General features: G+C 41.1%; 4 protein-coding genes across 5 annotated transcripts in view; 3 read left to right on the forward strand and 1 right to left on the reverse strand.

Annotated features, from left to right (window-relative positions):
- The first annotated feature begins 2,433 nt into the window (after positions 1 to 2,433).
- On the forward strand, positions 2,434 to 11,280 carry LOC134564594 (homeobox protein ARX-like). The gene is made up of 5 exons (XM_063423502.1): positions 2,434 to 3,692; positions 3,800 to 4,013; positions 4,092 to 4,137; positions 8,576 to 8,862; positions 9,764 to 11,280. The coding sequence occupies exons 1-5, from the start codon at positions 3,593 to 3,595 to the stop codon at positions 9,987 to 9,989; spliced, it is 873 nt and encodes a 290-aa protein (XP_063279572.1). The 5' UTR covers positions 2,434 to 3,592; the 3' UTR covers positions 9,990 to 11,280.
- A 12,484-nt stretch (positions 11,281 to 23,764) lies between these two features.
- On the reverse strand, positions 23,765 to 42,963 carry FAM199X (family with sequence similarity 199, X-linked). The gene is made up of 6 exons (XM_063421972.1): positions 42,752 to 42,963; positions 39,947 to 40,166; positions 37,729 to 37,878; positions 37,248 to 37,409; positions 35,878 to 36,138; positions 23,765 to 35,038 (listed from the first exon to the last, which is right to left on the reverse strand). The coding sequence occupies exons 1-6, from the start codon at positions 42,937 to 42,939 to the stop codon at positions 34,868 to 34,870; spliced, it is 1,152 nt and encodes a 383-aa protein (XP_063278042.1). The 5' UTR covers positions 42,940 to 42,963; the 3' UTR covers positions 23,765 to 34,867.
- A 120-nt stretch (positions 42,964 to 43,083) lies between these two features.
- Positions 43,084 to 58,957, forward strand: COMMD5 (COMM domain containing 5). Its single transcript, XM_063421971.1, has 7 exons — positions 43,084 to 43,267; positions 45,294 to 45,454; positions 46,123 to 46,151; positions 49,862 to 49,912; positions 53,973 to 54,068; positions 55,736 to 55,811; positions 58,441 to 58,957. The coding sequence occupies exons 1-7, from the start codon at positions 43,126 to 43,128 to the stop codon at positions 58,540 to 58,542; spliced, it is 657 nt and encodes a 218-aa protein (XP_063278041.1). The 5' UTR covers positions 43,084 to 43,125; the 3' UTR covers positions 58,543 to 58,957.
- Positions 58,958 to 65,164: 6,207 nt separating this feature from the next.
- The window catches only part of LONRF3 (LON peptidase N-terminal domain and ring finger 3), a 19,935-nt gene continuing 13,947 nt past the window's right edge, over positions 65,165 to 71,152 (forward strand). The window contains exons 1-4 of one of the 2 annotated variants that reach the window (XM_063421719.1): positions 65,165 to 65,909; positions 67,156 to 67,274; positions 67,801 to 67,923; positions 70,083 to 70,238. In XM_063421719.1, the coding sequence (XP_063277789.1) occupies positions 65,288 to 65,909; positions 67,156 to 67,274; positions 67,801 to 67,923; positions 70,083 to 70,238 (1,020 nt within the window). In that variant the 5' untranslated portion in view covers positions 65,165 to 65,287. The remainder of the gene's footprint in view (positions 65,910 to 67,155; positions 67,275 to 67,800; positions 67,924 to 70,082; positions 70,239 to 71,152) is intronic. The other variant, XM_063421720.1, reaches the window with a different exon arrangement.

Below are 71,152 nucleotides of genomic sequence, written 5' to 3' on the forward strand. Positions count from 1 at the left end.
TGAAAGAGAGCTGCTGATCTTCAAGTTCATGTAGATCTTCAGGCTTTTGTGTAAAACAGAAATAGAATGAGAAACCAGTTGTGTTAATAAGAATATGAACAATCCAAAGAGATATATTGGCATTAAAGATATTCAGCATTTTTCATCTGCTTCCTAGAACATCAGCCACAGTCAATGCAGAGCTCTCATCAGAATCACTTCTGCTTTACCCAAGTTTTGCACTTAATTCTCAAGTTAGCAGCTATTTTCCTTCTTCAAGCCAATAAAGATCCATGCTGAGCTAAACCAACTCCTTGGACACTCTTCAAGAAATTTTTCTTGTTAACCTCATCATATATTTCATCTCAGAACTTTTTTCAATGTAGATATGTACAGTTTTGTTTTCTAAGCCTAAATATTAAACTTCATTAACATATTTTAATGTATTTAAGCCGGTGTAAAGAATACTGAAATACATTATCAACATGCCAAGAGACATTTCAATCACAGCAAACACCAGTGCCCCTCATGCAGCTGCAACTCTGCTGTCATCCACAAACAGATGCATATGCTGCTGCCTTTCATCTTTCAAACACCCCGTGGACAAGGTGAGCTTTATGATTCATCTGTCACATTTTACTTCATATGGGAGTCAAAGAAAACCAAGAAAGCAGTAGCAACAAGGTTAGTTAAACACAAAGTAACGAAAATGTATTTAAATCCCACTCTTTTAGGGCATTTTTCAATGACATTATGCAGCAACTACGACATGGATTGCTCAGCTCATGACAAGACACAATACAAATCCAAAATAACAACTCAAACGTCCATCAGCAGTGTAAATATGATCTGCCTGAGGACATCTGAAAAATAAGTATCAATTGGCTTGATATTGTGGGTTGACTTTGGCTAAACACAAGTTGCCTGGCAAGCTGCTGTCTCCCCTCTTTGACAGGGAGGGGAAGAAACAGGATGAAAATAATCATGGATTAAAATAAAGACAGTTTAATAATGCAAAAGCAGAGGCCAGGCACAGAAGCAAAGGAAGCCAAAACATTTATTCCCTGTTTCCCATTAGCAGACAATGTCCAGCTACTTTTGCAGAAGTAGGGCTTCAGCCCATGTAGCAACTGTTCTAGAAGACAAATTTCATAATAATAAATATCCTACACCCTTTTCCTTTAGCCTTTATTACTGAGCAGACATCATATGTTCCCTTTGGTCAGGTGGGGTCAGCTGTCCTGGCTCTTCTCCAGTAGGGCTTCCACCACAGGCTGCAGTCCTTCAGGAACAGACTGCTCCTAAATGGGTCCCACAAGTTCTGCCAGCAAACCTGCTCCTGCACTGGCACCCACGGGGTCATAAACTCCTTAGGGTACATCTACCTGCTCCAGCTTGGGGTCCTCCCTGCACTGCAGGTGGATCTCTGCTCCACATGGACCCCCATGGGCTCCAGGGGCACAGCTGCCTCACCATGGCCTTGCACCACACGCTGCAGGGGAATATCTGCTCTGGCACATGAAGAACCTCCCGCCCTTCTTCTTCCCTGACCTGGATGTCTGCAGAGCTGTTCTTCTCATATTCTCACTCCTCCCTCTGGCTGCAGTTGCCATTGTGCAAGTTTTTTTTCCTCTTCTTAATTCTGTTGTCCCAGAGGCACTGCCAGCTTTGCTGATGAACTCAGCTTTGGTCAGCAGTGTGTCCATCCTGGAGCCAGCTGGCATTGGCTTGTTGAATGTGGGAGAAGCTTCTCACAAAAGCCACCCCTGTAGTTCCTCACAGAAGATTTACCTGCTGTTATTCATAGATTTGGTTTGTATAGAACATAGAAAAAACAAAATTTGGTCACTTCTGGCTCTGGGGAGATCCCATTGGAATTCCTGGGCATGCTCTCCAAGATGCAGGGGCCTCTCTTTGACCATAGGCATATGTGCAACTGTAACACATTTGTAACTATAAAACAAGCATATCAGTGGCTATTTCACATCCATGAAGTTGTGACAGCTTCTTTAGTCAGAGGAAATTAGATCACTCAAATCTTGTTTCCTGGAATTGACAGCATTTGGTCCATAGGATGCACAGAATCACTTTTTCCCAACGCAAATGAGTCCCTAAGCCTTTGAACACAATTAAGGTCTCATGAAAGTAGCAGTCTGAGCTTTAGAACTTAGGATCAGGATATGAATAGGGCAATAAATTAGGAAATGTCAGGAAAATGCCATGTAAAAAAAAAAACCAAAACCACACCACTTCCTGTACATGTTATCCAGAGTCATCTTTCATACAGTCACCTTACTTTTTAAAGAGCTAGCATCACAATGTGCTGTCCCAAACCTTCTCATAGAGGATGCCACAGGAACAGGTCCACAAAGGTATTGCTTCAGGCCAAACCAAATTGTTGTAGTGAAAGGAATGAAGTCAAGGTCTGTGTCAAAGAAGAGCCCTGCAGCAGAACAGAGAGACAGCAAGGAGTTCTGTCAGCACAAAGACGGAAGCATTAAAGCAGTCACACAGTCCCAACGAGGTGAGAGGAGAGGAGGAAAAAACAAAAAAAAATTGCTGGGCTGCAATGCCAGGAGTAACCAAAAATTTTTGACAGGTCACAGAGTCAGGAAGCATTTCTGCACTGACAGCCTCTATGTCTTCAGCTAGAATATAAACTAATCTAGATATGAAGACAGAGAACACAGAACTCCACTACTTTTGTTTCCAAACTTAGCTATAAACACACAGATTTTTAAATCTTTGCCTCATTTCTAATCTAAATATGTCTGGCTTGGGGTTGGGGGTTCTTAGCCCTATTCTGGTGTACTTTTTGCTGTAAGATTCTCTAGAAAGTAATACTTCGTTCTCATCCCCCAAAATCAGGATCTCAGACTGAAGTAATTTTGTCATCTAATTTATGGCCGTCTCTGTCAGCACACCACAGTAAGATCACAGAACTGCTGGAAGTCTCCCTGTGCGGGAAATCATTTCCAAGCCTCCTGTTGAGGAACCATTGCTGTAACAGCACCAACAACAGAGTTATAGCAGAAGCGGAATTAAGAGATCTCCAGGAAAAAGGACTCAGTCTTCCACGGGTTTGTGCACTTTCCCTTCACCTGCCGGCACACAGTATTTTGCAAGGTCAACCTTAAAAAGCTGAATTAAACAAGTGTAAGATCATCAGAAGCAATGACGGTAAACACTAGTGATTCTTCTCCCTTTCTCCCGGGTTTCAGCCGGGGTCTCTCAGCCCTCACTTCGGACCCAACCAGAGCTCTCGAGGAGCCGGGTACGGCCCTTCCGCACCGCCGCGGGCCCGGAACAACTTCACCGCAGCCGCTCCGCGCCCCCGATCGAGGCTGGGAAAAGTTACCGCGGGCCTGCGGGAGCGGCGGGAGCGGGGGGTACGGCCCCAGGGCAGCGAAGGGCCGCCGGGCAGCCCCGCCGGGGCGGCTCTCTGCGCCCGCCCGGGGGAGGTGGCCCGACTCCTGCGCGGCGAGCGGGGCGCGGCGCGTCCCACCCCCGGCCTTGACGCCACGCGTTAATGAAATGCTAATGCCGGGGCGCGGAGCCGGGCGCTGCCCGCGCCCATAAAACGCGGCGCGGCGCAGGGGCCCTGCCCGCAGCCATGCAGAGCGCGGCCCCCGCCGCCCCGCCGGCCCTGCACCTCCTCACCTCCTACTTCATCGACAGCATCCTGGGCCGGGGCCCCGCCGCGGGCCGGCACGGTGAGGCGCGGCGGGGAGGGGGCACGGTGAGGGGTGGCCGGGGAGGGGCAGCGGGGTCGCTGCCCGCCCGCCCGCCCGCCCCAGTAACTCCGCGTTGTCTCCCGCAGGCGCGGAAGGCGCGGGGACGCCGCGGCCCGGCCGAGCGCGCAGCCCCGCGGAGGAGCCGCAGGCAGAGGAGCGCCAGCAGCGCCCGCCCGGCTCCGAGGCGCCGGGCCCGGTGAAGAGGAAGCAGCGGCGGTACCGCACCACGTTCAGCACGTTCCAGCTGGAGGAGCTGGAGCGCGCCTTCTGCAAGTCCCACTACCCCGACGTGTTCACCAGGTAGCGGCGGGAGGGGCGGGCGGGGCCGTGCCGGGGCGGCGGGCAGGCTCCGGCTCTAACAGTGCGCTCCTCCCGCAGAGAGGAGCTGGCCCTGCGCCTCGACCTGACGGAAGCCCGGGTGCAGGTGAGTGCCGGACGGGACGAGGGGCGAGAGAGGGTTGAACACGGCGCGTCTTCCCTCTTGTTCAGCCGGGCGAGAGTGGAACCGCGGCGGTGCCGGGCACGCGTCCTGTCCGCGGCGGGTGGTGCTGAAGGGACCGAGAAGGGGCGCGTCACCTCCGTGGCGAGGAAGCGGCGGCTCAGGGACATTCCCGGGTTGCGCTTCTCTCCGGCTTGTGCCGCCGCCTTCGCGGGTCGAAAGGCAGTACTGTCTCCTGAGTTTTAAAACGGGATTAAAAAAGAAAAAATTAGGTTGTTTGCAGAAAATGAGGGGTTCTGTGGGGCATCCAAAGTTATTTACTGAGGCTGCAGAGATAACATCGTTCTCTTGGTCTGGCTCAGTTCAGTAGAACAGTCACGCTTCTAAATGACCCGATAAAATAAATGAAAGATTGATTTGATGACTAATTTGAAGATTAATTTGAAGATTATTTGTAGTTTATATACGACAGTCAGGTCCTGTCCAGGAGAATTTTATGCCCAGCTAGGCTGTGATTGCATCAATGCCTGTAGAACTTCAGCATACTTAGACAGACACTAATCACTCGTAGCCTGCAGTTTGCTTAAACTACAAACGACCCTTAGTAACTTTTCCTGACTCTATGCACTCCTACTTAGCATTATCCCTTAAAAACTCTTTTCTTTAGATGCATCTCGTGAAAACCTAGAAAGCCTCTTTTTATACAGAAATCATAGCCTAAAAAAAAAAAAAAAAAAAAAAAAAAAGAAAGTTGTGAAGGCTTTCAAGTACTTATAAGCTGCAAAATTACAATTGTACTAAATTTGGCTTGTGCTGTAGATCAGATATTGGCTGTTCCAGCACAACTCTGGGTATATGCCTACTTGTGAAAGACTGAGAACGGGTGCAGCTGCTCAGCGTGACAGTCCCGCTTACTACTGCATAGCTTTGATACTGTTCATGCCAGATCCTTGTTTGTATACTTTGTCATTACTCCAGTCACTGGATCTGCAATGGTTCACACCAGTTACAGTCTGTAAAACTGTAAGGTTTTTAGCTTTTTATTTTAGTATGCACCGTCTTCAAAAAAGGTGTTAGAAGTATGAAAGGTACTTTATAATTGACTCAAAGAATACCTAGATGAGCTTTTCAGCTCTCTTCTGTGGACTTGTGAGAAATTATGTACCCTTCACTCTTCCTAACACCAATAATGACTAAAACCACTAGTCACTGACAGTTGTCAGTCTCTGACAATTGCACGTGGCATCTAACACTGAAAAAGACATGGGTGAAAAGCTGTTACTTTAACTGTTACTGTCAGATTTCCTTTGTGGGGTACATACTCTTAGACCCTGTGAAGGAATGATGCAGTGTTACATGGCAGATAGGAATTCATCTCCTAATGACTCATCTAAAAACAAAATGGAAACATTTGTGTTTGATGGAGCCAAAAAGGAACTAACAAGAAAAATAACAGAGCTGATGCCTCCCCAGTGGATGGAAAGAACAGCAAAGAGCTGTTCCTGGTACCTCTTTTCCTCCTTAATATGTTAGATCTTAACACAAGACTCCTGAGCATGGAGCACGTAGTCAACACAGTTGTTAAGTGTGAGCTTGCAGTGCACAGAGCCAAGCCCCAGTTCCTATCCTGTGGGAAACTGGACTCAGCCTGGAGGGAAGGGGATGTGTAGGAATAACAGTGATGTACTGTACTTAAACTACCGTAATTACCAAATACTTGCCACATATGCCCATGCTCATAGCTGCTCTATAAGGCATCCTGTGTGAAATGAAGTTTTCCAATCCTCTCCCATGGTATCTGGCTAAATCAGCTGACATAGAAAGTGGCATCTCTTTACTTAGTCAAGTGTAAACTCAAGAAGTTAATCTTACCCAATGCATTCAGATGATTTCTTCACCTCAGTGTGTTTTACAAATGGAGATTTGCTTCTCTGGGGAGAACCCTCCATCAACCAGCTGAAATGGGTAACAGCCACTGCACTGCTCCTCCTCTTGCTTTTTGAGTCTTACATGAAAATGAACAAATAAGAAAAAAAATGCATGAATATATGCTCATTCCAAAGAGATCCCCCTCACCCAACAACCCCCTTATATACTTTTACAGAATAAGGGAGATGGCACATTCCTTACCTTGGGAAAGAGGTAGTCAGAGAGTCTGCAAAACCTTCTCATAACCTGAAGCCACTTTGGGATTGCTCTTCAATAGCATTTACATCTGTTGTTGCCCTTCATGTTTCTCATTTATATTGTTAAGATGGGAAGAAAATAAGAAAAAGTTAAGGGAATCTTTTCTCTTGTTTGACATGAGGGGTAAAAGGTTTCATGGGTATTTCATTGCCATAAACTGCATTAGTTTTAAAACACTGGCTTACTTACATAACTGATCAAGACATCTTTGTCATATTTTCTCATTACGATCCTCTTATTCACTTACAGCAGAAACATGATACAGTTATGCACACCTATGTATCATGTTAGCATCATTAGGTATTACATCAATTAAATAGGATACTTTTAAAAGAAAATTACAGCAAGAAAGCAATCAGATTTTACATGCTTACCTTTTCCTTTATAAAAGACCTGAATGTCTTGTCAGATATGCATGGTGCTAGTGATTGCAAATATAATCTCGGTAATATTTAGCATGCAATTCAAAACTTGATGGTTTAAAACTCATTTTTGAGTATTAAGTAAAACTTTTTTTCTAGAATATTTTGCCATTGATATTACAGCCATAAAAATCTTAAGACTGGTACAGTAGTTTCTGTTATGGTTAGTTTGTCACTTCAGATGTGTCTGAAAATAGAATAAAGGCAAGTTAAGCCTTTTATCAGAAACAAGGGAAAACTGCTTAACAAAAGGTTCAAGATGACTAATCTGAATGTTAATGACTATAATGTGTGCAGTAAATTTTGAAAGCTGTTTGTCATGTCAGTTTAAGGTATGAGGCATTGGTCTATTCCTGTTATCACTTGAACTGATGAGTTTGTACCAATAAGGAATGGAAAGCCAGCTTTTTTCTAACAGGTAATTATTAGATATCTGTGCTGGTATTTCCTTCCAGTTTGAGAAATACAAAATCTGAGAGATTATTAAATTTTAGAGTTAAGCCCAAAAATACCTGTAACATTAAAAAAAAAATTGTAGTCAAAGTGCCTACAAAATGTCTGAGTGATAAAATGGATTTGCTTTAGGACAGAGAAAGCAGAAAAGCAGATATTTAATTTTGTGTTAGATTCTTTTACAAAGAACAGATTGAAGAATAGTGCTAAGGTTTAGTAAGGACATGAGCACCCTTGCAGCATTTATCCTTTTTAGGAAAGGCTGTGTCTAGATATCTCAGTGTGAGGGAGTTCTTGCCTTTTCAACTGGATTTTTTTTCATAGAAAACACTAACACCTTTAAGTTGATGGTCATCTCCCGTGCAATCTTAGCTAAGCTGTACTTACAAATATTTAGGATTACTGGTTAACAGTGATTTAAAATAATCTAATCCCAGTAATTTAGTTTTCCTTACCAGACTCCTGTCTTGGGCTAACACTGATGGAGTATCTAGTCCTCACTGCCACAAAGGCATAGCTGCCTGGCATTTCACAGGTTCAGATATTCCTTTGTAAGACATCTGACTATTGAAAGCTGATGGTTGCTGGAGGAAAGACCAAAGAATGAGTCTCAACACTCAAGAATTTCAAGTACCAACTTCAAAATTTTGTTCTGATTTTCTGCTGAGTGCACCTCCCTCTGCTGACTACCTGTGAGCAAGACAGTTACACACAGAACACTGGATCCTGAGAACCCCAGAGCAAGTGCTTTGAAAGAGTCAGTCATTACTGACAGAGAGAAACAACAGAACAGCAAGGCTGGGGAGTGCTGTAGCCCTGTTTTGGGGATCAGCACCCCAGTGTGTGGAGAGCTTTTCTCCCAAACACACTTCATGTCATTTAAGCACCTGAAGGTAAGTTATACTGCTGGAAACAGTCACAGGGCATAGCTGAGGTAAAACAAGCTGGGTCCCTCAAACCTGATTTTTAAATACTGTAGATGCTATTTAAAACTCTTGGAAAACAATTTTTGTACTGTATTATAACACCTCTTGAATGCCTTTGTTGAAATTTAACATTCAATAAGTAGGTTATGAAAGGAAGAATGATAATTTTTTAATAATTGCTCTTGTGTTTCAGGTGTTAGGTTAATATATTACAATAGCTTTAAAACGTGTGACTTCAGTCAGAGAGCAGTCAAATTTACAATATTTAAAAGTGATTACCCATTAAGGCAGTTATGAAATGATCTTTTATATTAAAGAAGTGTGGTTTCGCTTAACAGTAATTATTTTGCCGTCCATATCAATATGTGCTGTAATATCTGGTAAGACAAACTGCAGAGTAAGTTTAGCTAATGCCTTTATAATTTCTCCTTGAAGGTCTGGTTCCAAAACAGAAGGGCAAAGTGGAGGAAACGTGAAAAAAATGAAATTCTGGGGACTGTTCCAGGAATCTCCTTAACGCACCCACTTGGTCTACTTTTGGATGTTCCACTGAGTCATTCCCCCCTCCTAGATCACACGTGGAGGTCAATGCCTCTTTCAACACTGGCTGTGCCATCCATGTCCCCAGCTTTTAATCCTTCAGCCTTAGGGCCATTTGGCCTCAGCAGTCTTACCTGGACTTCTCTCTTCAGAAATCCTATATTAAATCCACATTTTGGAAGGTATAGAATAATTTTCTTTTTTTTCTAAATCTCAAAGCTACTAAAAATGCTGCATTTATATTCTTTTGCTACTCATATAAACTTTATAAAATGGGTTAGTTCCTGCGTAGGATCACTTGATTAGGAACAGCAAAGATTTGGGGTTAAGTCATGCTAATAAAATCTTAATGTGTAATTGCCTTTTGGAGACAAATTGTGTGTACTTACTGCAGTTTTGGTCTCACTGAACTCTAGTCTTCATACAGACTGCGGTGACCTGTGTGGCTGCAGCTCCATCCTTCTCTCTCACTCTCTCTCAAGTATAAATACATTATATATAATATACATAAACACATTATATATTATATATAAGTATATACAAATACATTAAAAATAGAAGATAGCACTCTTGCTGAAATTAGATCTTTTATCCTAATACTACATTAACAGACAAACAAATCCTTTTCACACAGAATTAATTGATCTGAACCAATTGTCTGCATAAACAACTATATAAATTGGCCTTTTTACGAGGTAGTTTATTGCTTTCACAGAACAGGCAGATCTACAGTATCCAAGGTTTGTTTAGAAAGGATTTAGCATGAGGGGTTAAGCAAATGGTTGCTAGTTTAGATATCTGCATGCCATGTCTGATCATCTCTTGTTCATTTTATTTAAAAGGGTTTTGGTTTTTTATTTAGGGTGGGGTTTTCTGTCCTTTTTTTTTGTTTGTTTTTTTGTTTTTGTTTTTTTAGAGGGCAAGATACTATACTGCAAAATAATAAAAAATGTACATTTGGAAGTAATTGGAAATTTTGGAACTTATTTTCCTAATACTTTGGGGTGGGGGGAAACTGCAACTCAGTATTTGTTCTCCAGAACAATTCTTAATTTGGGTAATATTGACTTCTTTCAAATACAGGTTTCTCAATGCTTTAAATCCTCTTGTGACAACAGCTTCAGTACTAATGAAAGCTCCTGGACCCCCGTCAGACCCTGTTCTCACTGCCTTTACTGATCCAGCAGCAGTTGAAAGGAAAACGTCAAGCATTGCAGCACTAAGACTCAAAGCGAAAGAACATTCAGCACAAATCCCTCAATTAAACCTCATCTCCAGTCTTACAAACACTAACAAAGAACTTTGTTAGGAGCTCTCCCACAGACTACAGCCATGGAGGGGAAAGTGAATGCCTTCTCCAATAAGTAGCTCTCATTAGTGAGACACATTTAAAAAAAGAAAACACACACACACACACACAGAGCTGTATTTCCTGCAGCTTTGGTAACAGACTGAAAGGAAATAAACCTGCTAAACATTGTTTTCCCTCATTACAAAACAAAATCAGGTAGTAAATTGGCTTGTATCATTTCTTGCACTGCAGAAACAGAAGCAGGAACTATCTTTGTAAATCAGGCTAACATGTATCTGAAGCTTTGAAATCACCAAACTCACCAGAAGCTAGTCCAAAGGCTCCATTATTCTTTGTAGTAATAACCACATTTCTACGCAAGTCTTAACTTCTCAGGAGGAACTCTTACATGCAGTACTTGAAAATCAGTACACAGTTATTAACTTGGAGACCATGCTTCATGTTGAAGTGCAAATGCCAGTGAAATATTGCATTTTAGACAGCTTTAGCAGGAATGAGATGGGGATTACTTTCAGTATAAGCTTTTGATTCAGAACTAGATTTGTGTAAAGAGTACTTTGTTTCAAATTAAAAAAAGAAAGGTTTACTTTATGTGCAGGGCGGCAATGTCTTAACTAAGAAAGTTTAACCTCTGTACATGAACTGTATCCTGTGAAAGTAGGTTAGCAGTGTGCAGTGAATTGTGTGTAGTTCTCTGTGTATGTATATATATGTCAATCTATAGCTTATAGCTGTAAAAATGAGGTTGCTCAGTACTTTTAGCAAGATTTCTGGCACATCTTAGTAAGTTAACAGATTACCTGTATATTTTGAGACATTTCATGCCTTGAGTAGTTTCAGAATTTAAATGAATACTCAGTGTGAAGTGTTAAATTCTTCCTTGGACCAATGTTGAAATGAGTGAAAAACAGAGGCCTTACTGAGCAGGAGTCTACAGTCCATCACAGTCCTGGACTCCATGACAGGTCATTTTAAAGCCTTTGCTGAATTTCCCCATCCAGGACAGGGGACTGAGAACAATTCTGCAGAAGTCTGATGCTTTATGTTAAGTGAGGATATGTAGTATCTTCCTGGTGCTTTAGTGAAAAGCGAGGATAGGTCATAGCATGCTCCTTTTGCAGCTCACTGCCTACCTCACAGGGCTGTTGTGAGGACTCATTAAACAAACAGACACTGTGCAAATGGCGGAGTTATACAAGTGCTAATTTTTGCTTCACAGCAAAAGGAGACGATCTCCATGTGCAGATCGTCTTTCCCACACCTGTAGCAGAGGTCCAAGCAAACTCTGTCCCTGTGGTTGATGGGACAGCATGGAACTCCTCCACTGATGCTGCCTGTATTCTCAAAACTGTCCTCAAACACATTTATACTGAAAAGATTTTGTGTATTTTAGAACTTCTTTTGCAAGGCAGCTCTGGGCCTACTCTTAAGACTACACAGTTGTGTTCTCAGGTAGAGTTTGAGGTGCAGAGCTCCAGCTATTATCACTGCTGCTTCTGGAGACTACATCGAGCTTGTACTTCAGGACAGAGAAGGAAGTTTGCTAAGTCAAAGACAAATACTGATCATCTTCCACAAGAGTGGAAGTATTTCTACCTGGGTTCATAAACCTCATTGGTAGCACAGGTAGGAGAAGGTGGTGGTATTTCAGCTCTTAGGAAAAGCCAGGTCCCTACTCGAGTTACATCAGGGCTGCACTGTGTGTCAAGCAGCAGGAGACTGGGGAAGTGAAGTAAGCAGGACCTCTCACACAAAGTTTGAGTACATTTCCTCCACAACAGCTATTTGCTTCCACCGGTCCACTCTCATGGCCCAGGCTGCCAACTGGCAGCACAACACGGTATCCACTCCAGTGTTGAGTTTGTTCCAAATAAACCTTTAAAGTAGGTTAATGGCTTGAAAACTGTCTTTACACAACTCCCGTTCTGTACAAGCTTCTGTGGTATCTTTCCTTGCCACCAGTGTCTCTCTCTTGCAATGCAGAGAGGTTCTACAGAAAAGGAGACTCGCTGTTTCATTTAAAGTAGCAGAAATTGTCCTGCATTTGCCATGAGCCATTAAGATAAGAACTCTGCATTGATAATAAAACCTGGGTATTTTTGCCAAATTGTATTCCTAGACAAGTTCACCAGAAGTAGCATGTGAAAAATAAGAGCTGAAGGCTCATATAATACATTGTATGAAATAGTAGGTCCTGTGTTATCACCAAAATCTTCATCACTGACCAGAAGGTCAGAGATATCTCACTCTGGTATGGGGGAATCAAATTCACAAGCCAAATTTCAGCAGTTACATCAGAGATAACATTTATCTATCAACGAAGTTTTTCCAATAGCTATGGTTAGAAATAATTTAAGGGACAGCAATTAAACACACAGAGGCAAGTAACTTCACTCACATGCATGACAGCTCCTGTCAGAGCTGGGAGCTGCTACCTCCACCCAGCACACACAGCCACTTCAGCACCACCGTGGGAACTGCAGGGCTGGACAGTAGGGCTGGCTCCTAAAGCCTTGCCAGTTGGGGTGTCGCTCTGTCCTAATTCTCTTTACAAGAGGGCACGCTTCTCCAAGACATGCTCCTCTCCTACTGAGACCACAGCCAAGCACCTTGCCAGCTGTGATATCCCAATATCACACTGAGGCCAAGACTGTTTCCTTGGTGTACACTTCTGCATGGCTCTGCAAGCTACTGTGCCCAATTTGACACATGGCAGAATAGAAAAATTAAGTACCTTGCTTATTTTGTTCCTGATTAAGGAACAAAAATCATCTCTGTGCCATCTGGGCAGAAGCCAGTGTCTGCAATCATCAGCAGTTCCCAGTGGGTACAGGTAGAGAACACAGCTTCCTGATGTTTCATCTGGGTTTACTTTGAAATGAAGAGGTTTTCTTTAAGGTGATTTCATTTTTTTCTGCTTCAATGAGTCCTTCCAAGAAATTTCCATTCTTCCATGTGAATTGAAATCCAGCTGTGAGTGCTAATGGTATTATGAAAATAAATATGCAGGGCAACACTCAAAAACAGCTTAGGAACCACAGAGCGCTCATAACCAAAACTCAGAAAGTTTTACATGTTAATTATTACTACCTAACAATGAAATATCACACCAAGGGAAGTTTTACTTATTCAGTCTGTTTAAATTTTAAATAAAGAGGCTTCTTTACCAGCTTTTATGGATCTAGTACTAAAATTACATTTTAAAAAAATGTTGGGGAGCAATTAACTGGAAAACCTCCAGCCTAGTTTCATAGCTGTACATGGGGCCAACACCTTTGCTATCAATCATGCGGGGACATTTGCTTTCCTATTTTTTCTCAGGGCAGCAGCCTCCCATATTCTAAACAAGACAGCCATTTTACAGAGCATGTCTCACACTGATCATTACAATTATATCCTGACATTTTATCTTGCCTTGTGCAATAAATTCTTTAGACCTAATTTAGGCAAAGCCTGCAATAACCTGGATTGAGACTGCAGGGTTTGTCCCTATGCCTCTCTTCTGAGTAAAGAAGGGTTGCAGGCTAAATCTTCTCCAGGTGACATCAAAATTGTTTCCTGGCACAGATTCCAACTTCAGGCCAGCACGCCTGAAGCCCTGGTTGTTTATTGGGTTTACCTGATTCTCTTGAAGACAAAATTATGTGGGAAGATTTCTAAAGCCAGAGAGAAATCTCAATACAATCCCACCCCATCCACTTTTTACAAATATTGAGGAAAAACTCTTATCTTCAAATTAAACCTCTTGACTTTGCCCTACACATCACAATTTTTGAGGTGTTCTGCTGGAAGAGCCTGCAAGCATATTAGTATCTCTTCAGGAAACATTGATAAATATTTCTGTTGGAGGACTCACATTCGGTTAAATTGTCAAATCATTTCAGTTTGTTCTCTGGTCCAAGTTCAGTTCTGGTACCATAGGACTTTGGATAAATTTCCGTATTTCCAGTGACATAATATCATCAGAACCTTGCCTACAAAGAGCGAGTGATTTTGTTGGGGGAAGAAAAAGGAGAATAATAGGCCAGGTGTTTGAAGAAAAGACAAAGAAACAAGCACAGTAGGGTGTTCTGACTCACAAATCTGTATTGAGAAAGAAGTATTCACGAAGAAAATTAATTTAAGAAGTATGTAGTTCAGGTTTTGAGCCTATAAGTTCCTTTCAAAAACAGATTAGTGATTAAAAACTTTTTTAGTCTAGCAATCTCTTAAACAATTAGCACAGTAATTGGAAAAGGACTACAAATTCAAATCTAGATGGACATAAAAGACTTTCCCCATAGAGCTTTGCCTTGGTTTTGTGGGTAACTGGCATGCACCTGCCTTTACCATCATTGGGACTGAAATACTGAAGAAGTGCTGTGAATAGGGATACAAATGCCCCAAACAGTAATGCCATACAAATTACTTAATTCATGTAAAGTAGAAGTAATTGTATTGATTATGAATGTGTGAGTGACTCCTTTATTTCAAGTTATATGAGATGTAAGCCACCAGCTTTCAATGGGGTCCTTGCTGCAAATTTGCCAACTGTAGTGTGAGATGTTCTATTTTTCTTTATTCTGAGCAATAAATCCAATGCACTGCCATTTGGAAACAGAGATCTGCTGACTTTAAGCTAAACCAGGTAAATCAGAATTTCTTTCCTCCAGCCAGGTAGTAATTTTGCTCTGTTTGTTCATCTTCCAAAAGATGGCAGAAATCAAAGAAAAAGGAACATAAGGGTGAAGGATCCCCAAACTTCAGGTGTTTTACCTCAAAGCAGAACTTGTTTTTTTTCTCTTTTTGCTATTATTGTCATAAAACACCATGGAGCACCAGATAAAGCCTACCACTGCCAAAAGAAATGAAAAAGAAGGGAGGGACAGAGAGATTGTGCACAGTGCATGTAGCAATATAATTACCCAACAGCAAATGTCTGACATGGCTCCCCAGGAAGCTGTATGAAGAACACATGTGGGAAGAAACCTGTGCTAATAGACATGCACCTGTACTTCACTTACTTCAGCTGCACTGCCACCCAAAAGGCATAAAAGGCAGTTAAGGACAGGGCACTCCTGCAGACCTTGCAATCAAGTAGTTCTACATATGGGCTCTTAAGAAATCGAGCTAGTGGATTGTGTCACAGTCGTCCTGATTTGGATATCACTCCTGCCCCGTTCAGGTCTGAGAACAGGGCTGTCCTTGCTGCAGATGGAGGAGCCACAGCACAGGGCAGTTCAGGCATGACTTCACGGCAGCAGCTCTGCCAGCTGCTTGTCTTCTCCTCAGCCCCTGGTCACACGCCCTTACCAATTAACATACTGAGTTTCCCAAAGAATGTGAGGAAAACCTGGAAAGAACATCATATTCTCTATTAACTTCATTTGTTGGCTGCAGCAATGCTTCCTATATTTCAGCTAGAGAATTGCTCTGTACTGATTCGTGAGAAGCCACTGGAAGATTGGGATGAGCTTGCAAAGTCACTCTGGTTGAGTTACAAAATTTTTACATTAAAAATATAACTGAATGGAGGATTTTTGGTTTGGTTTGGTTGGGTTGTTGGTTGAGTTTATTTATTTTATAAAAACTATCTTAACAGAATTGACCTGCAGAAAAACTAGGACAAAATACCTGATGTTACAGATAAAAACTCAAGCCTCTGATGTGGCAGCATAGTGACATTATTGTGAACTAAAGCAGAAGCAGACAAGACAGCTTGAATTACAGTTTCATCTGGTTCAAAAGGGTTGCTAGTGAAATGTATTTAGGGGATCTGCTAAAGAAAAGAATACATTGCATTTTCTAAGTACCCAGTCACAGCTAGAGATTTTGACAAAAGTTGACTTTCACACGCAATTAAACACAATAATTTCAGTTTTCTAGTTTCATAGAAGCTGATCCACAGACTGTCCTATCTCCAGGGTTATTTTGTACTGATAAAAAATCACTGGATTAATGTTTGTGAAAGAAGACAAGAAAGGACAGCATTATTATAGCCTTATTTTCTGTATATCCCAAAGTGAATACAGGAAGAGAAGTGAAGCAGGCTCAAATGTTAATGTATGAGAAGAGCCTGGAGACATGCTCATCAGTAAGTTATCAGAACATCTCAGTCTTACCTCTGTTTGTGCTCTCTCAAACTGAACTAGTAGAGAAGTTGCTGTCAGCAGCAATAAAGTTTTCAGGTGATGTTTGGCATTGTGTACATTCAGCTTCTTTGTACTGAGCTGAGCAAAGAGAAAGCAAAGTAGTGAGGGGGTTATGTTTGGAGAACACAGGAGCAAATGAGAGAGATTCTTACTTGCTTCCCAGCTCAACAGCAGGGTTTCTACTTAGGAACTGTGGTGAGCTCTGAGCTCAGTGCTGGCTGTAAAACAAATAATCTTCCCCAAGTAGAGTGGATGGCAAGTACTGAGGACTGCCATGACATAGCCTTGAAGACTAAAAAAAGCAGGACCAAGCATTACTAGAGCATTCACAAAATTCTCAGTTTAAAAACAACCCAATCTGCATTTCAATTTGTCATCTTGAGTTTAAGAGAAGGTAGGAGAGAACCTCATTTATTATTTCCAGCACAGACATGGCCATTACTATTGACTCTTACAGAATTCTACCTTATGAAGGTGCCATTTCAAATATTTTCCATAATAACTGTTCTTAAGATAAAAATGCATGGCGATGCTGCAGTCAAATATTTGAAATTATTCACAGACTTAACACTGAAGTGTTCAGCAATTTTGTGGAAGAGCACTTTGATTGGAGAAATAAAAAGCAGGGAAGGCCATTCAAAAACGCCAGTCTGTTTCTTAGACATGTGTATCTAAGGAAAACATACCTGACAAGGAAAGAAACTTGCATTAATGTAGCAAATCTAAAAGCACCCTCAAAATCCCCACTGTTACTACTTAAAAACTAGTTATTCACACCCTGCTTTTGACTAGGTGGTCTCTGTTCACAGTTATATCTTTGTGGCAACCACACCAGTGCTTCTTACAGAATGTTCCTGTACGTTAAGAATGACCTAAAAGAAAGATCTACTTCTGACTGAAAATGAAACAAACCAGAAGGAAAATAAAACACCTAGCTCCATGCATACAAGGCAACAAAGGCCTCAGCCACTTGTGGAATGAGAACCACAGATCATCTGAATTAGAGCTAAACCATCTCAATAAGATGATCTAACCATGCTGAACTGAGATTTTCTGGTCCCACAGATGTACACTGTGAACAGCACAGGGTTTAGAGATGTTAATAATTACTGTCATACTTTTAGTAGCCAGAAAGTTGGGGTTTTAATTGGCCCAAAATTTAGAAATTACTTTTTGCTGTAAATATCCTTTTCTCCTGGAACTGACCTTGTGCCAGGAAGCAAAGCCACGTTAGACACCCCAGACACCCCTCACTTCCAGAGCTTGCCAGTGTTATTTTAATGGTCTAGCTTTTTGAGGTTTGTTTAAGTCCATTATTAATCAGTTAATACACCTTGCAAAACATATTTTTAAAAGTTATTTTCATAAACACAACTCAACTGAAATCATGGCTGCATGATTATAATAAAACAAACCTACAAAATTACAGTCTTAGATAATTCCTGCTTTATCTACAGGTGAGAACGATGGGGGTTGTCATGTTAGAATATTGTGGTCTTCCTTTAAAATTTAGGTGTTACAGAGACTTTGCAGTTTGGCAGCTATGCATCAAAACAGACAAAATACTCTGTTCTCTGCTACTATTTCAATATGGAAAGGTCTCATACACAATGCAACAGATTCACAGCAGGTCTTAAGAAAATATTGTACCTTTAGTACCTTTGAGTAAACAGGCAACTTTAGAAAGAGAGAAATGAATACAACAAGCAATCCAAACAAATTTTAAAATAATTTCACGAATGGTTTCCCTTTCAGAAGGATAAAAAACTCTGTCTACTCTCTAAAACACTCAACTGATAGCTTACTTATTAGACAAAAGTTAGTGTCCATTCAACCATGAAAAAGACAAGCCATTATATGCTATAAGGGAGATCAAACTGACATCAGCTACTGTACATCTTGACACTTACTACATAATCAAAGTAAACTTTGCTATATGTGTCTGATCTAATGTACCTGTCAGTTATCACTGTCTCTGCTCAGATGAGTTCGTGTGTCACCTATATATGTGGGACAAAACAAATAAATAAATTGCAGTGTTATCTCTTCAAGCTGCTCACACAGTAAGGGGAAAGTACTTAGTATTCCGTAATGGAGTTAGGAGTAATTTACTGAGAGATAATTTCTTTTGGACCTAAAATCTCCTACCTCCTGTAGAGCAGACAAATAGAACTATCTTACAGGAAATGGGGCATGATAATACTCTTTAAATAGAACTAACAAAATGGAAATACAATAGGCATTACAAAATATATAGCTAACAGTTACCAAAACCTTTGATGTTTTTATAGCTATTTACTGCAAGAGATTGTATTAGCTGCTCCAGCCCATTTTAATATAAGGAAAGTTTACCATGTGTTTTTAAAACACTTTAAAAAAAAAAAGTTAAACCTGTGAAGCAGTACTCTCAGGTACTTGGGGAAACTGAGCATGAGGAGGGAAAGCCACTTGGTTGATGAAATAACAAATATTTGGCAATCAGCTCCTGTAGCAGATAACAAAAGTCTTATAGGATAAGGGCCTTATAGGCCTCTGATCACTTCTGTTCCTTTCTGTCACTTTTGCTCACCAAGAAGAACTCTGGGAAAGAAGAACTCTGTTCGATAACAGGATAGTAAAAAACAAGTTACATAACCTAGAAAACAAGTTGTTGTGTTGGTTTAAAACAGCCTGGTTTTTGGTGGGGCCAGGTGAAGCCACAGAGGTGGCTTCTGAGAGAAGCTGCTCAAAGCTTCTACTATGACCGTCAGAGCCACTCTCTGACGGCTCTGAAGATGGACATGCTGCTGGCCCAATTAGAGAAGCTGGTCACGCCTCTGTGATGACAAATTTAAGAAAGGGAAGAAAGTCATGCACAGCTCTTAAAAGGGGTAGGGAGGCACTGCAGCCAGGACCATCCTGTGGCATAGTGAGCAATTCCCTGATACAGAGCCCAAATGAAATCAACCTTCCAGTGCTGCAAAACCCTATAAGAGCTACTCAATTGATAGAGCTTGAGAACAGAAGAACCTATGGGCAACAATTTTCTTCCGAGTCAGAGAAAATGAAAAGGTGAGGACATGTGAGGAGAACAACATAGCGACACTAAAGTCAGTGAAAGGAAGGAGGGGGAGGAGGTGCTCAAAACATTGGAGCTGAGATTCTTCTGCAAGCCGTGGTGAGGACTATGATACAACAAAGCTACTCATGAAAATTAGAACCATGCTAGAGAAGTTCACAGAGAAATGTCTCCTATGGGAAGGATCTCACAGCGTAGCAGAAGAGACTCTTCTCCCTAAGTGAACTGAGGAAAGATCTTGAGTCAAAAACTGACCAAACGCCCTGTCTGCCTGTGCAGTCAGTGGGAAGGAAGGAGAGTCTGGAAGGGGGAGAAAAAGTGTTCTAAAGGTTTATTTTAGCTCTCATTATCCTCTTTTAATTCTGTTGTTAATTTTTTTTCTTTATACCTGTTGAGTTTAAACCTGTTTTGCCTTTAGTGTTCTCTCCTAATCGTTAACTCATGAGCCTTTCAGTTCTTCTTTCCCTCTCCTCTGCTCAGCTATAGCAGAGGAGAAAGAGTGAATGATTTTTTTCGTGGATGCCTGGCTTCTAGCGAGTGTCAAACCGCGACAGTTTGTATCACCAAGTATGGTCACCTTGTGTTTTGGGTTCAGATTGGTCAAGGGTACACGTGAACACTGCATGATCAGAAAACTGACTGGCCAGAAGTAGGTGTCAACAGCAACACTTGCAGTGGTAGGCAGCCAGTGCATATTGCTATCTTGTCACAAGAATGTAAATAGGTAAGAACTTAGCGTCTGAATACAGCATAAAATGGCCTAGATTTTTCCAATAAATGATTCTCTTTGGAACAAGAACAAAGAGGGTCTGTGTCTCATTGCTACAAGCTAGAACAGTGGTGAATATGGTCTATAGTTATTATAGAAGGTTTCACCATCCAGACCTAACCTTCTTGTATATGAACAGAGATGCAGCAGGGTGCAGAGGCTGGGACACTCACCTGGGATTTGAAAGACTAAAATTCTAATTCTGACTCTGCCCTTGCACCTCCACGTCTCTTAGGCAAGACACTTCTCCATTTGCCACACTCTCCCCTGTCTGCAAAGCACAATGTACTCAGGGAGAGGAGCACCACTCACCATGCTGCTTTGCACAGCACAAAGAAGTGTCAAACACAACCCTCCAGCACAGCCCCCAATGGAGCAACCAAGATTTTACTGGACAAATAAATTTGTCAAGTTTATTTTTCAGTGTTATTTTACCTTTTTTCCTGCTTTATGCGCATACATTCTTTCATTGTATTCCCCCTTAATTGCATATCTTTACCAAAATCATCTTGGTTCTGGGCCTCTCTTGTCTTTTCTCTTTTGTCTTGGGCCTGGTGATAATGCTCTAAAATGAAAAGATAAATTATCCAGGAATAAAATTGTTTCTATAACAGAAAGTGAAATGGTTTCAGCTACCCAAACCCAGCTTTGCTCTGTATCTTGAGGTCAAGTTGAATCTCCAGCCACCAAGAATGCTGCTTTATAACAAAATTTTCAGGGTATTCTGTCCTGAGCTTTTTTCCAGAGTATCTCTTTTGTTCATTTGGCTGGTGTCACTTCCCTCTCAGGGAACTTTTTCGGTACAACAAAATATTTATCAGTGCTGAATGCTCTGTGAAGTAGAAGTGGGAAGATTCTGTTCAGTGGAAGATATTTAAAATATTTCACTTTCCAAGTAGCTCTGTGAATACAGGGAAGAAATGCATAACTTAAGCACTAGGAGTTACTGACCCAGAAGTGATTAGCATTAGTGTAAAGCTTTCAGACCCTTTTTTCATCTTATTGATTCTAAGCAGAATAAATCCGTAAATGATAATAGGGCTCAATTTAAATTACCTACAGCAAGTGCTGCTTTTCAGCTCTCATCAGACAATCATGCTGTTCAATCAGCTCCATTCTGCATGTACAAAGCAAATTAATGTGTATAAAACAGTCGTAATTCAGGCCAGTTTTCAACAAAAGAACCTTTTATGTAGCACACAACTGCCTTTTATCGACATGCTTTTAATTGAACTTACAATGCTATACCCATATTCCACCTAATTATAGCAGAAAATTCATATATCTTTCAAAGTACTGACCATACCTTTTCCTTTGTAAAGTTCCCAGAAACTTTACCAAGGTAGGGAATTATACCCTCAGTTAAGCTCAGATCTGTTTAGAAACACTGAAAGGGCACACGAAGGCAATCCTGAGCCTGTGGCAGCCAAACAATGTCTCAAGGACAATTACACTGGTGCACTGAATTGCCAAGTCCAGATCCTCAGTCCTTGAATCCTGTCTGTAAATGTGCCTCCCAAAGCCAGGGAGAGAGCATTGCACATGAGGCACTGATAGAGAAACCTCCAGTCTGCAAGAATTCTTTCTTAAGCAATTTGTTTCTGTTTCAAAAGGCATCTTTTGTGTGTCTCACTTTCTTCATTTGTGGTGCTGAGTTTACCGGGGAACAGGCCGCAGGACTCTACTTCTTTAAAGGGAGAATTCCAGGGACAACAGAAGCAGCAATGGCAGGAAACAGAATTAAAGACGGACTCTGGAAAATACTTCTGGGTCCATCCAAGACATTTGGCCTGTGGAATTATCTTTGAGAGGGCAGCAGTGCCAGTGGTGGGAGAGATTACTTGCACTTGTCTCTGCCATTTCAAGCAGGATGGCTTAGAAAGAGCTAGTGGGGGATTCTACAGAGATGAAGGAGAACAGAGCACACGCTTTTTATTTCCATTTCAATATCACCAAGTCCAGACCTTGCTGTGGGTAGGAAAAATCCTGTTGTCAACTTCCACAGCCTTTGCAATAAAGCCTCAAGCTAAGACAACAGCATATATTCTTCTTTAAGAACTATGCATGCCATACCATGGTTACCAGCAGCAAAGAGCAAACAAACCCAAGGCTAAAATCAACTAAACTGTTGACATTGATTTTAACATGGGTAGAACTCCACCTCAAGGATGTACATTGCAATTACTCAATTTTATTGCCAAGCTCTTCTGACAGGTCTGGTCTGCGTTGACACTACACATGGGACTCCCATTTAACATTGTGCTTTAAACATTTTTCTGTTAACCAATCACCCCAAACACAGGTGGGGGACATGAGTACAGCCACTCTTAGGTGCACATAGATGCAACAAGTGGCTAGAACACCATGCAGAAAGGCAAACTCTTCAGAAGAACACAAATACTCCTCCTGATCAATGCATATAGAAGAAACCTCTGGTGTAAATTATTCAGCTACACTTCCCACCACACAAACACACTTGCCTGGCACTCAGATGAGCAGGTGGAGCATGGTAGCCAGTGCTCCCACTCAGGGCAACAGCTCTCTACAGGAGTGACCTTCTCTTCCTCTTTCTTCATGACTTCTTTCTTGAGGAGTTTGTCAGGCACTGCAATTAAAAGTCTGTGAGCACTAGTGGAGTTAAAGTAAATAAATGTTTAATCTCTCTGGGGAAACATTTAAGAAGTATACCCAGATGTATTTACTGAAGATTTCACTAATTCAAATAAATCAAGTTAAAATTACAGACTAGACTGGCTATTGTCCATTTTCTGAAAACCTTTCAATTCAAAAAAGCAAATGGAAATGGTAAGTTCATTCATCCTTAGCTTTTTGACTGGGAGCAGAGCTGACACTGATGTGGTGAAAGACATTAGTATTTAACTACTTGAAGAAATTCACATTACCACTGTGTCCTTTTAAATTGCTGTACTTATGTTCGCCACATAAGTTGCTATTAGCAACTCTAAAAAACAAAAAAAACCCCCACCTCTTATATTACAGTCTTGAACATAGCAAAGGTTTATTGTACTAAATTCTTTGGAGCTTTCTTCACTCAATATTTGAAACAGAATTAAAATGCTATCCCTGGAAAAGAACTATTTCTTCTAAAGTATATATCACTCACTGTAAAAACAGACTTTGTAAACTAATGTAGCTGACAAGTGATCTCCAAGTTTTATATCATAAAGTAAAATAAGTCCTTGAGAGAATATTGACTTGCCCCTAAAATTTGACTTTCCAGCTTTTAAGCTAAATAAAAGCATATTGGTAAAATCCTTATATTAAAGTGATTTTGATTTCTCTGAAGCATGTGATAATTCCTGTTTGCCCACCAAAACTTCTTTTATCTGCATATCACTTCTCCAAATTTATAGTCATAAAGCTCTACAGGAGTAGAGTTTAAATGGTATATATTCAAAGTTGAAGCAAACATTTTGTATAGGACATATCAAACCCTTTGAGAGAGTCTGCCTTAAATATTTAAGTAATGATTCTCTAGGAATAAGTGAGGCTACCTGATGTTAAAAACAAAGTAATTTTTCAAATGTCTGCTTTACTAAATAAAAAATGTGTCTAACATTCAGATTTGGTGGGCTGAGGTTTCTTTTCAGGTAAACAACATTCTTTTGAAACAGCAAACAAAATTGTTGTTCTTGAAAACACTCACATTCAGCATAAGGAGGACAGAGTGACAACATAAAACAAATTTTAAAAAAAACCAGCATGCTAGTAGATTCTCATTTACCATACTTTGACACAAGAGGATCAAATTAATAACTCAAATGAAGAAAACATGTCCCATCTGGTAGTGGTGTAGTATTAAAGGAGCAAATTTATTGTCAGGAAGAATATTGGAAGGTCCTGCTTCCCTTCCAACATGTGTCAAAATCCAGTCTAGCTCACAGCATTTTGTTTTCCTGTATAAGAACTGGACAGTCTTGGACCTACAGGAATGAACACAGGATCAGCTTGCTTTGGTACAGAAGCAGCTTTGCTGCACTATGCATATGTAGATACAATCATCTAACCTGTTTAAGTAACACAAGAGTAACAAAAGCTTCAGAGAATAGAATACTTTCACTGACATTATGAAATGTCTCTCGGTGGTAATTTATATCTAAAAATATAACTAGTCTCAAAATTTCCCCTTATGAAGTTTGCAGCCTAGTGCCTTGCAGCAGCACAGAGTCCCATGTTCCATTAGGCTCCATTATCAGTAATATTCTTTATGGTATTTTAGTCAGGGGGACACAGCTCATTAACTAACCAGGAGGAAGGAATGAGACAAGAGTGATAAGAACAGGAACCTCAATGACAGAAAACTGTTCTTATAACATGCATTCAGCAAGTGAGTTTATCAGTTTGGGGGGACGATACACTTTCCCCATCAGTGCCAAAACACTTCACTAAAAAAGTGTAATTAAATATGCCTTCAGGAATGGGCTGAAATACTGTTGAAGTGGGCTTTCAGGTCTCACTTTAAAGTGAGAATTCAAATTCTATTCTGTGGAGTTAAAGAGGGACCAAAACTCATTTTTCTCTTACACAAACACTCTTACCTAAACCACCTCCAAAATATTTTTTAAAAAATTATGGCAGGTCTCAGATTCTTCTCAATTCTCACTTTTTTTTCTGGCAGTACTGCTCAAGTTAATTTTTGCCATCTCAGCAGAACAGATCCTGCATTTCCATGCTTTTCTAGCTGTAAAAATTTCTGCTTTCTTCTGGAACAGAAGATCTGGATTTAGTTCAGTCACTACATTAATTTTTCTAATGCATTCCAGGTCTCTGGAGACAGGTGGTTTAGGATGGAGATATATAGATATATAAATATATAGATGATATATAGATATATAGATATATATAGCTGTTTCTCCATGGAGCATTCTGTTGCCTCAGGTTTCCAAATCCAAATTAAGTAGTTAATGATTTATGTATACACTGAGCATTAGCATCTTTGTGCTACGTTAGTCATCAGATCACAAGTGGCTCTAAAGAGGCTTTAGTCAAACAAATGAATATTAGGTTGAATGATTCAGCTCACTTCGTGTAAACAGATCCAGCATGTTCACATCGATCATCACTAAACAGCACAGAGGCAGCAGGCTCAGTTGTAAAGGTGAAGAAAAAAACAATGCTATCATGGGACCAGCAACAAGCCCCTGGTTCTTCTTTAAATTCCGGTTTTATCACACGGATATGCCCTTCTCCAGATATATTATCCAAGCTTGCAAGCATTCCCTGTAGGTAATGTTTTTTATTAAAGCTTCACTGATGCCATTATGAAATTGTAGGACCCTGTCACTTCCTTTAAAGACAACTTTCAGTTTTCACAGTCACAAGAAACCCTGAATCTGTAAATGCATAACCAGAGACCAGCTGTATTTATACATACATGTAAGTATTATTAATTTTTTTAAGCCTAATTCCTAGTGCAGAGATTTAACTTAGACTTTTTAGACACTGAATAAGCAGTACAGGGCAGATGTGATTCTTCCTCCTCACCAAAGCTTCTGGTTATACATTTTGCTCTTCAAACCAAAGTTTCCTCTGAGGGTGTTGGATTGGCTTTTCTCTTTCTCAGTTTTGATACTCAAAGTCAATCATTTTATCACCTTTGCATTGCCTTCACTGACAAGACCAACCCTCAGCAATCTCTAACTCAGGAAACCAGGGTGGAGGAATGTTGGGAGGAAGACTTTCTCTTGGTCAAGAAAGACTGGGTTAGAGAACACCTATGCAAACTTGACATCCACAAGTCAAGTTTGAGCCTGAGCATTCTAGTAATGAGCAGGGTTTACTCTGCAACAAGGAAAGCAAAAGTCTCTCAAAAACAGAGTTAACTTGCAGGGGTGGCCTTAAAAAGAAAAATTCAGAGACAACTTGAATAAACCAGTTTTCAAGGTTAAATTGGTTTTGTTTTACAGATTCAAGATCATGGTTTGGCCTGACCAAGTAGAATAATTAAATATCAAGGAAGGGAATAGTTATAAAATTTTTTATGTTTGTTTAAACTCTGGTTTAGATAAAGTGACATCAGAAGTCCTTTAACAAAAGTATTCCTCAGCTGTATTCCCAGTCCCACATTGACAACAAGGCAATTCTCTGAATGTAGAGAAGATAAATTGTGCTAATGCCACTAAGCAAACATGACATTTTTGTTGTACTGTGATCATAGATGAGTCACCAAGTAAAATGATTAATCACAAATCCATGTTACTAGGCTCATTTAGAGATGATTCTCCCTTCACAAAGCAAGTAGAAGCTCTAAATTTATAGGCTAATGCGTTTATTCTAGCTGTAGCAGTCTCATTATTGGTCTTAAGCATCAGAGTCTGCAGGAAATTTGTGTGCAATTAAGCTAAAGTGATGACCTCCTTATACACATTTTGGCACTTTTTTATCTGACAGTCTGTTGTGCAAATATATAAATGAATTGAAGCATTACATAGAAATTACAGCTAATGCAATACCAAGAAAAATAGACATATCCCCAAACTTTAATACATATGCCAATAAGGTATCTTGACCATAAATTACACTCATTTTATCAGTCTACAAATGGGTTGATCAGTACACAAATGAGTTTGTGCTAGGATTTTAGACTGCTTCATTTTTGCTTGGCTAACATTTGTAACTTCTACAAACAGTTTTATGGCTTGAATTGTTTCAGGAGGAAGTGCATGCATTTGTGGAGCAACATGTTTATAAGTCAAACACACATTGTGAATACTTTCTATTTGGTAAATAAACTCACCTTATTTAAAAATAAGGCAGAAAAAATATTCTTTCCAACTTCATAAAGGCTTGCTAGCACCACAGTGCTTTTTCCCTTACCTTGAATTTAATAAAATTAAATACTCACATAAATGCATGCATTTCTTAATCTGACTGTCAAATTAGTCAATATTAATTGTCACTGAAATGATCACTTCCATCTACCAAGAGTAAAAGGTTTTACCAATCCTAGGCATGGTAGGCCCTGGTCCCCTGTACTACCCAAGAGGGACTATTCCAAAGCAGAGCTGGCTGAATATCAAGCATAACTTAAAGAACATGAAACAAATACATGACAATTTGATGAGCTTTAATGTTTAATGAGCTTTAATTATACTTTCAGCAGGGAGTAATTAGTTGAATATAAGAAATATACTTCTGAGTGTGTGGTGACTTAGCACCACAATCACAAGTTTTTAGAGCCTCCTAATACACAATATTTTTGCTTTGTTCAGCAGTAACAAAGAGTTAGGATAGAGAGGTCCCAAAACTAGTCTATGTCCTAGAAGAGCAGAGAGGAGTTCCCAAGTAGAATCACCCAGGAGTTGTGAGATCCTAAGCAAAAAGAATTTATAGTAACTGCTAGGCAGCTGACACTGCTCTTGTCAGAAAGTACCAGCCAGGTAGTGAACACACCACTGTGCTCCAGCTTCGAAACAAGATCAAGAACAAAATCTCTGGACATGCACAAACCTGCCCTGCATGAGGAGCATTTAGTGCCCATCGCCACAGTTCTTGTGTACTTCCAGTGCTCCTCAAGATCGTAACTGGTGCACTGCATCTTTAAATACCTCTGGAACGCAGGAGACATGAAACCTACAGAACAATCTAAACTATGTTTAGATGCTGTCCACACCTAAAAATTGACCAGCTATTAAAATGAACTGATTTCAGTTCTTCCTTTGCTCCTACTAGGCACAACAGAAAGTAAACCGTGTGACTAATTATTTATTTCTACACTGAACAAAGAGAGCAAGGACTAAATCAACTTTTAAGTTGATTAACTAAGATTCTTCTTAGTTACTAAGAAAGGAAACAAATATGAAATGAGAATTACCTAAATAACAAGAATGATCTATAATGAGTTAAAACTATGTTTTCAGCAACCCCTGCAATAAACTCCCATGTTGTACTCACAGGTTGCTGTTCTCAGGAAATATAGACAGGAACTATGTGTCAAGAAAAACAAGCTATGAAGATATAAACAGCTTTCTGCCACATTTTAAATCTCTTTACTCTGTGATTGATTTAAAACTGTTCCCTCCTTCCAAGATTATTTGGGCACACACCTTCCCAGGGGAAATATCCTACAGTTGAAAACTTCAGAATCTGCTACTGTTTTTATGACAGCTACTGACATAACAGAGGACGGCTCTGCAACCACACAGAAGTGTTCAAAGCCTTCCTAGTTCTGCACAGAACCATTAAAAGCTTGACTTCCAAGAATGAACCCAAGATATTAGGGAGAACTCCTCACATGTTCTCTGCATTTATGTGTGTTAGCAAGCTTTTTGAAAGGTAGCAATAACTGTCAGACGAGCAAAGAGAGAAAAAGAAACACTACAGAACAGCTCCCTTTGAAGCAGTACTTTCCTTTGTTCCAAAGGAAGCCCAGTTCAGAGATTATTATTAAAAAAAGATAAAGTTGGTCAAGCTATATCTTGTCTGCACTGCCTCCCATGGACAGACAGCTATGTACATTATGAGACTCAGCACATTACAAGCTGGCTGCTTGTTTTCTATTCATCACCTAATATTTTGCAAAATTCCCAGTCCACAGTGAGGAAGTCTGAATTCAAAACAGAAATCGGGAAATTTAAACAGCAATGCAGCTCATACTTAACACTAAGCAGGAGTGTACTTCCACCTTTTAGTTGCAATAACCAGGACCAGGCAAGAATTACCAATCATCATAAACAGAAAAAGCTAACTTTCGCGTTAGTCACTGGAAATGTTTTTATTGTAAAATTGACCCTTAACGGAAAGATCCCTACTCCAAAAACAGCATAGAAGGAGAAGCAGATCCCCCTAACATCTTTTAACAGGATACAACAGAAAAAAGGAAAGCGTTTGCAGCAAAGCAACTTCGGCCGCTGTGGTTTAAAATCCACTAAATGACCACAGTGCTCCCCCTGGTGACAACAGACGGGCCAAGGTACTCGCCGTGATAATCGGCTGTCACACTTCAGCATCAACCACTGCAGTAAATTCTCCTTCGAGAAACTTTGCAGCAATACTGCAGTTGCTTCCACTGAAGAAAGATCAGAAAGACTCTAATGCCACGATGAATTATCATGCTTTAGCTTCAGGGATGTGTTCTACATTATTAGAAATAAATTCTTACACCAGTGATGCTTCCAGGTGTAAGTCACTGCACCATGGAGGAAAGAGCATTAAATGATATTTCAGAACAGAAATATGGATTTGGATTTAAATTTGATTTCAGCACTAGAGAAACAATTTACAATGGATGAATGTTCTAGGAGGAGGTGAAAAGATGTTTTCTACCTGGTAAAGCACAGGATCTTTAGGAACACATACAAAGGATCTCAGGAAACCAAACGGTAACTAGTTTTGTGCTGGAAAATGTTTGGATGAAGTGTTCAGTTCAGCACAGTATAGTAAGAGTGGCTGAGGACAGCAAACCCATAGCCAATGACACCTTTCCCTGTCAATTAAGCAAAGCAAGCTTATCAATTGGTTTTGCCTGTGTGGAAATCTTCATTCAGCTTGTGCCTCAACAGTGTTTGGCCATCAATGCAGTGGAACTGGCTACACTTGAGAGAAAAATGAAGAAATGCTTAAGGACAGCTATAATAAGAGATTCATAACATCACTGGTTGTGCCTATGTAACCCTGGAGACAGGCAGCTGTTGGCCAGATCAGACTCACCTGTGCAACTGGCACCTTGATAATGAACTGCTGCAACAGGACAGATGGGAAAGTTCCTGGGAAAGTAAGCGTCAGCTTCCTTGCAGCTTCTGGGTGCTATCTAAGGAAACATCAGCCCCTACAACAACTGAACACCCCAATGGGTCAATGTTCTTGGAAGCATTTCAATTTGGTTTTTGTGGCAGAACATTCCACACTGTCACTCACCTTTGGGTGAGAACAGAAAAAACACACAAGCAGGCTGCTCAGGTGAAGGCACAGCACCACAAGAGCAAGAGCTTCCACAGTTCTGTTAACAGTAATTAAAGATCTCTCACAGTTTGACAAGACTTGCTGTGATATGCAGCATTTTTCACCTTGTCCTTCTCCATCACTTCACATCTACAGAAACTGGGACAGCAACACTGGGTCAGTTTTAACTTCTGTCAGTGTTTGATGAGAATCAACCCCTAGAAGTGTTTGAAGAGCCATAGCCAAGACAAAGAAGGCAGTTTTAGATCCCTGAGATGCTGCAGGAAACCTTCTGCACGTTGAGGAATACATCCCTATGCCAGCTATCCTCTTCTCAGGTTTTCAGGAATTTTTTTTTTTGGTGTATTCCGAGGGGAAAAAGGAGTTTTCACAATATTACACTTAAAACTTCAGTATTGCAGAAGGCAAATTTTGTTCAGGGACACAACTTATACAAGTTGGCAAGTGTCCTCACTCTTGCCTATTCAAAGAGTGCTGTGTTCTTGCTGGTGCTGAGTACATATATTAAAAAATACTTCTGGCACAGGAATCAAAACAAAGGACAGACAGCTATAAATACGTGTCCTTGGGTTATACAATTCACAACAATTAATTGCTTCCCTATGAAACAATTCTTGGCAGATTTTGTGGTTAACAAACTCCTTTAGCTAAGGGGGGATCAGTTTGCTTTCTCAAGAACAGTTAAGATGTGCCACTTCATTTGTATTCTCTGCCTGAAGAGTGACTCCGCAGGTCCTGTATACAAATCCTCCTGCTCTGAAGAAGATACCACATAGTTTCATAAGAATCTTTGCTATATCATTAATTTTAATTCCAACCTGTACTTCAATATGCACATAACCATTTTCAAATACAATGAAAACTTGAATTCAACAGCATCAGAGCCTTCAGTAAATCCTTCACAACTTCAGAAAAATCTCTATAAACATTGGGTAAAGTAGATACAGAATGTACAGAGAATGATTTTTCTATACAAAAGTGCATTTTAGCAATATGATTAGCAGAGAACCTGGAGGAAAAAAAACTCAATTTAAGCAATACCATATAGTCTATACCCTCATCTCTCCCTCTGACAAAAAGAAAAAAAAATCAACCCTCCCACCTTCCCCTTGCTTTGGTTATTAACTATATTCAAGGCTTCAATGTTACAATTATTTTTTTTACACTGAACAATTTATTTGTCATTTGGAAATGTTTTCAAGTTAGCCAGAGAAGAGAGAATGCAAATATGATTCATCAGAGTTAACAGTCAAAATAGACAAACTTTGAATATTACTTAGATTTGCCTGTGATAGATTAATAAATTAATCTTTGCAATCCTTAAATGGACAAGTGTTGACTTTTCTGTGCCCACAAATTGCAAGATCAGTAAGCTTAAGAACATTAAACCAATAAATCTAACAACATTTGCCATGAAAATCTGGCTTATATGAATGAACTTCAAAAGCTCCCAAAACAGTCAGATTTATTAATATTTATAGACCAATGTATCAACTGATTTCAAAGTTGAAAGAGTGTTAGGAGAAAAGAAATGGCTTCAGGCCATTCAGCATACATGAACAGTAAATATTGCCATTTTTATCTTTCTGTATTGTATATGCACTCTGATGTAAATGCATGTAAATTCAAGCTGGTTGGTTGGGTTGTTTTCTCCCCAGAGAATGAGATTCACAGGTTTCAAACCACAATATGAGAACTAAAATTTGAGCCCAGGAAAGTCTTGCAAAGACTTTTCCTGCTCTTCTGAATAAGCACCCAATACTGAGCACATTGTAACCATCTTTTTATCAGCTTCCCAGATTAGAAAAAAAATTAGGTATTTTAACAAAAGATTACATTAGATACACAGAAATCAGCCAAGTTTGTCAGGCAGCTTTCTTCATCATATTTAAAATCATATTAGAAAGTAATGTTCTCTCTTGTTTACAGTCCTGTTGCAATCTGATTTTCAGTGCTCCTTCTAAGCCTTTTTAGAGAAAAAGTCACCATGGAAGCAAACTGTTATCATTACAGAGTGTAAATTGATTATATTCACATTTCAGTGGGTACAAAGTTCCTAGAGACACAGTTTTGGTACCATGATACCATGTAACTATGAGCTTTTTCCTGTGTCTCCGTGTTGCTTTTAAGCTTGATGTTTCTTCTCTATTAATAAAAAGCAGGGGTTTTATTTATTTTTTTAAGAAAAAAACACAATAAGGATGCATTATTTTAGCAGTCTGTTACTCTTCATCAGAACTCAGTAGTTACACCTGTAGCCACAATGGCCAAAACTTAAATCAGCAAGACCAGATTTCCTTGACATTCCAACTGTTTGACTAATACCACAGGTATTTCACAGAAATTAATAAATTTAGATTGGAAAAGTCCTTTTAAGATCATCAACTCCAGCCCTAAATCTAACACTGCCAAACCCACCACTTGACCATCTCTAAGTGCCACACTTACACGTCTTTTAAAGCTGCCATGTTTTTAAAACATGGGTCATCCTGAGTAAGCATTGGGCATACTGCACAGACAAAAATGAATCTGACAAAAAATCTCCCCCCACTAAAAAATGAGTGGGTCACTGGAACTACAGAGGATAAGAAAGCAAAAGGAAAAGAAACCCAAATGCGTAGAAGTATGTGAGAACTCTTGAATGCCACAGTCACTTCGGGCCTGATTCTCTGCAATCAGGAAAAGATAACTTGTATCTCTAAGTACTTGGTGAAGAACATTCAAGATGATGTTATTGTGCATTCCTACCAGAACATTCACAGTTTTCTATTCTTTGTATTCTTATGAGCATCCTGGATCTATGAGATTGCAGAGCTATTAATTATTAACATGGAATACCTGGAAATTCATTCTCCTCTGTCATTTTAACTGTCACACCACATGCCTGAAGTACCTGCTGAAGACAACACAGCACAAACAGCTATTCTGGCACCCAGGACCTTTCTGTCCAATGTAACAGAGGAGCAACTGGACCCATCTAATCACTTAGAATAATTTATACTTACATGCTCACACTATGATGGAAATACTATCCTCCCTCACTTCAAGATCTCTGGAAGCTAGTAGACAGATGACCACAATGAACTGTACCTCATCAAAATGATGGGGTCTTCTCTCAGTAAAACCCTGAGGCATTCTAAACTCCGAATAACTGCTGAAACAGAATAAAGTGACACACTTTCATGCTCCACCACACTGAGATATTGCACCTTTCTTACAATTCACTTCAGAGTTTCAATTCTCCACAGTACAAAGTGTGCATTTTTCTTCAGAAAAAAAAAATCAATCACATCTCAAAGTCACTGCAGAAAATAAAGGTTGTACTGAACTGTGACAGTGTACACATGGTGAAGTATTTCATGATGAATTCAGCCATTACCATGAAAGAGTTTAACAACCGCACCCTGAAATTTGCCAAATTGATAGCAATTAAATTTTATCTCCCGTACAAGATATTTAAAAGAAGCTCCAGTTTTAAGCCAATCTAAATTCTCAGTAAAGTGTATAGTGTTAAGAAGTTTTCAGTATTCATTATACAGGAGGGAGGCATCAACCAGCAACAGTGCAGTACAAGCAAATACTGACAGGTCACAGACACTTGTGGTTAGTGGACAAATAACTGGCCATATGGGATAGCTAACATGAGCTTAAAATTACATTACCTGGCTTTTAGTCAGTCAGTGGCCAAGCCTGGGGACTTGTTGTAGAGCAGCACTAAGTTCAAACATACTTGTTTGACTATGGACCTCATTTATTTCTTATCAAAACCCTTCCAGAGGCCATTGTTCAGATAATTTACTGGTCAGTTTATTTTGAGGCTAAAAGGAACACCACTTCAGAAAGAAAAATACTTGAGCTGTTAGGGCTAATAAGTCTGGGTATGACATGGAACATTAAATGTCAGTAGTCCTAAAGCTGATCATGCATTTTGCAGGATTGGGTCATATCCTGCAATCACAGACACCTATGGCCAGGCTAAGGTGTCAAAGTCCTTAATTCAAGCGCAAAATTAAAGTAATGAAGCATCAACATAATTAAAAATTATTTCCTAAACTCAGAACTCAAAAATACTTTTATAAACTTTTAAATTTCGTATTAAAATTTAGAACCATCATTTTTATCTCAGCCACACGGGGAAGAGTTCTATAAAGGTAGTTCCAAAGACTAAAATCAGCTTAAAGATTGTCAGAATTAAGAAAAAGGTTGAAATTACAACTACTTCCCTACCTGAAAGCCACAATTTTACTTAATTTTCTTATGATGAGGAATTTCAAAAGCTGATAGACAACAAAAGAATTCTGATACATGTCATGGTGTAACACAGAAGACAACCTCAGCTAAACATACAATTTAACAAGTACAGCTGCATTAATTAAGTTCTCCTGTCAACAATATAAATCTATTTAGATATGCTTCTGGGGAAGAAAACCACATCCCCAGAAGCATATTTGAATATGTTGTGTGCCATTTGTTTGCACTTCAGTTTCCAGCAGTGTTTTTAACTATTTTAAGTAGTGTCCTAGACAACTTAATTGCAAGGCTGAAGAAAGCCCCATAAAGCAAAAGACTTTTCCTCATGCTAAACAATCTTCCTAATAATGGGAAAGGAAGACAGAAAAAGTCAAGTGTAAAACTAACTCTAAGTTGGAAAAAAACTAGAAAAGCTGAAGCATAGTAATGCATACTTTGTGTCACCCAAAAGCGCCCCTAGACTTATGTGCAAGTAAGTTAGCAGGTTAGCCAAGTTCAAATTTACTTAAAATCATATCTATTCAGCAGCTTTTCAGAAGACAGATAAGTTTCTGAACTCTTTGTTGCAAAACTAGTCTCAAAAAGCTGAAGTTACTCAATACTTAGACCTTCTTAGCAAAATTACACTTGAGAAAAGATCTGGGTTGTATTGTGAATACTAAGAAAAATTTGGTCAAGAAATACATGTAAACAATAAGGATAATACACTTAAGGCTTAGAAAGAACACTGATAAATTCACCCCTGTCACATCAAAACATCCACATCTCCTTCATGGTCCTCCTCAGTCACTTTTAAAGACAGCACTTCTTCGTTAAGAAATAATCCACTCAGTCTTTCCTTACGAGCTTGTCTTTGCTCTTTCAGCTGTCTCTTGCGTATGGCCTTCTGCTGGAGTTTCCGTTGCTTGGAGCGTTTCTGTCAAAATACAGAAGAGACAAAACATAAGATTTTGTTCCATAAATTAGAAAAAACAGCTCTGAACCTGGCAAACATAAATTAACCTCTAAAATAACATCTGCTCTGAAAAATAACAAATACGAATTCTCAGAGGTGGTGTAAGCATTCATCCAAAATCACGCCTAGTATTAAATATCAAGACCATTTACCACAACTGAATTATGAGGCACAACATTACCCTGTGACATTGCATAGTCAAGCCTTTGATTGGAGGAATCTATATTGCTGGAGAAATGTTACAGTTTTACATTAACAAACCCAAGATACTGAAGAGCAATAAAGAGCTGCTCCTCTTCTTCACACTTAAATTAAAATTGTGGGGACAGACAGAATGCCACAGTACTACTTTAAATGAAAAATGCTTCAGAGGATCCTTTCCCACCAAGGAGTATCATGAAACATGCTCAAAAAATAAAGACTCAAAAGGCCTGATGCAACTTCTAGGTGAGAAAAAACCCAAAAACAATCAAGGGTGTCTGTACCATCCAGAAGTTATGCCTAAATTAGGGTGATCATTCTTAAACAATTGTTTTTCTTAACGTAGATGCATAAGCCCTTATTCAAGCCCGCTCAACTTCTCCTAAACAAAAGGAATTCAAATATCTACTACACACAAACATCAGGCTTTCAGTTACATGGGAAGAGCACAAGTTTAAATTCCTTATCATCGTTGTTTTAGCTGGATAACTCAGTTACTGTGTTCCTTCAGGACAAACATCACAGATAAGATCCCATGAGCAAGTTTCAGGAGTTAAGACAGCTTAATTAATACAGATATACAGAATTAGAAACTTTACTTTTGAATCCCGGATTCTTTCTGCAGCACTCGTGGACAAATTGCTGTCGCTGTGCGCTCGACTCATGTTGGCACTGGAGTTTGAAGCAGAGTTGGCAACGCTGGAGCCACTGCTGCTTGCTGAGCTGACCATGCTGGCACTGCTGCTGCTGGCACTGGCACCACTCACGCCACTGGTACTCGCACAGCTGTAGCTGCTCCTCTTCCAGCTCTCCCTTGCAGACCGCTGGCGAGGTCCGTGTTCCTTGATATAGTTTCTCACCTTTAGAACAGAGGCAGAAAAATTACTGCAGCTTGATAAACGCTGCACTGAGATGTTCTTTTTCATGGAAAAAACACAATCTGCCTATTAATGATGAAGTTATTTGGTCAGTTCAGCTAGGCTTTTAAAACATTTTCCTATGGCTGCTTAAATCTCAAGCCATCTGCAGTCACCCACAGAACTTAACTAAGTTAGCATTTGTGACATTTCACTCTGGAGGGAAGAAAAGTAAGTAGCAAGGGCTGGAGGGTTCTTGTTGCTTCTGTTAGGTTTGTGGTTATGTACCAATATGTTATTCTTTTAATACCAAATAGGACTATCAGACAAGTTTAACTGAACTTTGTTGTTTACGTAATGTATCAAACCGCTTTTTTTGCCTGGTATACTCAAATAAAAGTGTGTGTAAATAAAGAAGCACTCCTCTACTTTAAGACAACACTTACAAAATGCTTGAAATATGAAACGGACCAAGCCCATAAAAGCAGTGAATGTTTTCCATTTTCAACTTTATCTTCATCATTATCAGTGCAACTGAGGAGTCCAGCTTGTTTGGACACTGCATCTCTTCCCAACAACACATCTCAATAATCCAGTTACTGAGAAGACAGTAAGGTAGACAGAAGGGTGTCTACCTTATTAGCCAAACACCCTTCTTGGTTATAATTTGCATCTTGTAACATCTTTCAAATGCATTATTCTCTACCCCTTTTTATATGAAATTTATGGTCATCCCCAATGAATTCCAGTCTTTTGGACTTTTAAATGCTAGTTTACTTTAAGTGAGCAAATGAAGACTCTCAGCTAGCTGATGGTCATGAGGTAGGAGTACAGTGCCATAAGCAGCACCGGGTCCACAACATAACTCATTACACACTCACCAGCTCTGGCTTAACACACAGTGAGAATACATAACCAGTCTTTTATGTAAAGGTTTAATACATACAATATGCTTTTGAACTCTATTTTACACCACTGATATTATTGTGCTCTAGTGTCTCTCTCTCTACATCTAATGATTATGCATAAAATTTGATCACAAGTCCACAAGATTTTGCAACATATAATCAGATGCTGAAAGCCTAAAGTCAAATGTACAAACCTTAACTCACCTGTTTCAGTTTTTCATCTGTAAGACAGTTCAATTCAATAATGAATTCACTATCTGTAGGTGAGATCTGAGCAGTAGGATCAATAATTTTAATAATATCAAGTTGCTCTCGAAGGCCCATCTCTGTACTGACTTTGCGACTCAAATATTCAATATATTCAACCTAGGACCAAAGAGAGGCAGGTCATTTTGAAGCATTATTGATTCTAAATGAGAAACAGGAAAAAGAAAGAACCAACAGAATAAAATATGCACAAATATCACGGTTCTAGCCTTGAGTATCCTTAAAAACTTAGGCTGAAAAGTTGAGTAGGCATTGAACTGCGTCCTACAGATGCAAAGGACAAGGTTTAGCTTTAAGAATTAAATAGTACTGCACAGGTCTGCATTTACACCTACAGCAAACAGGATGGCCTTTAAGCTGTGTCTTTTAATTGGAAGTTCTTCTGTACATTGCAGTTCTCACATAGGAAAAAAGTCACCTGTTCATCATTTGTCATTGCACTCCATGGAAGTTCATCAAGATTCCTGTGCTTGTTTTTCTTTTTAGGAAGCAGACAGGGAGAACTTGGAATACTCGGTATAACATCAGAAAGCACATCACTCCCACTTGTAATGTCACTGCCAGGCAACTTGTGACATGCAAAAGGAAGAACAAAGCTTTAGAATAGAGTAGGCAGATTGTAAATCATTCTAACACTATTAACAATTCAAAACATACCGTCAAATTAGCAAAGCATTGATTATCTCTGTACTTTAACAAACTCTTTCTAATTACTCAAACCTGCAATACTCCCTTAAATCTTCCCACAAACAGCATGTGCAGTAAACTCAATCTATACTATTCTGTACTTATCAATCCTCTTTTTAAAAATTTGTGTTTAAGAAAACAGCAGATCGAAGTTGCATTTCAACTATTTCGCTTCTCCATTGGTGGAAATTGTCCATTACAATCCAAACCTAAATCACCTCCCATTTTGGAGCATAAGTCTGGTTTCAGGAAGATAATTTTAAAGTAGGTCTGTAATTCCTATCTCCATAATTACCCAAGACAATTCAATTAAAATCACTGTTATTTGACTGGAAGCAACGGAGAACTTCAGCTAGCTTCATTTACACAACTGATACGCGATTTCTGCACTTCCAGTTGAAGTGGGACAGCTGGATTACTTGTGCTCAGATTCTGCCAAATAATACCATGAAGAGCTACAAAAAAGTTTTTCCAAATTCCTACAAATCCAGTAAAGTAAGTCTCTTAAGAAATGCTTGTTTTAAAAAACAAAGAGAAATAAAAAAGCTAGTTACCAACCAAACATACTGTCAGCTAGCTAAGGCATAGGAAATGGCTTCTTTTCAAAAGAATTGCCAAGTTTATCAGGCAATTGAAATTTCATAACCCAGTGAAGCTCTGAATCTTTGAGATCCAAGAGCCTGAGCTGTTCCTACAGGCTGGATGATATACACACACTTACAACTTCAGTGATATAACACATTGAGATCAGCAGCTGGACTAAACCAGTCAGCAATACAAAGCTGATCTCAGTACACGCCATGATCCCAAGTACACTTGCATCTTCTGGATCTGAGCTTTCTTGAAATCAGTTTCCAGCTCTTGTAGTGTCCTTCCAAGACTCTCTACATACTCTGACTAAGCTTTATGACAAAATTTTAAAGTATTCCTCAATAAATTCTGAAGTTCTATGTTGTCTATTTCAAAGTTATGTGTACATTCATAGTTGATTTAAGTCTTTAATATAAAAAGTCAATTTAGGTCTATAATATATGAAAAATGTGTATCAGATTTGAAAAACTGCTGAACAGGGAAGACTATCACAAACTAGAAATACCCAACAAGGACTGCACAGACTAGGGAAAAGGATGTGATTTGCCTTCCCATTCTGGTGAGACAAAATGAGCTCTGTACTCTCACTGGCATTAAAAAAAATAGGATAGAAATAAGCTATGGCAAGTGTTTGTACACTCTACCTAGAAAGTTTCCGTAGGATCAGATATGTATAACCAGATTTCATTAGCAGGACAGATCCTCAGTACAGAGGGTCTAAGCTCATGGATACAAGAAATATATGCTGGTCTCTAAAACCAAACAACCATAATACGTAAGTGTCCTTCTTTGGAGGACTGACCTTCAGTCTCTCCTCCTGATTAAGGAGGTTGGAATAAAATGAAACATTTTTTCTATTGTTCAAGATTCAGGTATGTGCTCCTATGTTCAGTAGTTACAAAGAAACAAGTGCTGAGGTCACTTGGTTTGTTCAGAAGAGGAGACTGAGGGGAGACTTCATAGCTGTCTACAGCTTCCTCAAGAGGGGGAGGCACTGATCTCTTCTCTCTGGTGACCAGTTACAGAACACAAGGCAACAGTAGATTAACAGGGGAAGTTAAAGTTAGATATCAGGGAAAAGGTTCTTCCCCCACAGGCTGGTTGAAAACTGAACAGGCTCCCCAGGGCAGTGGTCACAGCACCAAGCCTGACAGAGTTCAAGGAGTGTTTGGACAACACTCCCCGGCACAGGGTGTCATTCCTGGGCTTGTTCTGTGCAGGGCCAGGAGCTGGACTTCAGTGATCCTTGTCGGTCCCTTCCAACTCAGGATATTCTGTTCTATTACTTTTCAACTACAGCCAAACCCAGCATGCAATAGTCTACACAAAATTTTACATATCCAGTGGAACCAGTTTACCTGCCACTCAAACTCGCTGTCTGACCAATCCCAGTATGTGCTGATAGAAGAGGAGACATCACTGCAGACACTGCCCTCGGGGAACAGATCAAAAGAGGTGAACTCCTGGTCATCCAGCAGAGAGTAACAATCATCCTGATCCCCCACTGACACCGAAGAAAACAGCTCCTCGCTGCACTCCGAGCTGGCCACGCTCGTCCCACAAGATGTCAAGTTCCACCTGCAAAACAGGACAGCACAATTAGAGAGCGGCAAACCTTGGCATCATGTGTCCTAAGAAATTCCTTTATGCCTTGTAAAACGATCTCCACTTTGCTAGACAGCGATATTATACATTGATTTTATTGAAATAAGTGATAATTATGTAAATTGAAGCATTCTTAAGGAATTTTTAAATATTTTTAGAAGTACATAAGCTACACCAAAGGGAATACAGTGTTACAAACATCAAGGCAAAAATCCGTATCCAGTTAGTATAATTACACCTTTATTTTGATATATTATCAGTTTCTACCCCAGAGCTATGACTCTGCAGTACAGAAATTGCCCTTTTTTTGCTGCTGTTTGGGTTATTAAAATACACCAATCTAAAAGTAAAATTTTCCATATATTGGGATATTTAAACTTCCATATAAACTGGAATAAACAGAACTAAGTAATTAATCAATTTGACTTCAGAACAAATAGAAGTCAAAAAGAAATTTTGGCTTGACAGTCCCTCACAAAATCAAGGCTTAATAAGGAAATACATTATGGATCTTATTCTCAACACTGAATGTCAAAAACATTGACATACTATTGCAATGAGACAGTTCAGGATGGGGAAGTGACCAGTGTGAAAATGATACCATGCCAAAACGAAACACTTTTTTCACCTCATTATTTCATTGCAAAGCCAGTTGAAATTGTTGCTAAAAGAAAGCTAATGAGAACTCAATTTTCACAGAACAGATTTTTTTTACTCTATTGAAAGTAAACCAGAATATAACAAGCTCATGAAATCAGTCTCCATATTTGGACTTATTTTACATATTGGAGAAAAGTAGGTCGAGACAAATATGAGTCAGCACAGCACTGCAATATGGCCAAAACAATTTGAAAAGAACTTCTAAAATGCACCACACAAACCCACACAATCAACTCCTGTTCCATCAGGCTGTCCACTTCAGCCTGGCTAACTAGAAAAACACTCTTCTATCCAACTGAGCAATCCTATCACCAGAAAGGCTGGTCCTCAATATCATTAAGTTGCATACCAGGCTGGCTAAATATGTTTGTGATGGATTCACTCCCACATCTACTTGACCAGATGTGAATTTATCCAAGGTTACAGTCATTTCCAAAACTTTCCTTGTAACAGATTCAGGAGTTCCTGCCCTGCGTCCCTTCCTGCATCCCTTATAGATGTGCAGTGCTTTGCTGGTACAGACTCTTGTGGGCAGGGCAATCCATTGGTAATGAGCAGAACAAGACTGTGGTGACACAGCATGTTACTTAAAACATGAACACAGCTTCAGAATCCACTAAATAATAATGAAAGGAAAGACAGAGTGGACAAAGTTCCCAGACATATCAAAAAAAAAAAAAAAAGGTGAGGTACAGTGGATCTAGCACCAACAAACTACACAGATACTCCAGATACAGGCAGTCAGCATTGCCTTCTCATAGTCGGGGGGCTGCTGTGCTCCCTGGGGTGAACTGGACTAACAACAAAGGGGAACTACATTAAAACCACTCCTAACTATAAAAAATAGAAAGCCTTATGTGAACATCATGGATTGAGCTGCACATCTGCAATGCCTTAATCAGAGCAAGACAGGGCATGTCCTTTTCCAGAGAAGTCAAACAACCCCTCAAGATGCCTGGGTTACAAACCTGGGTTTGTAAAATGAGCAAACCTGAGCCACACACTTGGGAAGGCAACACAAAGAGAAATGTACAAAATAATTTAATGCAAATTTGGTGACTATCACACATTTATTTACAGATATTCTAAGAATATATCTTACTGCTCATGCCTTATGACTTAAGAACTATATTATGAAAGTGTATCATGTTTGATCAAGGCTCTTCATGCTGAATCATTTAAGAGTGTACAACTAAGAGTTTGCCCTTGTGAATGACACTCTTAAAGTGCAAGTTCCATGACTTCATAAAAATTCACCGGAATTTCTTTGCAGAGTGATATTTTCACTTCTAGAATAGACCTTTTCTACAAATTACAGGCAGAATAATTTGCCCTTAATTAGTAGCACGGGGTGGAAATGTTTCTGCATGAGTCAGTGCAGTCAGCAAGTCGCCTAACTCATTCTGAATCTCTAAAGATCTGCCTGGTGTCCATGCAAGGCCTGCCTTTAAGTCTTATAAACACACCACTTTGTAGCTGCCTACAGCCCTCAAAAATTCAAAATCTCAAAAACAAGAAACTCGGAATGAGGCTAGGAGCAGCCTGATCCTAATGGAAAGTCTCCCTGCCCAGGGCAGGGGAGTTAGAACTTGATGACCTTTAGGGTCCCTTCCAATCGAAACCATTCTGTGATTCCATGAAAAACACATCTTAAAAAACCGACCCAGCTCACACTGTCAGCTGCAACGCGATGAGCCGAGCGCAGACTAAGCCAAAGGGAAGGGTAACCCAGCAGGGCGCGCGGCAGCGCCTCCAGCCCGGCCATGCCCGGCTCGTCCCGGGCAGGGGCAGGGCAAGGATGCGCGGCCCTGTCAGGGGCAGCCCCGACCTCCGCGCCGCCCGCCCCGGCCGCTCAGCATCACCCGGCCCGGCACTCAGCCCCGACCCGCCGAGCGGACCTGTTGGAGTGGAAGCGGTGCAGCGGGTCGGTGCGGTGGCAGGACGAGAGCTGGCAGCCGAAATCGCTGACGTCCAGGCAGCCCTCCTCGCTCAGGCTCAAGCTGCCGCCCCGCGGCGGGTGCTGGTGCGAGAGCAGCGGGCACGGCTCCTCGGGGGCCAGGAACTTCTCGTACGGCTCCTCGGTCATGGCGGCGGGCGCGGGGGCGGCGGGCGCGCCTCAGGCGGCGGCGGGAGCGCCTCAGGCACACGGCATCGGCGGCGCCGCCATCAGCGGCCGGTCGCGGGACGCGCCGCGCGCTCCCCGCCGCTCCTTCCGGCGCCGCGCCCCCACAGCGCCCCCTGCCGCCGGGAGGGCGCGCGGCGGGCGGCGGCCATGGCGGCCGGGGCGGCGCAGGGGCTCGGCGAGGGCGGCGGCGGCCGCGGCTTCCTGGGCCCGCGTGTGCCGGCCGAGGTGGAGGCCATGGCCCGGGGCGTGCAGGACGTGGGCAGGGAGACCTTCCGGCGGCTCCTCAAAGGTAGGGCCCGTGCGGGGCCCGCGGGGCGCCGCCCCGGCGCGAAAGGGCCGCGCTGCCCCCGCACAGGGGCGCGGGGGGTTCCCAGCCAGAGCCCATGGGCGGGAGCCGCGTTCCCCGAGGAAGCCGTGGATCCTCACGGGAAGGCAAGGACACCTATTAGAGAGCCTCCAAAGGAGACCAAAGAATATGGTGAAAGGCCGAAGGGGGAAAGCCATACGGACCGAGGTCACTAGGTCAGTTCGGCCTGCAGGGGCGTGAAGGGAGACCTCAAAGCTGGCTACGACTTCCTCACGAGAGGCTGCGGAGAGACAGACGCTGATGCCCTCTCTGGCGACCAGTGACACGAGGGAACAGCATAATGGTGTGTCAGGGCACTTCAGGTCAGGTATCAGGAAAAGGTTCTTTCCCTAAAAGGTGCTGGGCAGTGGAACAGGAAAGTGATCGCAGGACCAGCCGGACGGAGTTCAAGGAGTGTTGGGACAATTCGCTCAGGCACGTGGCGGGATTCTTGGGGTGTCCTATGCCAGGCTGAGTTGGACTTGATGATCCTTCAGGGTCCATTACAGCTCGGAACATTCTGTGATTCTGCAACAGCTGAAGGGCTGCAGCTTCCTGGGGCACTTCCCATGTCTTTTCCTGACAGGAAGCTGGAGCTGAGCTTTAAATAAAATGAGTGCCTTGATTTAATGTATTCTACAATTCTATGAAACCTGTGATAATGAAGAATTCTGAGGAGTTCTACAGCTGTGGATGGCCCCCAAAGTCAGCTGGGTGCTGTTAAAGTCATTCCTCTCGCATCCCTGTGTCCCAGAGCCAGCCAGCAGCCCCAGTCACTGTCAGGTTGTGTAGCAGTCAGGGCATCTACAGAACTTGCAGGAGACAATACAGCAACCCCAAGGTGCAGGTGTCCTTTGAGGTTGAGGCTGTAAGATTGCGAATTACTGATTCCATTTTTGTCTGTGAGGCTTCTCCCTGTGGTGAGAATTTTCTCAAGGCACCTTTGACCATCAAAATCAAGAGTTACACAGTTTTGTAAATTAGTGTATGTAAAACAATCATGGAATAATGGAATAGATTAGCAGAGTGAAAGCACGGCTTGCTGGAGAGTAGCTGCTGCCCAGCATGGTATGACCCTGGTGTGTTCTCTGAGCTAACATCTTGTCAGGGATTTTCTTTTTGATTTGAAGGACTCAAAACATCTGGTAGCTGGTTTGTCTCTGAAAGTGTTGTGGCACAGTAGCAGAAACGAGCAATGTATTCAGGGGTTCTTGTAACACTTGAAATGATAATGCTGTGTATAGGCATATAGGTATGTGGGACACGTAAATACACATGTTGAACCATATTTGCTGTCTAGTGCAGGGACATAGAGACTGAAAAGCCTTATCAGTCCAGGGAAGCCTGAATATCTGGGTTTAATTTTGGTGTAAATTATCACCTGCTTTTGTATGTGCAATAAATGCTTCCTACCATAGCTGGGGCAGACAGTCCTTCAGAGTGCCTGGAGCCAGGGCAGTGATTCCAGCGCAGATCCCTCTGGAGTGGGTGGGCACAGCCTCCCTCCGGTTATGCAGAGCTGGCACAAATCTCCCATCACTGTCTGCTTTTGCTGACCTGTGACTCACAGTTTGCAGGGCTGCAGTTTTTTCTCAGAAGGTTTTGTAATCTCTGAAGATACAATGGATTTCAGCACCATATATCTACAGTGCTCTTGTACTTGCACCAGGTTAGTTTTTTGAGGCTGTTGCTGTTACTCTATTGCTAAACAAAGATTAATGTAAAAATAAGATACAGGATCAATGTGCCTGGTCAGTTCACCATGTAAAAACTGCATGTAACAGTACCTGAGAGTTATCCAGCCAGTGTTATTGCAGGCTCTGGTACACTGTCTCAATGATTGATTTCATTTTTTGTCTACGAGGCTTCTCCTTGTGGTGAGAATTTTCTCAATGCACCTTTGACCACCAAAATCAAGAGCTACACAGCTGAACAAATTAAGGATCTTGCTTTGCTTTCTTATTCACAGTCACTGTCAATGCATTGGAAGGAAAAGACTGCAAGGAATCTGTCAGGCTGATTGCAGAAAGTGCTAATCTCTCAGAAGAGCAACTTGCTTTCCTCATTTCTGGCATGTACACCCTCCTCCAAGAAGCACTGAGACTCCCCTTATCAACTTTCAAACAAGAAGTAAGTTCTGGGAGTACTTGGAACCCTGATGACGTAAAAGCTGTGTCAGACACAAGTCACCATCTCAATCTCATTTCCTGGGTGGGAAGCTTATAATTTCTCTCTTTTTTGTTTGCCTTCTCTGTTTGTATTTCTGCCATAGAGGAAGGAAGGGTCTTGTGACCAGAACAATACAGTGGAATTTGGATGTGAGTGAACCACTTCTGGGTTTCCAGTACCTCTTGTTTAAGATCCAGCTTCAAATGTACAAATTTATTTTTTAATATGGAAAGCTCCCATATTGCAGGAAAAGTAGTGGAAGCATCTTTTTAATATTCAGACCTTATCTTTTGCCATTTCCTTTTTCTTGTCATAGTTTAAGCAAGTTACTGCAAACCATATTTGGGAATAAGGGCACATAGTTACTCTAAAAGAAGAATGTTTCTGAGTAAAAAGAAGTAGCAGAGACATTGTTTTGAAAAATAAAGGCTTCCAAGATATTTAGGTCTTTAAATCACAACTTGATTGAACACTTCCAAAAATATTACCAGTCATTTCAAAACTAGTGGCACTCAAGTCTAAAATTTTGGGGGAGAGATACCAGTTAAGTAACCACTACTGTTTCAGTAGGTAAGAAATTATCATTTAAGGCTATATAATGTAAAATTTCATCTTCCTTGTCTTTTTAGGTTTTTAAAGAAGACCTGAAGGAGCTCAGGTATGTCTGTTTACACCAGTTCTTTTAGTGTTTGTTTCTTCATGACTTTTATATAACTGCTTCCCCAAATTAACTTTTTTACACAAAAAAGTTGTTATAAAAATTACCTGTAAATACCTCATAATGCATCTGTTGCCAAACGTCACGCAAAGCCAGAGGAAAAAAACAGGTGTTGTGTAAGACTTGATTTAGCACTGAGCATGAGCAGTTTTATTTCACCTGCTGGGGAGAATGGTCTGATTTAGTCTGTAATGTAGTTTATGCAAATATGAGTGACCTTCTCTCTGCCATCCCCACCTTGCCCTGCAATATTTTTTTAAGTGTTTGGTAAGACAGTGGTAGCGTTTCAGAAGCTAAGAACTGCCCTACTTCTTTCCTTCTTTGAGAGGTCAATGATATAATGCTTGTGAAACCCTACCACCATGTTCAGTTATGATTTCTCCTGCCCATTACCCAAGAAATCATGACCTTTGTTACAGCCTTTGCCAAAATCTGTATCAGTCTGCCATGAGTGTCTCTGAAGGGATCATATCTTAAAAGCTAGATATGAGGTGCTGGTCATATTTATAGGTTTTCCCTTATTTCTGTAGTCAGTAGCAATGAGAGAACAACAGCAGTTGATGTTTACTTCTGTTTGAAACCTCTGCATCAAGGCTTAATTATTTTGAAACATTATTTTCACACATTCTTTAATATTCTCATTCTTTAATATTCTCCTACCTAGGAGAAATAGATGTTTCTTTATGAGCAATTTCAGGCAAACTAAAACTGCAGATGTAACCCAGGTGTAACCAATGAAAGATGCCATTTGGGCCATAGTGAAAGGTGCCTTGCAAGTTGATACAATTTTTTCTGCAGCTCAGTGCTGGAGTTCTGTCTGCCTTTTGTCTTGAGAGCTCAAATGCAAGCTGCCGCATCTGCCATGTCATGGAGTTCACACCCAGGTTAAAGTAGGTCAGTGAGAAACTGACGTATTACTTTTGACCCAGTGGGAGCTGGTGTTTTTTGAGGTGCACACAGAATGTGCCAAGTTTGATTATGGAATAACAGAATATTAAAAGCTCTGTGCCAAATCCTCTGGGGCTGGGTGAGTATTCTTCTGAGCAGTGCAGAAAGTTGGTATAGGAGTGTCAGAAGTCACTCTCCGGGCTGGCTGTGTCTAGAAATGCAGACTCGCAGGTCCCTGTCCCTGTCCCTGACCACACTTTAATGACTTACGCTTTTGTACTTGGGGTTTTTTTCTCACTTAATAATTTATTCATACATTTTACTGAGACGCTTTCCAGTCTGGATACTTTGCAGTCTGGATGATCTTTTTTATATCTTTTATATCTTGATACATCTGTATATGTTATTGTTCTGGTTAATGTGGCTAATCTAGCAGCGATAGTTAGGTAACTGCATTTGTGCTGCTTACAGACTCGAGTGTTTTATGTGCTGCTAGTTGCTGCTATGCTCCCATTATTCTCACAGCACTGGGACTCTTCCTAACTTCCATCTCTGACAGTCTTATTTCCTGTGAGTAGCTCTCTTCAGCTTGTGGCTAAACTTTTAGAAGACTGAGCAGCTTATTCTACTCTCAAGCACCTTTAACACGTTTAGTTCCTCTGGGAAATATAATTTCCTACGTTTCCCAATGGGCTTGGGTTTGGAGATGAAGTACTTGCTTGTTTTCAAAGCACTTACTAATTACATTCAGACACAGCCTGCTGCAGTGGCCATCCTATGATCAAGACCACGAAGAACATGACATTGGTTGAACAGTGATGTCTTGGCATTATTGGCATCCAGTGTTTGGGCAGGTATTTTGTCTTTTAAGGCAGAAAAAGGGCCTATAGCCCTCCTTTTTGTTCTGTCTTCCTTTAAAAGGTTTGAATTCTGTGCCATATAACCTTTTTTTGTAACACTTCTTGCATTCTGTTTTGTTTCTTTCGGCGAAGCTGAAGCTTGAGCTAATTCTGCCCATATAGTATCTTGTAATTCCCAGTTTTCTGGTGAGGTACCCGATCTTGGCTTCTGGCTTAGATGAAGAGAGAGGCTGGAATACATGCCCACATCTGATTAACTAGATCAATATTACTAGTTTAAAGAGTTGCAATTCCCTATTTCTTAGCCTGAGTGGCTGAAAGAGTGGGAATAAATTCACACGAAATTGTGGGTGTTTTTTTCTCCTCCACTTACAGATTATTTAATAATTTTATGACTCAGGCAAATAACATGGGATTGAAACATTCTTCACACATTTCTTGCCCTTTGAATCCCTTCCTCAGAATGTTCCACTGACAAGTGATTGCCATCTGTAGTTCAGGCTGAACTGTGCCATGTTCTGTCTTATCTGTGTCGTGTGTTACTGGCCTCATGTGTGCTGCTTGAGCCGGGAACAGAATTTGCAGCAAAATTATTGACTGCACAGCAAAAATAATGCAAACTCAAAGGTAATATTAACGCTTCTGTTTTAGTAATGCTCTGGGGTCAAACAAGTGTTGTGGTAGGTGTTGTCATAATCGTACCACAGCTCCCTGTCTCCAACTATTCCACTACATAGTCAGGATATCCAGTCAGTGTCAGGATGGGCTAAATGATACCCTTGCATGAAAATGTAAGTAATGTTTGCAGAAATAGTCTTGTCTCTTCTGAAAGACAGACTCTTGCAGCCAAAAAAGCACTGTGCTTGCTAAAATGAATTTCCTTTTATCCAAGCACTATTTTAAAATGTGGTTTAACCCTACTTCTTTCTTTATAAATTCAAGCTGTAGTAACTGCTGTTTCATCTTCCTGCTGCATGAGTTGATGAGTTATTTTTTCTCTGGTCATTAGGCACTGTAAGCTCTTTAGGTCATTAAACACTGTAAGCTCTTCCTTGTTTGCTTTGATTTTTCTTTGATATACTGCTGTGTGTCTCAAGCCACTGGTGAATAATGTCTCTGAGCACTGATTCATGGTGAGTGCTGGATTTAACTGCAGCAGCAGCAGTAGTGACTTCTCCCATTTGTCCAACCTGCCTCTCTGTAGGAGGTTACTGTCCCTGTGGAAAAGACAGCTGAATGGATAGTGTTTGCTGTAACTGTGGTCTTCGCCATTCACAGCCTGATCTATTGAACTGGGAATCAACAGTAGCTTGTTTGTAAGGCGACAGCAATGTTGGAGGAATGGTGAAGGAGTGGAGAGGTGTAGGGTAGAGGGAGTGTGTTAGTGTCTTCAGCCAAGTCCCCGTGTATGCTCCTTTTGTAAGTAGCCTTGGCTACAGGGGCATCTCTTTGAAATTTGAGGGGGCAATTCCTTCTGTCTTCATTACACTTGAGGTGAAAATGAAATGTGTAAGTTTTGTTTTTTTGAAAGCATGCATTGTTGGCCTGCCTTCTACACTTGTCAGAGCCATCAATAAAATTTTTCTTGGCTTTACTGAGAGAAGTTAAGCAAATACTGGGTTCCTTTGAAATCTGCTGTTGCCATACAAGGCAGGACAGGAAGATGTAGTACAGTTTTTAGGGTTCTTCATATATAAACATAGGTTGACCTTTTGAGAGCCCTGACTGAATCAATACTGAAGTTCTTATGTAAGAGCTGGCAATTTTAGGCAATGGAAGATGGAAAATTGAGACACATCTTTTGTGATCTGTAATAAGATTTAGGGTTTTTTCAGATAAGGCCATATAACTGGTTTGGTTACAACAAAACCCTAACTGTTTTGTCTTGCTCTTCTCTTTCAGAATACCAGAAGACTTCATTGTGGACTTTTCCAGTGTAGTCTTTGGTAACAGGTTAGTGTCTTCATTGTGCAGGCAGTAGGGCTGCACAGAGCTCTGGTGACACAGATACTTGGTGCATTGAAGGAACAGCAATATTTTCCAAATTAATGAGACCAAGACTGTCCCATTATTTTGATTCGCACAGTATGATGTCCATCATACATGCAATACATGCATTAAGTAGCTTTCTTGCCAATTTTCAGTTTTTCTGTGTTCCTCAGTTTTTATAATGTTCTATAGACTGTGAGGTGGATCAATACCTACAGATGAAAACTGCAGTGCAGAATTACTCACTTTTGCCATCGTTTCCATTAGCAAGTTACAGCAAAAGAGGCAGGCTACATAAGCCCTCTACATGCTCTGGTTCATGGCAGCTTTCTCAGATAGCATTTCTCAAGTCCTTATGTACAGTTCAGTTGGGAATTCACACTGAGACTTGATGACAACACATATGAGACATCAAGTGCTCTGCCAGTTGTAATTCACTTTTTAAGAGACATTCCTCAGTAACTCTAGGGTAGGTTCTAACAGCCTGTCTTCTTTGTCCATTCTTGGGATTCCCTTTTTCTAGAAGTTTCTCTGCTCAACCATATTTAGCCTATTCTACATCTAGAAATTCAAAATCTTGAGCATTTTGAATATACAAACTTGTGAAGGGCCAGAAGTTGGACTCTGATGATCATTGTGGGCCCCTTCCAACTCAGGATACTCTATGATTCTGATTTTCCTTCTTGAAACTTGAGGTCACTCAGCACATAACATAATTAACCTAATGCTGCTCCAGTTTCTCTGCATGGAAACCAAATAATCATAGTTGTGGTTTTTCAGTTACCCTCAAGGGTCTGAGTTGTGCTACCAGAGCTAAAAATATTTTTCATTTCTTTGATTAAGATCTTGGCTTAAAGCTAAAGGTTCTTGGAGTAAAAATAAATTCAGTCTTCTCATCTTTTCTTTGCTCTTCTGTTTGAATTATAGGTGTTAAGAATGCAAAATTCATGGTTGCAAAGTGGAAATATTGTTTGCAGTAGGGAAAGAAGATAAATTTAGATGTAATTTGAAGCATGCATGATTGTCTGTTTTCTACTGTGAAATCACGATGCTGGAAAATTTAGCTTTTTCTTACTTTGAAAGCTGTGATTATCCAGTGTAATCTTGCTCTGTGTTTTGAGACCAGAGAAGAACACCTCAGGTTTGATTTTTAGACAGATCTGCTTCTACAATCTTAAATGTAACACTGAATCATACATATGCGTATTGAGTTGTAAATATATATGTTTGTGATGGTAAGACATGCATTAGCATGTGATCAAAAATTCAGTAATTCAGTATGAGCTAGATAACCCAGAAAAATCCATTTTTAATACTTCTCCTGTGATCTTATTTTTGGAGTCCTTTTCACTAAACAACAGCTCTAAAGTGATTGGCATTTGTATTTGTGTCCCCACAGTTCCACCAAGCTATGTAGACTGAAAGAAAAACATGCCACATTGACACCATCAAATAACTACATGAAATTAAAACTGTTTTCTAAGGGAGAGGATAACACTACCTTCCCCCTCTCTGAATGTTTATAATAAATTTACTACTTTTTTCTTTTTTTCTTTTTTTTCTTTTTTTTTTTAATAGTGTAAGTTTAGTTTCTACCAGGAGGGTGCATTCTGTGTCCTGTTTGTCAGCGTTTCACACATACAAGTTTGTTCAGCCTTCCAGTTCAGTGGCCTGCTAGACAGGACTTGTTATATGCATAGGGAACCATCCAGAATTTGTCTTTAGTTTTGATATTGGTAGATCAGCTGCTGCTCCAAATTCTCTAATCTTTCATTTTCAAGTTGGGTCCTTTAGCAGGTAATGTTCTTGTCACCAGGTGTATCATCCTTTCCACCATAGCTTGGATTGTCTCTAGGATGGTCTCTACCCAATCCATGGTCTTCTGCTTGTTCTGACTTCTGCCTTCTGCACAATGTCCTGACAGTATATTGCAGCTGCTGGCACAAAGTGTTTACAGAATGTAATTATAGACTATAGGGTTTGGATGTAAGATTCATTGAGTCTTTTCTGCTCCATTTTGCTATTCCTCTCAGAAATCAATGGCTTGATTACACACCTGTGTAATTTCTGTATGCATGCTGGCCACTATGCACATTCTGTCATCTTTACAGGATTGTTGCAGTTTCCATTATGGTCTTGTCCAAGCTGAGAAGGTCCTGACAGGAGCTTAAACTAAGCTATAAAAGCTGTGACTCTTCCTGGGAGAATGGTGCAGAAGTGCAGTCCTGACCAGAAATAAAGCTTTGTTTTTGACCACAGAAATGCCATATCTCAACGGTGTTCAGAAGCTTCCCCTCTGTTTGGGAGGTCACCACTTCTGACCTTTCCCACCACTGCTAAGTAGAGTATCTCTGTTTTTAAAACTCCTTTCTTCCCCCAGAGTGCTGGTGCTGCACTGAATGGACTGATTTCCACTGAGGGGAGTTTACATGTCTTAAGGAAACTGTAGCAGTGTGGCTATTTTTAGGGAGTCTCCAACTTAAGCAATACTCTGGCAGCAACTCTCCACTGAGGGAAAGGCCTGTTCTTATTGTTTAATCCTGCTAATGACTGTACTAGACTCCAGCTTCTCATGGCTGCGCCCAGCTGTGGTGACCTACTTCCTGTCCAGGAGTAGATAGTGAGTAAGAACCAGCTGATCTACTTTTTTTGCTCATTCCTTTACAATGCTATTAGGAATGTGTGTCACTTCTGACACCACCCAAACCCCCCCCACCACCAAAGAGATAAATTCTTTCTTATATCTCCTTTGCAAAATGCAGGACACTTGGAGGATCTCAGCCTGTGAGTCCCATGTACCTTATCGTGTCGTTAATCTTTCTGGGCAGATTCTAAAGGTCCGGCTAACTTGCACACAAGAATCTGAGTAGTGATATTAGACTGCCATTCCTAAAGTACTTGATTTGTTCAGAAAGGATTCCTTTCTGATGCAAAGTCTGTATTTAGATTATGTCTAGCACCATGGATAAAGGATGTCATGTTTCTTATCCTGCCCTTAGTGGAAGTATTGGAGTAGCCTTGAAATGTACGATAAATAAATTCCAGGGACATGTGGATGCTTAGAGAAAAAAAAAGAAAAAGAAAAAGCAACACAAAGTCCAGAAGTCCAGTTCCTGAATGAACCAGCTTAGTGACCTCATTCTGAAATTATTTCTGCATATGTACCTAAAAATGAATGGTTGTTATGTTTTTGTGTGAGATTTATTGCTTAGTTATCCAGAACTTAGGATGCTGTTAAAATTTTTTAAATTGTCAATCATCTGAAGTTTAATTGCTGTTAACTGTATTTCTGTACAGGAATAAACTAGGGCTTAATCAGCCTGATTCTTCCTGTAATATAAGTAACAAACAAAATGCTTGGCTTCTTACACATTAGACTAGGAAAAATCTTGAGGGCTGAGCTGGGGTTGACAGTGAACATTACGTAAGGAACTTAAAGTTTGTAAATTATGTTGGATCAACAAGAACCACTGTGGGGTTTTAAAAGTATGCTTCAAAATACACTCAATACAGTAATATTACTATGTTTTAAAACATCGCTGCTTGCCAATACTAGATGGTTTTTGCTGAAGAAGAACATAAGACCTTATGCAACTGTTTTGCCTAAGTCATCTGTGTTGTCTCTGCTTGCTTGTTCATGTTGGATTTGCATGAAGGTAAAAATATATTTGCAGGTCCCATTCTATGCCTCACAGTTGCATATAATTGAAATAATAGGTATGCCAGCCACCACAGTGACTCTTACTAAACTTTATAGGGACATCAGTTTACTAGAATTACAGTCACTTGGTCTCTTTTTTCAACATGGACCATAGTTAAGCATAGAAAAAGGGGATAATCTGAGCACAGCTGTCTTAAATCCACAAAAACTCCAGTTATTCAGACCTCTTTAAGTGAGGACAGATGTGGGAGAGAAACAAATTCCAGACAGGTGTTTGTACTGAGGAATACTATTTTCTCTTTAGATTGTTTCTTCTTGTGTGAATTTTACATTCCAGTCTCTTATTTCTGATTCACTCTGCAGGCGTCCCACTTCTGAAGGCACAGCTCTGATACAAAGAAGTCGGCTACCAAGTATCCAGGACTTCAAGTGGAGAGTGGATGTAGCTATATCCACCAGGTATAAAAGAGAATCATGCACATCCCTGGAATTCCCCAAGATTAAACCGATTTCTTGTGCTGCTTAAATATTTTAATGGGGTCAAAATGTGCCTTGCTTTAGGGATTGGCAGGTAGCATTAAACAGTAAGATACAGGTGGAATTTTCTGAACAATGTAGAAGTCAGTGTATACACACTTTACTGCTGGTAACATTTCACTCAAGGTTTGAGTCTCTTATTTTAAAATTTAATAAAAAATTACATGTACAATGACACAAATCCACAGGTCCTGGTGATGATGTAAGTTAGTCAGACTGAGCCTCAAGCAGCTAGGCAAGCTCTTAGCTTTACTGGAACAGGGGAGAGTATTCATATTCATCTATTTAGGTTCTCAAGCAGACCATCGTTTGTTGGTTGTACTCTGCTTCTGCAGAGAGGTTTCAGGACAGCACCTTTACATTGCCATATGTAAAGGGTCATTGAATTACCTCCTAGTTTCTTCCACAATAGGAGTAAAAGCCTTTGAGATCATGCTGCCTGTGCCTGCCGTGAACAGCTTCTTACCATCTGCCACAACAACAGCATGGGGGGATGGATCTTTGACTGGAGCCAAAAGGAAACAGAAAACTGTTGCCTGTGCTGTTTGGTCACTGTTTAGTTCTAACCAGGACAGATCAAGCTGAAAGAAATTAGGTGATCCAGTCTTTGTTAGTAGTGTAAATTGTTAGCATGACTGACTTCAAGTTGCATGTCTGAATATCTGCATCTGGGAGAGAATGCTCTTTGCTGCTAGAGAGGCCCATGGCTGATCAGGGATTGCTTCCTGAAATCAAGAAAAAAGGCTCCTTAGAGAAAATTGGAATGGCCACAAGGTACTAGTTGAGGTGACTTTCTGATGAGTAGTGCTGTAAGCATCAGACAGGTATCACTCTGTAGAAAAGGAATCTATACTGATAAGAGAGCAAAATGTCCAGATAAACATCCTCAGGCACAGTGCTTGCAAGCTGAAAGCAAATCATATGATTTGTTTTCCAAACAACACAGGAGCAATACATCACCAGTTTTTGTTTTCCTTCCTTTTAGTTTTGTTTTCTGTTAATCTTCCCTCTGGGATTTCTTGTTTATCATCCAGCAACAGCCTTTGCAGGGAGGTATGGCAGCTTTGGGCTGTAGTGCCTGTCTGTACCTGAGCAGGCTTTGGCAGTGTCAGTTATGGAAGCTGCACAAGAATGACTCATTTCCCTTCTTTGGGTCATCAAATAAAATAACACACAAATTTAGGATGAAGCCTGGAAGAGGTTGATTCCCCAAATGAGGTGGCAGTTGAACATACAAAGGGACGGAAATGATTAATTCAACATGGTAAACTGCATAAGAAAACTGTCCATTATTATTAATACTTGGTCAGCTCTTATCCCTATCATAGTTCCACTAAACCAATTACGTAAAAATGAAAATGCTCCTAAACTTGCAGTTACTAAACTATTAATGAAATGTTAAGTCTCAATACTGAGGTAAATTGGACAGAACTGTTGTGTTCATGAGTTTCCAGCCAGACTCTGTGACTGAAATTACTCATGTTCCGTGTTAAACCTACATGAACATCTAAAATTGTTGATGTGCAATGCTGTACTCATCACACTGCTGATGTCTACTGCTGTAATACTAATGATGTAAATAATTTCAGTTCACTGGCCCGTGCACTCCAGCCATCCATTCTGATGATGATGAAGCTTTCAGATGGGACAGCTCATCGCTTTGAAGTAAGTCTGGTTGCCATAATAAATAGTAAAGAAATCACTTCTAGTTGTATTTAGAAAGTTGAATTATTAGTTAAAATACTAAAGCTTTTGTAAACTATTTGTTACCATTGGTTCTTTGCTTTGGAATCCTTCATGTTCAGTGTAGCCACATAAAATATTTAATGAAATACCAATCAAAATAATTTCATACCTTGTTCTGTGTTCTGCTGAACTGCAGTTCATTAGAAGAATATTAATTACTGGGAAGTACTATTACATAATATCTGGTTTGATTAAAAGTTATGGGGTTGTTAAGAACTGTAACCTTCAGACTTAATGGTGACTCTTGAGGGCAGGAAAATTACTAGGGTAGTTTATATAAGGTATGCTACACTTCTAAACCTTCTCCAAGAGAATGGTAACATTCTTTTCTGTGGCAGAGGTAGTTTTATTCTTTTTCTTCAGAACTGTTCTGGCTGCTAGAAAGTTAAAAAATCCTCTTTGCTTGTTACAGGATTAGTCAGTGGCAGTATTTATCACACTGTACCTAAAGGCTTGCCAGAAGATGGCATAAACTCTTCCATAATTTTAACCTTTGAAAAGGAATACTATTTGTTCTATAAATAACATGGTGGTGCATACAGAAATTCAGTGTACAGCAGGCATTGTAACATTTGAACTCTGTATAGATTTTGGCTTCACTTCTCTCATTAGCAGTAATCTGGAAGAAGCACCAAAGCCCTGTGGGTTAAAAGAGATGGACTGATTTTACTGTTAAATTGTTTTGCAAGAAAGCATCTGTTGAGGAAGGCATAAATTCTGTTCAGCATTGCAAACTGTTGAGGGTGTCACTTCATGGGAGATCAAATTTACCCCTTTGGACAGTCCAGCTCAGAGCATCCCATACACTGTATTTGAGGACCTCCATGGAACTTAAATGATGCCGTGGACTTCAGGTTAACCCTTTACAACAGGATAAGTTTCACTTGTGAGAATAAAATGTAGTTTATACTCTATTCCCACTTTCTTTCCAGGCATATAATGTCAAGTGTTGGTCTTGGTGCCATTGTTTCTGACTCTTTTGGCTTCATTTTAGGGTTTGTTTGGTTTGGATTTTTGGTTGGTTGGTTTTTTGGAGGGTTTGGGGGGTTTTGTTTGGTTGCTTTTTGTTTTGTTTTGTTTGTGTGGGTGTGGTGGGTGTGTTTTGGGTTTGCGGTTTTTTTGGTTCTTTTGCTTTTTTTGTCATTGTGAGTCTGTGGAAGACCCTTTGTTATTCTGCAGTGGAGATGTGTTTGTCCAGCAGATGCAGGAGTGCAGACATCTGATACCAAACAGTGTACTGCTCTTAGAATCAGCTCTTTGCTGTTGCTGCAGCTTGGATCTGAATTCCAAGGGTGTGACTGCAAACAGGATTTCTGTATCTGATGAGTGGTCTTCTCACAGTTAGTAGCTGTTTGAGATTAACTTGTGTTTCGGTTCAAGGTACCATATGCAAGTAAATATAGTCCTCAGATCTTCAGTGTTCCTTTATTTGAATGTGTTCACAATGTCCTGCTACCTAACAAGGCTTATGTAAGATGGCAAGTCCAGAAAATAGTTCTGTTGTGAACAGTTTTGAAATGTGTATAGCACAGGGAGAAGTTACACTCTTTGGTCTCCGTTTGTTATTTTAATAACAGTGTGACTTCTGACTGAAGTAGTTTGTTTTGTTGTTTTTTTTTTTTTAACCAGTGGGAATTGCAGCATTTTGGGGCTTGTATGTATGTCAAAAGTGAAAAGGATGTGGTGCCTCTTTATGCATTTCTGATGTATGTGGAAAATGCAAATGAAATGTTGGATTCCTCTCATATAATTGATATCTGTGCCACAGTGGGCAGAAGAATGACCAGGGTCTCTGCCAAAATTGCTGTCTTCAGTGCAATCACAGGAGTAAATTAGGCAGTGCTGTGCAGACTGTGTGGGGCCAGCCAGACTGCACTGGGCACTCGTGTGAGCATGTGTTCGTGCACTGTCACCAGTCTGTGTCACCAGTCTGTTCCTGCACTTGGCTGGGGTTCTCAGTCTTCATAGATAAGATTTCAGTCCACTTGGCTTCTCAGGCTTGAAATGGTAAAGGAGAGCCCACGAGTCTCCTGCACAGTTGAAAATGCTTTGTTTGTTTAACCCTGAATCTTTTGCCTTCCACATGTAGTGCCTAGTGCCGTTTGCTCTTGAGGTTGCTGTCAAGTCTCTTCCTTAAGTCTCAATTCCTTTCTCTTGCAAGTTTGGACAAACAGAATATCTTGAATTTGGTGCTTGAGAATTCTGTAGTCTCCATGACCTTCCAGACATCTTTCCTTCCAGTCCATGACTTTTATATCACCCAAGCAGCTCTCAGTTTACATCCTTGAGTATGTCCTTTCTCTTATTGGGCAGTACAGAAAATGTACCATGTAGGTGTTATTTCTGTTTTTTTCCCATTCTCCTTTTTCACGTGGATTTAGTTGAATTAACTGAATTTTATTAACCTTAAATCCTTTGTCTTAAGCCTGCAAAAAGTAAGTATTTTAAGAGAGATTGGTTTTACACTGCAGAATATTCCATATCCCATAGGCGTGCCTGAGACATCTTGAGATGTCTTATGTTTTCTTACCTGAGTATTCTGTTTCAGGTACCAGTTGGAAAGTTTCAAGAACTGAGATACAATGTTGCCCTTATACTGAAGGAAATGAATGATTTGGAGAAGAGAAGTATACTGAAGATCCAAGACTGAACAATTTTAGATTGAGAGTTTATGGAAGAGATCTGAAACCATCAGTATGTTTTGTGAATGCAAAACAGGGGACCATCACCACTTTGCCTCTATGAACTTCAAGGTGGCATTTATGATATCTGCTGTAAATATTTTTTTTTCAATTCAAGTGTTAAAAGCACATGCTCTTTTTGTAAGACTTAGGAAAAACAAAGCATTTATCTATGAAAAAGTATAACGCTGTTTGTGAACATTTTTGCATGATTCATCAAAACTTCTTTTTAAATAACTCTCTTAATAGATGTAAGAGTCACTTATTTCTGATTATGATTCATAACTAATTTTTTTAAAGTGTGCTATCGGAAGCCCTATCAATGTGTATGTATCATTAAAAAGCTCTGTAATATTTCAAATAAAAAATAAAATAACAAACCCACTCCTGCCTTCTAGTATGACAAATTTGATCTTGAGTTTTGCATTAAATTGTTGCCTTGTTTCTTACTAAGTGACTGAGGTTTAGCTATGGATATTTAAAGGCTAATTTGGAAGAAAATTGAATTCTATGGATCAAGAAAGAAATATTACCTGGGCTTCCAGGACTAACTCCGTGGAATTACTGCAGTGGAAAGGTGAAATGTATTCCTTTAGCTGGTTAATCAGAATGGGCTAAATTGCAGTAATCTCATCATTTTGTAACTGGAAATGCCAGCCTCTTGTTTCATGTGTTGCCTGTGTGTTTGATTCCATGAAGTCAGCTGACATGACTAGGCAGAAACCTCTGGCCCTGCAGTGGCGGTGAGCAGCAAGAGGCAGTGATCTTGTAACCCACTACAGCTTATCGATCGTGCAGGTCAAACCCCAGGATGCAGGGGCTCCTACAACCTCTGGGATGGAAGTCATAGGTGAGAGAATATCCAAACCCCCAGGCTGAAAATGAAGTTAAGCACGGGCTGAAGTTTCCTGAGTTGCTCGGGCAGTTGGACTGGACGGTCATTGTAGGTCCCTCTTTTTGTACTGGAATAATCTGTTCTAAGTTACTCCATTGGCCCATGAGTTTACCTTGGGAGGACTCCCTTAATGTGAAATGTTTCCCTTAATGTTTTAAGTCTCATTTAAATGCTGTGGGACCACATGTATGTCCCTAAGAGCTTTGCCAAAAACAGATACATTCCTCACTTCTTGCCTGAATGAATTTTCCCCAGCAGCAAAGACAGAGAAGCAGTGAACAATTGCCCAAACAGAGCAGGCTGTGGCTCTAGAACTCAGTTTGTCAGAAATCAGATGTACTTTAGAAAGCGCATGCCACTGCTACTGTTAAGCATTGGCATATTCCAGCTAATTGCAGGGTTTCTATCACAGTAATACCACCCATACTTGTCTCTTTCATGTTTTGATTGCAGAACTTGCCTTTATCTTCCTCACTCCCTGAAATTAAAATTGTGGATTAAAGAGGCCTTTTACACTCCCACAGATCTTTGTGTGGGAAAGGATGTCTTGCCTTTTGGATTTAAAAAATCACAACAGGCATAGTAAGACTTATTGTCTTACTTCTAAAGAAGAGACTTCTTTGACAGCAGTCCACACCAATCTAAAGATAGCTGAACAACTGTGGTCTAGAAAGCTTTTAAAATCTGTGCAAGAATATGTCTTGTAGTTTCAAATAAACCATTAGCCAGGATTTCAAATTGTTCAAAAGCTTCATGTTCCATTTGCTTTGTAGCAGACTCATCAATAAGTTCCAGCTTTGATCCATACTGCATCTTAGTCTTAACTTCCAAGTGGACTGTAGACTGTGTTAATTCCTCTATGAAGCTTGTTCGTCTTCCTTCTATATTACCACAGACTGTGAAACAAAAGATACGTCCCTTGTTCCTTGTTACATTTCCCTTCTTAGGTTTAGGTTAACATTGTTTCAAACTGAAAACGTATCTCAGCTGAACATAAGTGAAGTCATTTCAGACAGGGAGAATTCTGCTGCATGGAGGTAAAATGACCAAATGCTCAAGGCATTTGCAAAGTAATTTCTTATTGGTCAAAGCAGAGGAATCCATGAATACCTTCTATATAGAATTTGGTGGTTCTGTAACAGCAATTGCTCATGTTCTCCAGAAATGGAAAGGCTTCTTGACCGGATTTGTCATGTTCTCTGGACCACTTAGTCTTGAGTTTGTCTTGCCACACATCAAGCAGCAGTTTGCTGTAATTGGAGGGTTACCATGTATGCTGATGTGTGCTTGAAAATTTGGGGTGTTCATTCCTGTTTACTTAAGAATTAATTTGGCCTTTCTTCCTGAGAGATTAGTAAAGCGGAAGTTGTCACCAAAATGGCTAGTGGGACTGAATAGTGGATAGTTCCTCAGTTTTGCTAAAATAAGAGTCTTCAAAATGTTGTTAGGTTTTTTAGAATTCATAGTGACTTGCTTGTTAAATATTTGTTCAATGCTGAAATATCTTCTTCCTTCACAACTAAAATAGCCTGGAATTTGAATTTCACTGAATTTCTGGCTGTAGCCCTTTCATTCCAATGCAGAACAAAAGTAACCTTCTAAGAATCCAGATATGGCTGAACAGAAATTATTTTATCCAAGTCACTCTAGGTTTGGATACGCTTCAAGGGCACATTGTGAATCCCTCTTTCAGTATCATGCAGTGAGAGATACAGCCTGAGTGGGATGCTTTGTCGGTCCTGAGGTCTTGTCAAGCTGATCACTAGTCAGTCGTCAATTAGGCAGGCAGGGGTTTATGTGGGAAGGGCACTGGGTTTTTTTATTATTACACAGTTCATGGACCAGTAGGTAACAAGAACCTTTTTCAGGCTCTGTTGGTATTTTTCCTCAAGAAACAACACCCTGTGATAGTGTTGCTCTCTTTATTGGTGCCTTGCATTTATTTAAACTGGATCATGTACTTGTGTCTTAATTGCAGTGATTTTCTAACCAAGGCATATGAACACAAAATTCTCCATTACAACTTTGCTTTAATTTCCTTTATAAAGGACAGAGCATTATGCCTGTTCTTTCAAGATTATTATAAACAGATTTAAACTAAAACTTGGACTTGATAGCTTCTCAATGTAAATCATGTGTGTATGATAGCAAGGAAGTCCAGTACATGAGTGAGTAATCACCATAGGCAGAATGCAAAAGAAGTAGTAAAAACAGTTGCCAAAAGTCATTCAGCGGTTCAGTGGCAAAGTAACACAAAAGAACACACGTGTTCACAACACTCCTCTTGTTCCTTATGACATAATGGTCAGACCTTCTGCTTGATGCTTTTTTGAAATTGCCTCGACTGCCTGGGCCATCAGTCCAAGTCTGTTCTTGCTATGGGCTATTACAGAGCACATGCAGAGCACATGGAAACAGAAAGCCATCTGTGGCTGTGTTTGTGATGTGACTTTTCACATCTCTTCTTCCACTAGAGAAGGAGCTCTGTCAGTGTGACTGGTGGTTTGGAATTTCACACTTGGGTTGGTTGTGTTTGAGAGGGAAAAGACGCAGGTTTGTTGGTGGCTTTTGTGGTCTCAAAGCCCGATGCAGTTTATAGAATCAGAAGAAGGCTGAAGAATGTAGTCATGCTCTCATGCTGCCTGTTATGTCAGCCATTAACTGCTGAAAGAAGATCAGTGTTGTGCTCATTGTCATTAAAAAGAAGAAATTAAACCTTCCTATGCAGAAAAATCATACAAGGGAGATGTGCTTTTGCAGAGTGAGTCACCTCCTCACTTTAACTTTTTCTGTTTAAGTAAAGAATAAATCCATTCTTGATCTCATGAACAATGCAAGTAGGCAGGAGGGTGCTTTTCTGCCTTTTTCTTTTTTTTCTTTTGCCTTCTAATCAAGTACACCTCATGACCTACTGCTGCTCCGAATCCATGAATATATGTATGAATGTATGAAAACTCTATGCTTTCAGGATGTGTTATATAAAAACACCCCGGCATATCTAGATTATGTATGATCAATTCACACAGCTGTTTTTGCTAAAAAAGCCTTTGCAGAGCCAGGCCTGATGTCAGAATCAAATATTTAATAGTTGTTTGACTTCTAGTGAACAGTAAATTAGTATCTTGGCTTTAAAGTATTTTGCTGTTAGTGATTGTACGGCTCACTCTGTACCTTTCACACCCCACCAAGTACTAACATTTACCAAACACCACACATACCAGGAACTAGGAGAGCAGAGCCAGCTGGTTTCTCCCCTAAGAAGTCACAGGGTTGTTGCCCATGGGCCATCTGTCATAGAGACTTAACTATTTGCAGGCTTGGGATAAAGGTCTGTGTTCTGAACCCTCCCAAGCACACAGCTCCCACCACAGGGAGTAATTCATAAGCACAGCTGCTCTTTTCCCTTGAAATGTTTCAGCCATGTCCTGCTGGTAGAAGAGAATTCCCAGAAGTGCATTTCCCAGTGCCTTCTTTCAGTCCAGAGAGCTCAGCCAGCTCAGTGCCTCCTTTCAGTCCAGACTGCCAGCTAGCTCTGCAAACTCTTTCATACATTGAGAATAGGAACTGTGGAAGTTCCTTGCAGAGCACAAATGCTGATTGCATTTCCCGTGATAAATCTACTCCCCTTCCCTACCTCGAATTCATGTGCTGCTAGAAACCCTCCCTTTATACCATGACTTATCTCTTTAAGTGTCTGCTATATAACTATGTAAATACTGGTGGCGTATCTCTGATAGAGATTGTCACTGCATTGCTACTGGTAACCAGTGGTTATGTCACTTTCCCTCACTTGAATAGGCTTTGACTCATAGTGGTTTTCAGGACAATGGTTATAAAATAACACACTGAGGGGTTGCCGAGACTATAGTTTTGCAATAGAGACAACAGTCAACCTTAAGGCTACAAGAAAGCATTTTTCTTCTTTTTCTTAAGGGTTTTGTTCTTTTATAGCATGAGATTTTCTTGCATGGAAGTTTGGAAAACAAGAAGTCTGTGTTAGCAAGATGGAGCCTGGAGGGAAAACACCACACTCCTGAGCACAAATGCTCATTCTTTCTAACTCTTCTCAAGCACTGCTTAACTGAAATTTTAAGTGCTTCAGTTGTCCCACCTTTCTTTGGATTACTTGCTACAGGCTATGCCATACTTTGGATTATTGTCTGATTTAACTGATGGCAGAAAGAAGTACTGAAACCAGTGCTCATTCTTTTTCTAACTAAAGGACTTGCCTAAGAACAGCAGATAGATGTTGACCTTTTTTTTCATTTTTTTAAAGGTTCAAGAACCGTAGAGACAAGGGCCAAATTTTTGGCAGACGCAAAAATTGTGATTTGTGAATCAAAAGACAATTGAAGGGTCTGATGGCTGGCTTCTGTTTCCACATACATGTCTGATTTTCTGCATAAGCATAATGTTGCTTGCACACGGACACAAACATCACAAAATTAGTGTGTATCATTAAAAGTTAAAATCCAGATTTTAAGCAGCTTTAAACTAATTTTTCTCTTTACATCTAAGGTCATCTGAACTTTCTGAAGTATTCTCCCTAAACAAGGTCTTGCAAAACTCAGGTTGCCTCTCCTTTCTTTCATCTTTTCTCCTGTCTATTCAAGCTCCACAGACAGGGCTTGTCCCTTAGTACATGATTAGCCCATGCAATCTCAACTGGGGAGTCCAGACACTTCTGCAAGTAAGAAAATGGGAATTGATTCCTCCATCCCCTCTCTTGAGCTTCGTGAGGATGGTGATGTATCAGTAACAGGATATCATCAAAAATTTCAAAGTCTGCAGTGGATTTTAAGACAGTGTGAAAAGTGCTCTGTATTTTTAGAATGTGCGTATACATAACGTGGACATTTCTGGCAACTGTAAATATGCATAAAAATGCAAACAAAAAGCATTACACAACTTCTTTTAGAACAGCTTATTTTCCGTAGTAGCACAGGTGCTTTTCTCTCTAGACTACATTTAGCACAGACAGTTACACAACTAGTGCAACTCTTGTCTAACGAGAATCGGTAGGAACACGCAGACTGAAACGGTCAACAGAGCTGCTCTTAAACAAAACAAGAGACATCCGAAGGCACGAGCTTTTCGTCTAGAATCCGGCACGGACAGCTGTGCAACACGCCACACTGCAAAACTAAATAAACACGACATTTTGCTGCTGAAGTTTTCCTTAGTTGTTCTAAAACCAGGAGTACCTGACATTAAAATAGCTTCACTACTACGTAGATTCCCTTGAAGAGAATGATTAGCTACAAAGCTTCGCGATTCCAGTTCTATCAGGAAATGGCATTCTCGCTTTACAGAACCACTTCGAGCCGACATCTCTTTAGCACTACCGGAGGTACCGAAACACCGAACCCTGGGGCGAGCCCCGTGTCTCACCGAGGCGCCCGTGCAGACCGGCGGGTCAAACCCAACTCCGCGCACGGTGTGCCCGGTGGGCAGCGCTGCACAGCCCAGCGCGGCTCACACCACCGCGCACCGGGGGAGGCGGCCCCGGGACGCGATGTCCGAGGGGCGGAGGAGCCCTCGCGGGAGGGGGCGGCGGGCGCTGGGGCCGGAGCGGGGCGGCCCCTCCCGGCGCGGGCCGCGCGCGAGCGTTACAAAACCGCCTGGTTTTGTAACAACCTGCGCGCGCTGCCCAATCAGCGCCGCCGCCGCCGTCACGTGACCGTGCCCATATAAGCGGCGGCGGCGGCACGGGGGGCTCCCGGCGCGGGGCGGCAGCAGCAGCGCCATGGGCCGGCGGGGCCGCGCCGCGCCCGCGGCTCTTGGCGTCCCGCGCCGCCCGCCGCGCTAGAGCCGCCGCCATGGGCTCGCACCTGCCGCCGCGCCCCGAGCCCCAGCTGGTGCTGCAGCTGGCGGCCGGGGCTCTGCAGGCGCAGAACTTGGAGGCGCCGGGCGGCGGCCTGGGGCCCGAGTGGCAGGTGCTGCTCGGGCGGGCGGACGCGCTGGCCTTCGGCGGGCGGCTGCACGAGGCGCTGCCGCTGTACCAGCTGGCGTTCCGCCACCAGCAGCTGCGCGCCGAGCAGCTGGAGAAGCTGGTGGAGTGCCTGGCGCAGAGCGTCCGGAGCAAAGAGGGGCTGCCCGCCGCCGGGCAGCCCGCGGCACCCCGCGAGTGGGACGTCTTCAGGTGCCGCAAATGCCAGGGCTTCCTCTTCGAGCCCGTTTCCTTGCCTTGCGGACACACGTTCTGCAAAAAGTGCCTGGAGAGGGACCGGGCGCCCGAGTCCCGCTGCGTCCTGTGCAAGGAGGCGGGCGGCGCGGCGGCCGGGCAGCTCCTGCGGGTCAATGTCATCCTCAGCAACCTGCTGACCAAGTGGTTCCCCTGCCAAGTGAAGGCTTCGCAGCTCCGGCATGAAGGGAACCTCCTCTACAAGGAGAAGAAGCTCCAAGCCGCCCTGCAGAAGTACAACGAAGCGGTCAGCCTAGGTAAGGGCTCCCCTTCCCCGCTGCCGGTCCCCGGCTCCGCGCCGGGGGAGATAACTTTCCACCGGCCGGGACTCGCTGGCTGCCTCTCCGGCGCCTCTCGTCCCGCCGAGCCGTGGGCTCGGCCGGGAATACCCCGGTGTCCGGGAGTGTGCCGGGGACGCGCTCCCGCTCGCCGCCGGCTCCCCGGGCCGGGCCCTGGGGCGGGTGTTGCGAGAGCCCTGGAGGGAAGCCCCAGGGAGGGGTCTCGGCTCTTCGGCCCGCGGTGAAAGTGGGTCAGGAGAGCAGCGGTTGCGTAAGCCCGAGCCTGCGGTCCGGCTGGGCTCCCCCCGGCCGGCGCCGTTGTGTAACCGGCGGAGCCGGGGGGAGCGGAGCGCCGCGCCCTGGGCATCCCGCCGCGCCCCGGGAAGGGCTCTGGGCGCGGGGGATCCCTGCGACCACCCCGTGCGCGGAGGAGCCGCTCGCAGCCGAGCGCCGAGGCAGCGGCGGGGATGTGGGTCCGAGCGGCGGGCGTGTCCCGCACCCCCGGCCGGCCCGGCCCCGCTCTCCCTCCCCATTGCCGGGAAGCGCCTGCGGGGCTGTGCACGGAGAACTTTTGACGCGGTCCTTCTCATGTAGTTTGGGGAAAAGTGACTCACGCTGCAAGTACTAAGTTGAAGTTAAAGGCAAGGTATTACAGGGAAGCGTTTCGCTTAAACGAAAGTGTTCCCGAGAAAAGTGCCCAGCCTTCCCCCAGCACACGCTGTGTGCAGATCCTACAGCGTGTGTAACTCCGTGATCGTTGTAGCGCTACCAGCTCTTCGTGCTGTCCCTTCTTTTCCTGTGTTTTGAGCTCTGGCATGAAAATACCCTTATGTATCTCTTAAAAACTTTAATGCTCCCAATTTTGAAACTCCTCCCAACAGTATGACAGCATGCCTCCTACTGTCTTAAATGTCTCCTGTGTGTATGTATCTACCAACCATTTGATCCTCAGTCAGTGCTGGTAATTTATTGTGTGAGCGTCTCAGCATTTATTTATGCAATGTTCTCTGCAGTTATATAATACATAGCTGGCATTTTGTCTGGAGTTGCCCAAAGAGGTTTCCAGATTTGATTTAGTACATAGTTATTTAAAAACTCGATGTTTTGTAGGTTTGTGCAACTTGGAAAAAACAACACGTGTTTAAAAAAATATGAAAGTTAAGGAATAAAGCTTATGTAACTAATTTCTTTTTACCTAATCAACCACTTTTTCTATTTCCTACAGCTCCAAATGACCACTTATTATATAGCAACCGGTCCCAGATTAACTCTACTTTGAAAGCTTGTGAAGATGCATTGCATGATGCAGAAACAGCATGCAGGCTCCAGCCATACTGGTTGAAAGTAAGTTCTGACTCCAGCTGTACTTTTTTAAAACCTTGATACTGCCCTGATAGGAAAGGGTTGGACAGTGGAATCTGAAGGAGGCTTTAAGTCCTGTAACTTCTTGGACTCCTACAATTTACAGACATTTAACCACTATATTCTTGAGCTTCCTGGGGTGAAGGAAGGGAGTGCTAGTCCTGGAGAATGAGCTGAACCTATTATCTTTGACTTGGATGAATATCAATTTTGTGAACTCTCTAAAAATTGTATGCTACAGACAAAATAACTATTTTAGAAGGTGGATATAGAGGAAGTAGATATTTCCAGTATCAGTTGGGCTCAGGTGCTGTGAGAATCATACTTGCATGAGTGGAAGAATATCCTGATTATGCTTGTAGTTTTCAGGACTGTTGTGTTTAGAAATGCAGACACTGGTGATATCTACGTGTAAGACATGGTTATAGTGATTTTTCCTGTCTAACTTCTTCAGAAAGATGTTTTGTGCTTTCACTGTGGCTGCAGCTGTGGATGTGTTTCCTTGCAGGGTCACCTAAGGAAAGGACAAGCATTAGCTAATCTGGGGAAAACAGAAGAAGCTTTAAGGGAGTTTCTATTCTGCCTTGCTTTAGATACTGGGAATAAGACAGCCAAGTCTGAAGCACAAAAGGTGAGTTCCCTAAATCATCCAGAACTGCACAGTTGTTTTCAGTGGCCTCTTATAAAGGATGATAAGATTTTTTTCTTTTCATATCTCTTATTACTGCAGAGAGCTGGATGGAGATACAAATCCAGACTGTTGTTCACATTTGAGTCATGTATTGCTGACCTGAAGATAGGAAGGTAGCAGGAAAATATACTCAGCAGCCATTCAGTAGAAGCAGTTACAGTGTTAGCATCAACAATTTTGAAGGAAAATTGAATTGTTAATAATTGCCACCCACAGACTATTGTGAATCTTAAATTTCTAATCTGATTCCTAGCCTGGCAATCTATTACCAATGGTGGAGTGCAGAAGAGGGGGAGTTGCTATTGAATGATGTATCAGACCAATGACTGGCAGAACACAACACACAGCACTCACCAAACTCCACTTGGGAGCAGCAGCTTTCTTCCTACTGCTAGTCATGCTGCCCAAGTGTCAGTGTGTGCAGGAGGTATGAAAGAGGAATCAGTCAACAAAGGAAGAGCAGTTTCAAAACAGTTTTTTAGGGTTGCTAACAATTAATGCTAAATAAGTAAAAAAAAAAGGACCTGCAGTGAGGGTTTTTTCAGATACAACCTACAATGTGTGTGAATTCTTATATGGTTTTTGGGAATACTGCTGTTTTGCCTACCCCTCAAATCTCTGATAGCCTGTAAGTATTTTGACATTGGATCATTTTTGTTGTTGTTGTCATAGTTAAAAGGCTCAGTGTTGCAGTGATCATTTATGGTAATAAAAATATAATAGTTCTATTTTCCTTTATGGCAGAGTATTTATGCCATTCTCAATCACTGGTGGGTTGGGAACGCTAGGATTTCCATGTGCTGTAGCACATAAGGCTTTCTAAAAGCACAGTAGAATTCTTACAGTAAAACTCTGTTCATGAAGGTAACAGAGTATAACCTAAATGGTTGTAGTGAAATCAATTTTCTATCTCATTTTATATATGGCTGAGATTTCAGCCCCTGAGGATTTTTTGTCACTGATGTTTGAGGGTTTTGTTTGCCTTTTTCCACAGTGTGTTCCATGCAGCCTTTCATTGTCATTATGTCATGACTTGTGCTCACAGTCATGCTGGAAGACTTTCTGTGAACTAGAGCAAAAAGACCAGAAATGAACAGATATCTTTCTAAATTCCGACTCCAAATAGCCATTTCCAAGACATTTCATTCCTGAGCAGTGGGCTTCTGAGAAAAACTAGGCTTCTTATGACTGAAAGAATTACTCGTGCACTCATCAGACACAGAGTTCATCCATGATGCAATATTTTACTGGGTCATTCCCAGGGCTTTTCGCATAACAATGACATACTACATTTTACCAAATTCTTTGGGTGCAGTTGTGATGTTCTGCTTGTATTAACTGTCTGCCTCTGTTAGTTTGGACATGGTGTGATCCTGTGAAATCCTTTTTGGCTTTAAATAGAAATCTCAGTTGTCATGTGGCTTCCTCAGGCATCAGCAGGATCACCTCAGTAGGATGTTGAAATTAGTTTTTGAAGTGTGAGTCTTCTCTTCAGCTCCGTTTCTTTCCTTAAATATGCATCTGATAATCTATGCCATACAAGGGGCTTCAAGCTGCTACTGGAAACAGATTCACTTATTTTCTTATAGCAAATGAAAAAAATAGCATTTTTCTACTGCCTACCTTTTTTGTATTCTCACGTAAGTGAATTAAAAATAGCTACAGTTTACAATATCAGACACATTTACCCAACTGATCTTGGACTGAGCCTCTGAGATAAGTGCTTTCTGTACTAGTAAACTCCAGTGAAAGATGATGTGCAGAATAAAGAAAAACCAAAAACATATAAGGAAGTTGTTAATAATGTCTGGTGAGCCCTGAACTGCAGGACAAAGAGGACAAAGGCATGTGTGTGTCACATCCCAGAGAATGGTTAATAACTCTGTGGACTTGTTTAACTCTGAAAATATTTCTTGCTGTCTGTTTGGCCTGTATTGCATTAGCTCTTGCACTTTTTGTTCCTAGCCTAGTTTAAAGGGCTTTTTAAATGGTTTTAACAAAACCCTGGATGCTTCTTTCAGCTATTCCCTTACTTGCTTTTTCATTTAGAGGTTGCAAGGAAGGAACTAAGCAGTGAAGTGTTCTGTTTTATATCACAGCTTCTACTTAGTTTGTTTTCACTCATCCCGGGAAATGCTCAGGAACACTTACCCGATATCCTGCAGCTGTTGTCACATCACTCTAGATTAAAGGGGAATCTCCTAAATTCAGTGGGATCTGGAGGCACCAGCCATAACCTACAAAGGTTGCTCAAGGTAAAGATCAAGTCTGATGTGTGGTTCTTAATTTGTTGTGTGTTTTGTGTTTACATTGGGAAGCCTTCTCTGCTTTTTGCCTCTGGGAGATAGGAGGGTATATTTCCTCAAATTTTTACTGAGTTTCAGAACATACAGTGTTAACTTTATGAAGTCTCCTTATTTGGCTTTTTTTTCTTTAATAGAACTCCTCTGTTGTTCTGATAAATTTTATGTCAGAATTGAATTGATTCTACTCCTGTAATTCTTTAGGTCTTTCAAGTAGTTGATAGTGGAAAAGGGCCTCTGTAGTTGGATTTAGATACCCTCAAAAGCTGTGAAATGCTAAAATCTAGAACTTTAACTTGAGCTGTAACTGGTGATGCCAGTAACGAAGTCATTCTATACTCAGTCTGCACAATACTTAGAGGTTATTGTAGGGCTAAATAAGATATATTAGCTACTTCATAACTTTGCTTTTGTAACTGTAGTTTTGTAAATGGCTGCAGAGGTTTACATTCATAGGCTTGTAAGGACCACTTCTGCTTCACTGAAACCTGAACTTTGAGATGGGGTTTGCACATATTGCATATTTAGGAGAAAACTTGGCCAATCCTTACAAACTAAAGCGGTAGGTTTTGAGCGGCCTTGTTGAGACTGATAAGAAACAATCAGTGACATTGGCCCATGCAAAGGCTGTTAGGATATTCTGACAAGAAACCCTTTTGCATGACTCTTTCACAAAGCCATTCAAGGGACTGTTCACTCATCTCCCTGCATGTTACACATCACAATCCACAGTGTCTGGTTTTGGGTCCATCCCAGGAGGTGATGTTGCAAAGCTGGGAGGTGATGTCCTTGTGCAGTGGCTGCTCACAGGATGTCCTGTGGCCATAATGGGTTAAACAGTTTATCCTCTGAGAAAGGATCTGCCT

This window comes from Prinia subflava, chromosome Z (genome assembly GCF_021018805.1).
Source record: "Prinia subflava isolate CZ2003 ecotype Zambia chromosome Z, Cam_Psub_1.2, whole genome shotgun sequence".
In the NCBI taxonomy this organism is placed as follows: domain Eukaryota; kingdom Metazoa; phylum Chordata; class Aves; order Passeriformes; family Cisticolidae; genus Prinia; species Prinia subflava.

Coding starts and splice junctions, on each gene's coding strand:
- FAM199X (XM_063421972.1), bottom strand. CDS start 42,939: ATGACCGAGGAGCCGTACGAGAAGTTCCTGGCCCCCGAGGAGCCGTGC. Junction 37,410..37,728: donor CAATGACAAATGATGAACAG/GTGACTTTTTTC, acceptor CTTTGGTCCTAG/GTTGAATATATTGAATATTT. Junction 35,039..35,877: donor AAAGAATCCGGGATTCAAAA/GTAAAGTTTCTA, acceptor GTATTTTGACAG/AAACGCTCCAAGCAACGGAA.
- LOC134564594 (XM_063423502.1), top strand. CDS start 3,593: ATGCAGAGCGCGGCCCCCGCCGCCCCGCCGGCCCTGCACCTCCTCACC. Junction 3,693..3,799: donor CCCCGCCGCGGGCCGGCACG/GTGAGGCGCGGC, acceptor TGTCTCCCGCAG/GCGCGGAAGGCGCGGGGACG. Junction 4,138..8,575: donor TGACGGAAGCCCGGGTGCAG/GTGAGTGCCGGA, acceptor TTCTCCTTGAAG/GTCTGGTTCCAAAACAGAAG.
- COMMD5 (XM_063421971.1), top strand. CDS start 43,126: ATGGCGGCCGGGGCGGCGCAGGGGCTCGGCGAGGGCGGCGGCGGCCGC. Junction 46,152..49,861: donor GAAGACCTGAAGGAGCTCAG/GTATGTCTGTTT, acceptor CTTCTCTTTCAG/AATACCAGAAGACTTCATTG. Junction 55,812..58,440: donor GGACAGCTCATCGCTTTGAA/GTAAGTCTGGTT, acceptor ATTCTGTTTCAG/GTACCAGTTGGAAAGTTTCA.